This window comes from Antechinus flavipes, chromosome 6 (assembly GCF_016432865.1).
Source record: "Antechinus flavipes isolate AdamAnt ecotype Samford, QLD, Australia chromosome 6, AdamAnt_v2, whole genome shotgun sequence".
NCBI classification, from domain to species: Eukaryota; Metazoa; Chordata; class Mammalia; order Dasyuromorphia; family Dasyuridae; genus Antechinus; species Antechinus flavipes.
This window is the reverse complement of record NC_067403.1, coordinates 247,548,412-247,620,500: the sequence shown is the minus strand read 5'-3', so window position 1 is coordinate 247,620,500 and position 72,089 is coordinate 247,548,412. Positions and strand designations below refer to the sequence as shown.

At 38.5% G+C, this 72,089-nt stretch overlaps 2 protein-coding genes and 1 pseudogene across 2 annotated transcripts; 2 read left to right on the top strand and 1 right to left on the bottom strand.

The window, feature by feature from the left end:
- Positions 1 to 5,851: 5,851 nt before the first annotated feature.
- On the bottom strand, positions 5,852 to 6,805 carry LOC127540059 (olfactory receptor 6Q1). Its single transcript, XM_051964594.1, has one exon. It carries the CDS (start codon positions 6,803 to 6,805, stop codon positions 5,852 to 5,854), a length of 954 nt encoding a protein of 317 aa, XP_051820554.1.
- A 36,594-nt stretch (positions 6,806 to 43,399) lies between these two features.
- LOC127541604 (olfactory receptor 5P3-like) lies at positions 43,400 to 44,196 on the top strand (annotated as a pseudogene).
- A 23,127-nt stretch (positions 44,197 to 67,323) lies between these two features.
- Positions 67,324 to 68,283, top strand: LOC127540575 (olfactory receptor 1052-like). The gene has a single exon (XM_051965345.1). It carries the CDS (start codon positions 67,324 to 67,326, stop codon positions 68,281 to 68,283), a length of 960 nt encoding a protein of 319 aa, XP_051821305.1.
- The last annotated feature ends 3,806 nt before the right edge of the window (positions 68,284 to 72,089 follow it).

Below are 72,089 nucleotides of genomic sequence, written 5' to 3'. Positions count from 1 at the left end.
TGATCAATTCAAAAAACATTTATAAAACATCCTTTATATACCAATCACTATGCTAGGTATCCAAAAACAAAAATGAAACAGCCCTGACCTTAAGTTTACAATCTTCTCAGAGGAAACAGTGCACAATTGGATGAAGAACAAAAAAAAAGACAAAGTAACTGGGGAGAGAAAATGGCTAAGAGTGTTGACATCTAGAATCAGGGAAGTTCTCTCATAGGAATTGGTACTTGAGATGAATCTTGAAAGAAGCTATAGATTCCAAGAGACAGAGGGAAGGAGACAGAGCATTTTACACAAACCAAACAACCTGGTCTAAAAGTATAACAGTATGGGAAATGGAAACAAGTAAACCAGCTTTTTTGGACTATTAAGTGTGTGAAAGCATAATATGAATTAGTCTACAAGTACAAGTTGAAGTCAGATGTGGGGGGCCGGGTTTGTCTAGAAATGATGAGCAGAAGAGTTAGTATTTTATCCTAGAGACAATAAGGAACCATAGAAACTTCTTGAAAATATCCTGATAGAAGGAAAAACAGGATCAAAATCTATCTATGAATGTGTATTTTATGTATGTATGTATTTATGTATCTGTTTTTTCCTAATTTTTTCATTTTTTCATGTTTATGCTACTATAAAATTACATTGCATTTCTTTATCACAATACATTCAGCTATCCACCAACTGCTAAACATATAAGTTACATATGAGTTTTTAACATTAAAAAAAATCTTTCAATAGAAAAAAAAAAAAAGAAGCTTCTTGAGCAGAAGAGTATCATGACCAAATATATGCTTCTCTTTCTTTTAGATCCTCATAAGTCTATAAAGTAGGAAGTTCTGATATCATTATCCCCATTTTACAAATACAAATACAACTATATCAATTGTGAGTGAAGTGATATGCCAAGGTCATCTAAAGCAGAAGAGCTAGGACTCTCAGAACAAGATTAGTGACTCCAATCCCAGAGAACATTTAAATACTAGATTAGCTTCCTCATTTAATACCTTAATGTGTCATTCCCCCCTTGAGGATTATAATTTTAAAAGAAGAAATGTCTCCCTTCCCATCCCTATTTACACACATACATATACTTAAGACAGAGAGAAATTTCAGTTGATAAAAATGTGCATCTCTGTAGCAGATCAGTAGACTGGGGGAGCACCTCATTCATTTCATCACATCATCACTCATGTCCCAATCTGGGTCAAAGCAGGCTAGTTACCTGGTAATTTAGGCCTGCAATTGGAATGAAATGAGACACTCAAAATCCATCTCAGAGTAAATAGAAGGAAGTTTATGTGGTCATAGCAGGAAAAGGACAGGGAAGCAGAGAAGATGTGATCATCCAAGATTAAGCACTGCTTAAATGATTACAGCTTCGAAGGGTTATTGATCTGTGGCCACAAGGCAGAGAAAAGACCTCTAGCACTTTTTTGTAGCCAAGTAACCAGGAAGCTACATTAATGGACCAAGCCTTAGTCCTGGGAGCCACTTAAATCTCAAAGGACTATTTAAATGCCTTTTGAGGAAAAATTCATTTTAATTGGAATTGGAAAGGGGGGAATGGAGAAAATTAGGACATTGTCACCACCGTGGCTGACCATCACTCCCTTTTCTATTATCACTAACATAAACCTCAGAGACAAAGATCATTCTCATTGATTGGCATAAACCCAAATGCAATGACAATTTTCGTCTTCCAGGAACTTTATAAATCCGTGCCAATGGCATAATTCAATATGAGCTGGAAATATCTTTGTCAATGAAAAACGATCAGGATATCTTGTCACAAAAGAAAGGGGTGGAAAGATCACCCTCTTAATGGGCAGAGTTCATCTGCCACTATATGACCTTGTGCAAACAAATTACTTAACCTCTCTAGGACTCGATCCATTGTTGCTCTCCAATAGAGAAATTACCAAAATACTATAGAAGAAAGACAGGAAAATGGTGGTTTCAGAGTGAGTGAGTGAGTTGGGAGTGAGAATGAAGAAATAAACTAAGTGAGAATATAATGAAAAAGTTTATATTGAGTGCTTATTATTGGCCACTTATTGGGAGTACCAACAAGCAAAAAGCAAGAAGACAGAAAAAAGCAAGAAAGTGCTTACAATTTTTTTCTCATATGAAGGTTACATATTAAAAGAGATACACTGATACATTGTTAGTGGATTTGTAAAGGGATACAATCATTCTGGAAAGCAATTTGGAAACATCCACCAAAGCAGGGTATATAGAACAGGAAGGTCACTGAATCACAAAATCACATGATCTCATTTAACCATTCTTCCAATAACATATGGAATATTATTGTTCTGTAAGAAATGACCAGCAGAATGAATAAAGAAAGGACTGGCGAGACTTACATGAACTGATGCTAAGTGAAATGAGCAGAACTAGGAGATCATTATATATCTCAACAACGATACTGTTTGAGGATGTAGTCTAATGGAAGTGGACCTCTTCGATAAAGAGAGCTAATTCAGTTTCAATCGATTAAGGATGGACAGAAGCAGCTATACCCAAAGAAAGAACACTGGGAAATGAATATAAACTGCTTGCATTTTTGTTTTTCTTCCCGGGTTATTTATACCTTCTGAATTCAATTCTCCCTGTGCAACAAGAAAACTGTTTGGTTCTGCACACATAATATTGTATCTAGGATATACTGTAACCTATTTAACATGTAAAGGACTGCTTGCCATCTGAGGGAGAGGGTGGAGGGAGGAAGGGGGAAAATCGGAAGAGAAGTGAGTGCAAGGGATAATGCTGTAAAAAATTATCCTGGCCGGGGTTCTGTCAATAAAAAGTTAAAAAAAAAAAAAAAAGAGGCAGGGAAGAGAATAGGGTTTATAAAGAGCCCATTTTGTGCCAGGCATTGTGTTAAGCACTTTTTGCATATATTTTCTTGTTTGATTTTAGATATTTTGCAAATATTATCTCATTTGATCCTCATAGCAACCTTGTGCTTTTATCATCTCCATTTTACAATTGAGACTGAGGCAAATAGGGGTTACGTGATTTGTACAAGGTCTCATTGCTAGTAAGTATCTAAAGGGACTTGAACTCAAATCTTACACTCCCAAGGTCCAGTGCTTTATCTAATGCACCATCTAGCTGTCTCTGGGCTGTTCTGGGTGAATTAAGTGATTTCTCCCTTTTGGCTTCTCTAGCTTCCTTTAAGTCCCAGCTAAACTCCCATCTTCTTGCGGAGCCTTTCCTGATAAACCCCCTTAAGCTAGCATTCTACCTCACTCGATTAATTTTGATATTCTGTATTTTTCTTGTTTGTACCCAGTTGTTTGGATGTTATTTCCACATTAGTCCATGAGTTTGAGAGCAGGGACTATCTTTTATTTTTCTTTTTATATCCAGAGATTAGCACAGTGCTGGGCATATACTAGACCTAATACCTGTTTATTAGCTGTCTGTGGAAAGGTTGATGATGACAGCAAGGAGGGAAAGAGAAAAGAGAAAAAAAAAAAAAAAAGTTACACATGATATTCAAATGCTTGTACTGACACCTGGTGGCTTAAGTAGAGACTGCACTTCACAGAGTTACTCCAAATAATGCCCCTAGAAGGCACCTGGTTTTGATATTATTCCCCCATGAGTCTTTTCTCCTCCAGAGCCTACATCAGGAACAGGTGCATCTATGTAGAAGATGCCATCAATGATAACACTTGTTTCTTCTCCTTTTTCAAATATCTTGAGAATCATCAATGTCTTCAATATCAAGGATGTTGAGAATCATCCTTTCTAGTACAAACTTCTATTATGCATAGTTGGTATAAATCAATTGTTTTTCCTATCATGCCTTTCTTTAATACTAATCCTACGGACGTGTGCAACATATGTGGACTTTCACGTGTGTGAGAGTCCAAATATGTCGATTCTACTAATGAAACTGGCCCAGAAAGTCTTAGAAATCTTTATAGATCTTTTCTGTTTTTCACTTGTTGCCTCTTTCTGGTTACATCCTTAGGTTTAATTGGGACTTTCAGCAACATTTCTGTAAATTTTGTACTTTCCACTTCATATCCTTGTCTTACAAAAACAATACTATCGATAACTTTTCACCATCTTGCTCAAGAAGATTTCATAAATGAAATCTTTAGCTGTCATATCTCTTTGATCATGAAGGACAGCTAAGCTGATTAAAAACTTCAATGCTTTTCTAATCAATTCATTGAAGTTACCTGAAAACAGATGTTTCTTCTGCATTTTCCATATAATCTCTCATCTATTTTGTTTAAATGTCCCTTATCCTTGTTCAGTTTTGAACCTGTGAGTAAACTCAAACCTTTTGGTAGAAGGCAAAGAAAATGCAATTTTTAATAAATTAATTTGATGCAAAAATTGTTATTGACTAGTTCTTACACACTTCATCAGGAAATAAAAATTCTTTTGGGCAAGACAATGATAATGAGTATCACTGGGATGTGTTCTGATTCTCAGCTAATAGCCTACTTTTGCCCATCCTGCAGTTCAAAAATGATTTTTGAGGTTTCCTCATTTATAAAATGGGATCATTAATAGCATCTACCTCACTAGATTTTTTGAAGAAAGTGCTTTGTAAGCTTAATGCATCTTAGAACCATTATATTGTAGACTATTGTGGTGTATTTAGTTCCTCTTTAAAAAGTAAGTTCTTATAATAGAGAGACCTGAATTCAAATCCAACTTTTGATACTTACTAGCCATGACTATGGCCATATTACTTGGGCACGTCCCTAGGCTCTATCTACTAAATCATATAGAGATTGCCATTTGTATTGATGGAGAGAGTCCCCACACTGGAAAGCTCCCACACTGACTTTATTATTATTATTCACCTTTACACATTGATCTGAGAGGAGGCAAATTTAAATCATTGACAATTCACAACATCAAAAATGGAACAAGGAGTTTAAAAGATGCTTAATTTTCTAAAAATCATGATCTCACATAGTTTAGGAGAGAAAAGAGAAAGGAGCCATCACGTTGCCCAAAGAAGTTGAAACAACTTATATTGGAAACTTGAAATTTCTCATATCAATAGGGAGACCAGGCCCATGAGGAGTTGCTATACTTCCAGCCTGGATAAAATGAGAAGAAAGAAGAAGAAGAAAGAAGGGGGAAGAAGGGAGAGAAGGGGAAGAAATAGAAGAAAGGGGGGAAAGAGAGATAGATGGGCGAGGAGAAAAAGATGAAGAAGATGAAGACAAAGAAGAACAAGAACAAGAAGAAGACAAAAAAGAAGAAGAAGAAGAAAATGAAGAAGAAGATTTCTTGGCCATTTGTTGGATTTGTTGTTGATTTGAAATCAGGAAGAAAACTTTGAATTGGCCTCAGGCTTTTATTAGTTGAGTGATCCTGGGCAGGTCAAGACCTCTTTCAGCCTCAGTTTACTCATCTGTCCAAATATATCACTGCTTCCCATGGTAAAGCACTATGAAAACCATATAATGTTAGCTGTTATTATTATTTGGGATTACTGCTTTAGGGTGAATTCTTATTCTGTTATAAATTGGATTCCATGGTCTCTAAGATCCTCTGCAGTGCTATGTCTTTCTTAAAATCTCATAGTATCTTATCTTTAACCCAGGAGACCTAACCTTTCAAGTCAATAGTCCATCCATTAGATTTCCTCATGGTAAGCTGAAAAAAAGCAGCAAGTTTGAAATCAGAGGAGGATCATGTTCAAATCACACGGCCTGGAAACTTTGGGCAAATTAATCACTTTCTCTGGGTCTGTTTCTAAATCAGTAAGGGAGGTAGAAAGAGGGAATTGGTTTTAATAACCACATTGGTCTCTTCAAGCTCTAAATGTACAATCCTTTTCTTCAAAGATCTAAACCATTCTTCTAATTCATGACCCTTTAAACAATTTGAAAGACAAGGCTCGGCCGAGGGCCCCCTTTACCTCCTTGTTTCGGAGGCTATAGATGAGGGGGTTGAGCATGGGTGTGACGATGGAGTAGAACACCGACACCACCTTGTTGAAGTTCATAGAGGTGGGCATCTTGGTTCGGACGTACATGAAGAAAAGCGTCCCATAAAAAAGGCTCACGACAGTCAAGTGGGCAGCACAGGTGGAGAAAGCCTTCCGGCGTTCTGCTGCCGAGTGAATGTGCAGTAGAGTCCACACAATGTTGCCATAGGACACAGCGATGACTGTGGAAGAAGCCAGAAGCACAGCCAGTGAGATCAGAAAGTCAGCTCTCTCCTTCACAGTGACATCAGAGCAGGAGAGCGCCAGCAAGGGAGACGCATCACAGAAGAAGTGATCGATGACATTTGAGCTACAGAACGTGAGCTGGGACATCAGGTAGATGGGCACGATTGGGGTGAGGAAACCCAGCAGCCAGGAGGCAGCAGCCAGGCGGATGCAGGTACCCCAGGAGACTATGGCCGCATACCGGAGAGGTTCACAGATGGCCACATACCGGTCGTAGGCCATGGCAGCAAGCAGAAAACACTCTGTGGCACCAAGGAAGGTGAAGATGAAAAGCTGGGACAGACATCCAGAGTAGGAGATTGTCTTGCCTTCAGCTGTCCCAGTGAATCCTGACAGCATCTTGGGCACAGTGACTGAAGTATACCATATCTCTAGGCAAGAAAGGTGGGTTAGAAAGAAGTACATGGGCCTCTGGAGTCTATGGTCTAAGCTCACCACAAGGATAATGGCCAGGTTCTCTGCCATGGTGAACAGGTACATGGCGAGGAAAAGTATGAAGAAGAGATGGCGGGCTTCTTGGACACCAGAAAAGCCCACCATGACAAATTCTGTCACCAGGGTCCAGTTCCCCTTGTAAGGTTGCATCTGGGGATGGAGATAATGTTGATGAGGCCAAAGCAGAGCTTTCTGTAAGCCTTCACACTTCTCTATCTCTATGCTTATCTTAGAAGCAGCTATGCAGGTAGGTGGAATCAAGATAACCTGACTTTAAATCCAGCCTCAGATCTTCACTATCTATTTCATCCAAGTCACTTATCCTCTGTCCACCTTGGTTTCCTCAGGTATAAAATGAGGGTGCTAATTGTACTTACTTCACAAGGGTATTTTGTGAATTAAATAAGATAATAGTTGTAAGGCATTTAATACAATGCTTAGCACATATTATGTGCTTAATAAGTGTTTATTCTACCTTCCCTTCCTGTTCTATCTAAGAGGGTCAAATTAGGGAAATTCTATGCTTTTCAAGATGCTGTCCAACAAGCACTAGCCCATCCAATCAGGAAATCCATTTCTGATGAGATCCCTAGCCCCAAGGGGATGGTCTGATGGCAAAAAGCCAAATTAAAAATGCTCACATGATAGAGTTCATATGCAAGTATAACATATATAGCATTATAGACCAGTTGTACACCCAAAAAAAAAAAAAAAGAAAGAAAGAAAGAAAGAAAGAAAGAAAGAAGAAAGAAAGAAAGAAAAGAAAGAAAGAAAGAAAGAAAGAAAGAAAGAAAGAAAGAAAGAAAGAAAAGAAATATATGTGATATAAAAATAAAGCAAACCATATCATATTTTAACATTCTAGACAAAATATATAGATTCTACCTCCAATCAGCTTCTGGTTATACATAGAGCCGCCTTTCCCTTATCCAAGGAACCACCATATGTCAGCATAATCATAACGCTTGGGTTATGCTGATATTTATGAAAGGACCTGCTATCACTTTGATATCCTCAGTCTCTCTTTTGAGCTCCAGAATTGAATTTACAATTACCTCCCTGGATAAATTCAGCATGTAACAAAGCAAGTTGATTTTCTTTCCTTGTTAATTTACATCTCCTTTTTTCTTCTGATTTTTTTTTTCTGTGAGTGACCCAGCTATTCACTTACTCTCTTATATTTGTAGTGTTGTGGTTGTGTTTGCCTATTTCTAGTCCTCATGTCTTATTTCCAACAAATGATCAGGTTGGATCCTTCTCTGGAGCCACTCTTAATCATAGGGTCAAAGATTTAGAGCTCATCCATTCTAACATCCTCATTTAAAAGTGTATTATAAATAAAGTTTACATGCATACATACATATATGTATTGTGAATATACATATAAAATTCTGAATTTAACAAACACAAAATCAAAAACCACTTATACAAAGCAGAACAGAAAATGAAGTTTATAAGTAAAGCACAAATTTCATTATTATATATAATATGTAATATTATATATTATATTATATTTTATATATAAAAAGTATATAATAAATTCAAAATGCTATTTTCAAAGCTTGCCTGTTTATCTGTTGCCTGTTGAATTACCTTCTGTTCTTTTTTAGATTATTAAAAAATTCCTCAATGATTCCTTTTTCTTTTTCTTATTTTGGGCAACACTATAGCTATTTCCCTTCTTCCCTCTTCAAACCTTATCCCTAATAAAAACAAAACAAAATCCTCATAACCAATAAGTATAATGAAGTAAAACAAATCCATTAAGTAGTCATGTCCAAAGATGTCTGTCTCTTTCTGCATGTTTCTGTTAACAACTGGGTGATGTGCATACATTATCACTGGATGTCTAGAATCTAGGTTGATCTTTGCATTGATCAAAATTTTGAAATCTTTCAAAGTTTCCAACCCCCCTCATTATGTGGATGAAGAATTAAAAGGAAAGGCATGTGTAACTATTGCATACAATCTCTCCATGGAAAGTCTGCTTCCTACTGCCTACAACCCTTCCTTCCCATATCTCTCTCACTCTTCAAATTCCAAATATCACTAACTAGCTTTTGTCCTGTGGTTCTCCTCTCTTTCATGGCTAAACTTATTAATGAGGATATAATTAGGTGCCTCCATGCCTTTTCTTCTCATTCCCTTTTAAACTCTGTGCAGTCTGGGTTGCAGTCTCATCATTTAACTAAAACAGCTTTCTCCAAAGTTATAAGGACCCCTTAATTGCCACATCTCATAGCCTTTTTGACCCCATTGATCATGGTCTTCTGCTTTATACTCTTCTCTCAAGGTTTTCATGATCGTGCTCTCTCCTGGTTCTCCTCTAACCTAAGGTGAGCACCTTCTCAGTCTCCTTTGCTGGATCTTTCCCCAAGTCATGCCCATTAACTCTGGGTATTCCCCAGTGATCTGTCCTGGGCCCTCCTTTCTTCTCCCTTTATACTATTTCATTTGGTGATCTCATCATTTCCCATGGATTAAATTATCATCTCTATGTAGATGATTCTCAAGTATATTTATGCAACCCTATTTTCTCTCTTGGCCTTCAGTATCAAATAACCCTAACCCTAAACCTTATGGCTACCTCAAATTCAATATGTCCAAAATAACGCTCAAGGAAAAGGTTGGATTAAATCTGGTTCCATGATCTTGAGATAATGTATCTAGTCCAACTCTCATTTTTGGAGTGAGGTCCAAAGAGGTAGCTTGCCCAAGATTATATGACCAATCCCTATGAGGTAGGTAGGAATTACTAGTCCCATTTTATAGATGAAGAAATGGAGGCTCAGAAATACAAAATGGTAGATGACATTATATATATATATATATATATCTTTGCAAAGGCTAGACTATGCTTTCTATGCATTATCTCATTTGAGTCTCACAATCCTAGGAGGTAAGTGCTCCAATATCCTTATTCCCATTTGACAGATGAGCAGACTGAGAGAGGAACTTGCCCATAGTTACATACTGTAAGCATGGGCTCATCTTCTTACTTTACAAGTATATAATTATTCTGTCCATCTCTGGAACTACACAAAAACCTAGACTTAGAATTGGGAGGAATTTCAAAGATCATCACATTTCTGAAATGGTATTACACCCCAAGTCTTCCTGTCTGACAGGCTATCTTTCTGAAATGACCTACCCAATGTCATACAGCTAATCAATGGTAGGCTTTGGACCTTGGCCTTTGGAGTCTAAATCCTGTACTCTCTCCACTGTCCCATGCTTCTTGGTAGGATCAGCTCAGTGAATCTCTCTTTCTCCATTTCTACTGAATGATCCACCTTTTTCTACTCCTCTAATAATCAGAATTTCCTTATAATACCTACAGGTATGGAGTTTTGTTTTTTTTTCTGGTTCTTTCTCTCTACCACCACCCCATCTGCTGCGCCATGACCTCAATAATCTCCCAAGCTTTCTAAACCCTGCAGGGAGATTCAAAGCTCTAAGGTCAACTGAAATGTTCAGGTACATTTTCCAAGGAAGGCAGTGAGTTATTTTTATCTCTTTTACCCCTTGCTATGAAAACTAATGGAAACAAAGGGAAGAGACCTATTTTACAGACCATATCCATAAGGGAGTTGAATGATGGAAAGGGTCCCCATTAGAAGAAGACAATAAAATCAATAACGATGCTAAAATGGAGTGTTTGAGGTGGGAAAGCAGATTTTAATTAGGAGGAATTATATTGAAGGAAGAAGGAAAGAACTCATTAGCAGAGCTATTGATGAGAAAGCAGAGGAGGGAATATTTGGGATGAATAAAGTAAAGAGAATCTTGCCTCCAGGCTCTGTGAGAGACTGAATCCAAGGTTAAATGAATTGGATAATGAACTGACTGAGCTCTGTTATTTAGCTCAGAAAATCAGCCCATGGTAAATTCAGGAAGAAGAGGAAAAGGTTGGGGAGTGAGTATGGGAGCAGTGAAGGGGGACAGAGCCTGCTCTTTGAGGTGGCACCCCCTCTGCTTCAATGTGCTCTGACTCCAACAGGGCAGCTAGAAAATACCTTTTAAGCCAAGACCTTGATCTTCCAAGGGAGATTCTAGGCTAGGAGGAGAAAGAAGGGGTAAAATGGAAACTAGTTCAGAGAAGGGGAAGAATAATCACAGTTACCTGGCAGGTCATTTCTTCCAACCCTCTCATTTTACAGAGGAAGAAACTGAGATTTAGAGAGATTAAATAATTTACCACGTTTACCCATGAGCAGTCAGTGACAGAGCTGGAATTTGAACTCAGATCCTCATATTTCAAATCTAGCAATCCCTCAGACACATAACACTGACTGTTTCAGAATTTCCTTATAATACCTGCAGGTATGGAGTTTTTTTTTTCTAGTTCTTTCTCTCTACCATCACCCCATCTGCTGCACCATGACCTCAATAATCTCCCAAGCCTTCTAAACCCTGAAGGGAGGTTCAAAGCTCTAAGGCCAGCTGAAATGTTCAGGTACATTTTCCAAGGAAGGCAGTGAAGGGGGACAGAGGAGGAATTATATTGGAGGAAGAAGGAAAGAACTTGTTAGCAGAGCTATTGATGATCCCTGAGTGATCTTGAAAATGCCATTTAATTCTTCTGAGTCTCAGTTTCCTTATTTGTAAAATGAGGGGTCTGTTGACCTCTGAGGTCCCTTGTACTTCTAGAATGAGGCTTCTATAACCATCCTCCATTAGAATATAAACAATCCCCACTAGCTCTAAATCTATGCACTTCTAGCCAAGAAAGAGAAATCGGCTAAACCATTTGGACATAAGCCATGGAGCATAAGATTTAGAGCTGAAAGGAAATCTCAACCTTCTTGTTCAAGCCCTTCACTTTCACAGAGGAAGAGAGACCCAGAGAAGTTCAAAAGTTTATCTGTTGTCACACAGGTAAGTCAGTAGCAGTCAGAATTTGAATCTGTCATCATCTGAATCCAAATTCAGCATTCTTTGCACTTGCCTTTCCCACTTCTAGTCCAAACTCTATATTCTTACAGAAAAGTACCTGAGACTAGAAAGGGAAAAGTATTTAAATTGTACTAGCATGGCCACCAAACATCTTTGAAACTGACCATAGTCCAAACCAGAGCAAAGAATTCTGGATCCGAAGTCAAAAAAATTAGACTTAAATCCCAGCAAGGTACTCCCTGAGTGATCTTGAAAGTGCCATTTAATTCTTCTGAGTCTCGGTTTCCTTATCTGTAAAATGAGGGGGCTGGTGACCTCTGAGGTCCCTTGTACTTTTAGAATGAGGCTTCTATAACCATCCTCCATTAGAATATAAACAATCCCCACTAGCTCTAAATCTATGCACTTCTAGCCAAGAAAGAGAAATCAGCTAAGCCATTTGGACAGAGCCTGTGGAGTAACTGAACTTTGGAAGGATCATGAATCTCCTTCCTGAATCTGGCCCTTGAGCTTTCTAGGCTCCAGAACACATTTTTCTCTCTACCTAACCTAATGTAATGATGCCCTAGGAACCAACCACATTAACAAGATGTGCTGGTGGCAAGATAGCAGGCGACCTAATAGCTCCTGGGGTCAGAAAGATCTGAATTGAAATCTACCCTCAAATACTTATTAACTGGGTAACTGGAAAAATCATTTAATCTCTACCTCAACTGCAAAATAGGTAACAATAGCATCTACCTCCTAAGGTTATTGTGAGGACCAAATGAGATATTTGTAAAGTGTTTTACAAACCCTAAAGTGCTAAAGGAGTGTTAGATAGTATTATTAAGGAGCATGATGAGTGAACTTCAACATACTAGGAATCAAAGGAGCAAGGTTCAAATCCCAGCTCAGTTAAAAGAAAATATATAGACTCCACAGTGGCATTTTCTGGAAGAAGGACATTATAGGTTCTGTCAAGGTCAACAATTTTATGGTTGCTGTGCTCTTGTTACATGAAATCAGGAATGAATCCTGGATTTGGAGACAATTGACCTGAATTCAAATCTCAAGTCAGCCACTTAGATACCTGCTTGATTCTGGGCAAATTCCCTTCCCATCACAGAACTTCAGTTTTTAGTCTGTAAAATGAGGAGCTTGACTTAAGTTGTTCCAAGCTCTAAAACTTATGACTCTACTGTAATAGTAATACCATGCCTGCACACAATAGGGGCTTAATAAATTCTTGTTGAGAAGAAATCTTATTTATTTTTCAAAAAAGGTAAAATCTCTGAAATAGGTTTTTTTTTTTTAAATCTTGATAACTTGCATTTAAAATGTCTTCTATACATTAAATAACTGATCATTGTCTATTGCATTAAAATAAAGCAAACCACTTACCTGCCTGCCACTTCTCTTGGTTCCCATCCTAGAAATGAAAAAGAACTCACCATGTATAGATATTTCGAGCATTTAGATGTTGATGCTTCAGGGTCATATTGTAGAACAGAGGCACCTCCACCCTGAAACCTCAGGATGGGTTTCTCAACCAAAAAGAGAAAGGGCAGGGACTGCCTTCCACTCACAAAGCATTGGGGAGACGAGGGGTCTCTGAACTCCAAGTGACTTCCTGTTATTTGTCACCCTGCCCATGACTCCTGGGATGGAGCCTCCGAGGGGCACTAAGCAAGAAGATAATAAAGAAAAATGGGTCATGGAAAAAATAGGGCCTCAGAGGACAGGTGGAGAGGTGAGAAATTCCCCAGGTGTGTCTTAATTTAAAGTAACTTTTAAAATTAAAAAAACTTTTATAAGGCGCTTGTCAACTAACCAGTCAATCAGCAAATATCACTAAGTGCCTCTTATGTACCAGATATGATGCTAAGCTCTAAAGATAACCAAAATGTCTTCCTTCAAGAAGCTTAGGAAACAATGTGGATATGTACAAAGAATAGGAATAGGTATGTGGAACAATGATTTCTTTACTTCCAGCTCCATTTCCACTGGCTTCTTTCAAGACTTAGTCCAAATCCAACTTTCTGCAAAAGACTCCCCTAGTCCCATCATCACCTCTTCCTTTTCCAGGCTTTCCCTTCTGAGATCATCTCCCTTTTGCTGGATATATCTAGTATCCACCTAGTTTTTACCCCACCTATTAGAATGTAAGCTCCTTGAGGACAGGGACTACTTTTTGCTTTTCTTTTTATCTGAAGCACTCACTACAAAGTAAATGCTTCATAATTTCTTGACTTACTAAAGATGAAGGATACTCTTCCAAATATTGGAAATAGCCTTGGCAAAAGCAGAGAGGGTAAAGACTACAAGCACTCTAGTTTGCTTGTAGTTCAGAGTCCATGGAGAGGAATAATTTATATCTGAAAAGTAGAGTGGTGCGGGGTGGCAGAAGGCCTTGAATGGCCAAAAAAAAAAAAAAAAAAAAACTTGATCATTACTCAATGTGTCACAGGGAATTATCAAAGTGTTGTTTTGGTTTTTGTTTTTCATCTAGGAGGGGCAAAATCAGATCTAGTCACAAGAAAGATTATACAAATATCAGTATGAATGAAAAAAATCGGAAAAAGAAAATAATAGAGTTGAGGAGATTCTTTAGACGCTATATCAATAGTCTGGATAAGTGGGGCAATGAAAATAGAGAAAAGGGGTACAGATGATATAAACATTGGGAAATGGAACTGACCAGTGACTGAAGATGAGGAGTGGAGAGAAAGGGGGGAATAATGAGATTCTTTCCTTGGCCCTTAGAATCTCTGGAACCTCCGGGCTACTCCAGAGTCTTAATATTTTCCCCTCCATTTTCACAATGTCCAATAAACTGTGCAATCACAAAAGTATATGTGTGTGTGTGTGTATGTTTGCATAATAAATCTCTGCTCCAACTTGCTTGGTTTAAGTATTATAAATATGTTATTAATTAATAAATCCAAGATTTCATTCACGCTAAGGTGTCTTACAGATACAATTTATCTTCTTGTTTGGTGTGATTCTACTCTATGTTCTTTTATAATCAAATAATCCAATGACAATTCACTGTGAAATGCTAAGGACACAATGAGTTAGTCTTTACCTCTGAGGAACACACGTTCTACTAGGGAAATGGCAACACGTTCACAGAAATTTTCAAAATAAATATACAATGATGGTTAGGGAATAGGACACTGATAACTGAGAGAACTGGTAAAGGTCTCTTGAAGTCTTGAGTCCATCCTTAAGAGAGCCAGAAGTTCTAAGAGTTCTAAGAGACAGGATTAAGAAAAAAGTCCTTGGAGTTATAGAGCAGAGAAATGGCATAGTCAGACCTTTACTATAGGAAAATCATTCTGATGACAGTTTAGAGAATGGATTGCAGGGACTTAAAAGCTAGACTTGAAGTATGGCTCATTTCATAGGCCAGTTGAGACAATATTGGATGGATGGATGGATGGGTGGAAGGAAGGAAGGAAGGAAGGAAAATGATCATGATGCTCATGAGAACTGATGAGATCAGCAACTGAGATAGTATAGAAAGAAAAAAAAGACTCAGTAGATAAGCTTGGGGAGGCACATAAATGGGAACAAGATGACAAAGCAATTTGACACGAAGGGCAGTTCCTGGGATCTTTTGTAGTAGGAGATTGTAGTAATAATAATATTGGAAACTACTCATAGAGCACTTTAAGGTTTGCAGGTTATGTTTCTAGTATTATCTAGGACCTTCACAACAATTTTGTGAAGCAAGTATTATTATTATAAGTATTACAATTTTATAGGTCACCCAGCAAGTGAGTGAATTAGATAAAATTCACATTAAGGTTTTCCTAACTCCAAATCCAGCCCAGCCAACACAACACACAGATTTATTAGGAGATCATTGGCTCCAGAAGCAGTGAGCAAAAGAAGAAAGGTAATATTTCTCTGTTCCTGAGGCATTGAAGTCCAGTGGCAGGACAAGTCAAGACAGGTGGCAATGGTGGATTTAGTGAACAGCCTTCGGATTCTGGATGTCTGACCTAGCTCTAAGCACTCCCCAGTGCCTGCTTACTAGCCATTGGAGCAAAATGCTCTCATCCACCCATTCTGCTGAGAGAAGTCTTCACATACTTGAGATGGATGGAAAACCATGAACTTAGATCACTCAGATAAAAAATGCTAATTGCCACTGCTTAGGATATGACCTTTACATATCGATTCACCTTTTTGTTTACTACTTATTTTCTTTCTCTTGGGACAGGTGTGAGACCTGAGAGAAAGTAAGCAATAAATAAATGTTGAATGGACATGTAAAAGTCATGTCCCAGACAGTGGCAATTAGCATTTTTTTATCTGAGTAATCTAAATTCATGTTTTCTTTTTTGATCTTCTTTCCAGTTACATCTTTAAATCTCCTCAGGATAACTTTTCTTAGGCCTAACTTAGTTCCCTCAAACAGATTTTGAAATGGAAAAAAATCTACATAGGTTCTCATAACAAACTCTTTCAACATCAAGAATATGGGAGGTGACACATTTGGATTTTATCATCAAATCATCAAAGGAAATGGAAAATTGGCACTGACAAAAAAACATGAATGAAAAAAAGCTGGGGGAGGATTCTGGGAAGATGGCAGTTAGTTGGAAAATCTCAAGCTCTCCCAATTTCTCCCTCAAATAGAACAAATTTGCACCTCAGGGAGAACATTGACTCTTGAAAAATTAAGAAGACTTGGGACAGAACTGGGGTCCTTCTAATACAAGCCAAGAAGATCGGAAGAAAGAGTTGGGCTAGGGATTAATCCATCTGAAGTGCAAACACCTCTGGGCTAGCTCTAGAGAAACACCAAATGGGGACTCCTTGGGCTAGCCGGGTGTGGCTGGAACCTCTGCAGGAACCAGAGAGACTTTCATCTCAGGACTGTTTGTCAAGAGGGGTTTGAGTCTGGAAAGACAAAGTGAACCTCAGCACTGATTGGAAATGCCAGGCCAGGCTGTGCTGCTTAGAAGTGGCCTTGGCCAAGAAGAAACCAGCATATCAGGAGTAGAGAGGCAGGAGGGCAGGGATGCTGTTGGCTTTGGGCCCTTCTAGTAGGGTGAATGAAGCTCTTGGTTTAGGGTTCCAGGGCAGAGGGGAGAGTTGAATGGAAGTTTGAGGCACTATCCCCCCACTCCACAATTCAAGGTCCTTATACTAATATGTCTTATTAAAAAAAAAAAAAAGAACTGGCAAAGAAGAAAGAACCCCACCATTGAAACATACTATGAGAAAAGGGAAGATCAGGATTCATTTTTAGATGAAGGGGGAGGACACTGAAGTAAAAAAAGCTTATACCCCAAAGAGTAAGGTGAAATGACTCCCTGCCCAGAGAGAATTTGTAGAAGAACTCAAAAAAGAATTCAAAAATCAACGGAGACATTGAAGAAAAACTAAAGAAAAAAAATAAAACCATCTAAGAAAAAGATTATTTAAAAAAAAAAAAAAAAAGTTGTGTAGAGGGCCAGTATTGAATAAGTCCAGGTACAGGAAAGAATCCGGTCCAGGTATTAATTGAGACCTGCTCTCTGTAAGCATGAACAATTCAAAGCATTGGGTCAACTCCCCCCTTAATAATGAATGAAAGACATATTTGAGATAAATTTAGAATAATATTAATAGAGAATGCATGTGAAAGGAACAAGGCAGCTCAACTGTACTATTTATGACTGTCTTGGTAAATCCATTGTTATGATAATTTCTGCTATTTACAAATGTATTGACAAGTACTTTGGTATTGATAAGCATCACAACTATTTACAATTCGTTTGATGAGCATCACAAATAAGCTATGTACAATTCTTTGTTGATAAGTACCTTGGTATTGATTAGTTAAGGTAGATACTGAAATGTCAAAGTATGGTTTATGCATTAACCCTGGAATTATATGGTATCACCTGGAAGTAGCTGCTGTTATGTCACACTACCTTAAAGAGTATATACACCCTGGCTCTCAGATTAATAAACAGAGATTACAAAGTTTATCTTCAGCCCAGCCTTGGATATTCATTTCAGACTCAACCACTTGGTTTTCACTGGAGCCGGACTCTGGCTAAGTTAACCAATTAGAAAAGGAAATACAGAATCTCAAAGATGAAAATAACTTTGAAAATTAGAATCCGGCCAAGGTAGGAGAGACCAAGAAATGACAAAACATTATAAAGAATGAGAAAATAAAACAAAATGTGTGGGACAAAAACCACCGGCTCAAATAGATCAAGATTTCTCAAGGTAAAAGCAGAAAATAATTTTATTACGACCTCATGAGAAAGAGCTTCTCTCTTCCAACAAGTAGTCAAGACAAGGAAAGGCAAGGTACAGTAAGCAAAAAATGATTATACACGGGTCTGAGGTAATATTTCCTACAGGCTAGACTTTTGCCCTGATTAGTCAGGCCAAATAACCTCATATTCTAAGTCATAAATAAGGAAAAACTTCTAATCCAACTACATCTTTAGGATTATTAAATCACCTTATATGGGAGTTGTAATGCTAAGGTGAGACTAAAGTCTCCCAAAGAAAAGTGCTATATGATCCTATTCTTTGTAAACCACATGATTTCTGGAGAAAGAAACTTAGGCCTGGGGCATAGAGGACCTTCACTCAATTTTTAGAATACTGTTTCTATTTTGTGAGATAGCTTTCACAATTCACTTTGTTGAGGTATGAGAAATGATGGTTGAGAGATCCCTTAATCGGTGCTGTGGATTCTTTGCAAAAGAATTCCCAATTCCAAAAGCAGGCAAAGTTTGTGGCAAAAATGGGTTTATTATGTAATGCCAGAGAAACTGAGGCAGGAGAGAGATTAGAGAGTTTTAATATTTTATTAATGGGAGTAATGGGAGAGTAAGATTGACTGGACAAGACTCTCATTTGGAATTATCCAGTTAGACAGAGATAAGTATACTGGGACCAAGGAATTCATGTTGGTCCCAGGGCTGGAGGAGACCAGCATACAACTGCCAGCCGCCATACTCCAGCAATGAATGGAAGAACCCCAACTTCTTAAATACCTTTTTGGAGACAAAGAAGAGAAAGGGAAGGAAAGTTTTTATCAGGGAGGGGAAGCCATAAAATCCTAAAAAATCCGGAGACAAAGAAGTAAAGATATCGTAGGTTATCTTGGAATATTTAAAGGGATATTGTAAATCCTTGAGGATATAAAACAGTCAGGAATGTACTCTCTTGTTTACCTTGCTAATTTATAACCTGAGAGCGAATAATCCTTAGTTTTCAGAGGGGGATTTACAACTAAAGAGAATGAGACAGAACAGTTAAGGAAACTGAGACAAGGGAAACTCGTACAGGGAAACTGAGTCAGGACAGTTAAAGAGAACTGTGGCATAACAATTACACTGAGAACATAACTCAGTAGGCTCTTCCGAAAAGGAATTTAGTGGAGGTGTGGGATTCATCCTTTGATTATATTGGGTTTTTGTGACCCAGAGCTAAGAACCAATCTCCAGATGAATTTGAGGGACTAATTTTCAACTCAATAAAGGATAGTGATTATGTCTTAGGCCAAGATCTCCAATTGAATTGTAGGAGGAGATTACCACCTGGGAGTTTCCTCTATGAACAGGAGGGTGGTGCCCCTTCCAGAAGTCAGGAGGGGTTGAGTTTTTTAGGGTTTCTCCACCCCTCCCCAAAGATCAAGAGGACACAGTTTACATCAACTTCATTCATAAGAAAAATGCAGATCTGGAGAACAAATCAAGAAGAGTCAGAAAACTGTGACCAAAAAGAGAACCTTGACACAATAATGTTGGAGTTCTTGTTCTTCTTTAAAATATATATAATGGTTCTCTCTGGGTGCAGATTTCTCAGGGGAGGTTTTCTGGATGCAGCTTTAGTTGCAATTGAAAGTAATAATCACCTCAAAATGCAGCCAGATGAAAAAAGTTCAGATCTTTTATTGTCTCCAATATAGCCTGGTTTAGCTTAGAGGCCTATCTCTCTGCTTGGTTCCAAGAGCTCCCTCCCAATGTCTCCAAATCCAAAGGTTTGTCCTTCAGCCCAGCCAGCACAAAGGCGAATCTGTCTTGTCTCTGAGAGAGGGCTTCTGGCTCTCAATCTCCAGAGTGCTCCTCTCCGACACCAGTCAATGTTCCGAAGTAAAACTCCTCACTCAGAGAGGGCTTCTGGCTGAACTCAATTGACGCTTCCCTCTCAATCTAAATTCAGCTGAACTCTCCTAACTGGGTCTGCTTCTTATATATCATCTCCCAAAGGTTGACTCCTCCTTCTGGAGGCACACCTAAGGGAGGTGTGAATTCACAAAGTTACAGTTTGTTTTGTGAACTCCAATGAGTACTGGTATGAACACAAGCATCGTATCAATTAGTTCTACTTAGTACCTTGTTTCAGGTTCTGGCCCAAAACATTTCCTTGTAAGATCAGATCAGTGATACCGAACCATGCTAAATTAGGTAATTATTGTCTCTATCGATTCTAATGACGTAAATAGTTTGTAAAGATTCCAACACAATAATGAAGGAAATAATGCTAGGAAATTATCCTGGAATATGGTTCTTTTCAACAGTGAGGTGATTCAGGTCTTGTGAGGGAGAGAGCCATCTGAGTGTGAATCACAACATAGCATTTTCATTTTTTTGGTTCCTGTTGACTTGTGTTTTGTTTTCTTTCTCATTTTTTTTTCCTTTTTGATCTGATTCTTCTTGAATGGGACTGATTGGAGGAAGTTTTCTCAGTTTGAGACTAGACCTAAGTCACATGATCCCTATTCCCAGAGCTGGGAGATCAGGCCTTGGACTCTGGGTCCAAGAAGGACCCTGGAAAATCACATGATCTCTAAAGGTCAGAACCACAGGAAGTAACATGACCCACAAGAAGTAGACAACATTGGTCAAGGATGGTTATATCTTCTTAGTCTATCCAATGAAAAGGATCTGGTCTTTTGCTTTTTAAATTCCAGACAAGCTGGAAGCGGGTCAGGTTCCATGAGGTGAGAATTTGGATGGCTCCCAGATGTGTGTCTGGGCCTCTCCCTCAAGGGTTTTTAAATGCTTTCTCTTTGTACCTGAAGATGTCTCTGCTCAGTTAATTTGGGAAAGGGGTCTTGCACCCATCCCATACATTCTTGTATAGCATGATATGTGGAAACATGTATAGAAGAATTGCACATGTTTCCCATATATTGGATTACTTGCCATCTAGGGGAAGAGGTGGAGGGAAGGGAGGGGAAAAAATTTGGAACACAAGGTTTGGCAAGGATGAATGTTGAAAATTATCTATGCCTATATTTTGAAAATAAAAAGATTTAATAAAAAAGAAAGAAAGAAAATTGTCCTGGAGTGATAGAACATGAGGGGAAAGCAGAAATAGAAAAATCCACCAATCACTACCTAAACAAGATCCTTTGTAGAAAATACATTGAAAAAAGTTATTAAATTTTTAAAAAATAAAAAGCATTATAATATGGTAGTGCAGGTTATAAAGAAATGTATGACATGTAGAAATACCACTTTGTTAAAGATTAATCAGATCTCAAACATATCTTTTAGTATTAATTTATCTCATACTCCTCTTACCCCTTGTCACTCATTCAATCTAAATAAATTACTTGCTGTTCCAAAAAAAAAAAAAAAGAAAGAAAGAAAATACATTGAAATTTCAGAACCTCCAGATCAAAGAGAAAAGCTGAACAAGATCAAGTATATACAATGGAGATCATATTGGAAGCAGCATGATTTAGGGGACACTTGGGCAATAGATTCCCAAGAGAAGAAGAAACTAAATATTTGGAGCTTATTATAATCACATACATATATCTACAAGCGCGTGTACATGCACATATGTACACACACAAAGGACCAAAAGAATATCTATTGTTATGAATTTACATGGCCTATTCCCATCTAATAACCTATATAGATACTTTCCCAATGCTCCAAAGTCTTTAAAAACAGGATTAAGAAGAGAATACATGAACTTTCTATAGCAGACCATATCTTTGAAATCATGCAATTAACTGAACATATAAAGAATATAAGATCTCACTAAGTTGTTTTTGTTTGGGGGACTATAAAATAAGCATTTGATTCTGGAGACCAAAATGGTCCCTTAAAGGATCTCTGTGAACAGTAAGTCTGTTAAAATCATACACGATTCCTTGAAAAATGTAATGACAGAGATTGCTTTATTTAAAGGTTCTTTGATTTAAAGTTCAAACAAGACATAAACAGGAAGATGATAAATGCTTGCCAAAGGCTTCAGGCAGTTAACAACTAAAGAATGACTTATAGATGGTATAAAAAGGGGCATGATTAGGACTAGTGCTATGCTGACTACATTGAGCCCTACTATATCTCAGAGCTTTTTAACTGAAACATATAATCATTCAAAAGAATTTTATTTAACCATCCACCTTGGAAAAACCAAGTGGATGAAGAATGTCTATTATTAAGACTATAAGATGCAATTATGTAGATAGCTCAGAAAGTTAATCCATATGTACCTATATCTTTAATAGATACTCTGCAGAGACAAGGACTTGGGACTGAAAAAGGAGCAAAGCTGAATTATCTTTGGGAAACGTCATGGTTCTTAGAAACACTTTGGACACATATTGACTGAGAAATGGCTGAATAGATAGTGGCATATGAATCTAATATAATATTATTGTGACTTAACATGCATTGGACTATCTGCCATCTAGGGGAGAGGGAAAAAGAGGGAAAAGTGGGAACAGAAGGTTTTGCAAGGGTCAGTGTTGAAAAATTACCTGTGCATATGTTTTATAAATAAAATAATAAAAAAAATATATAATATTATTGTGCTAGCAGAAATAATTATTAGAGAGTGCAGAGGAATGTGGAAAGACTTGTATGAAGTGAGAATAAACAATGATGTTAAAGAACAGTTTACAGAGCAACCACAGTAATGGAATTCAAAATTGATCAATCCAATCCCAATCATGACTTCAAAAAACTAATGGTGGAGCATGCCTTTCCCCTCTTAGCATAGTCTATAATAGACTATGATAATAGACTAGAGGTTCAGAAAAAGGGGAAATAAGTATTTATTAAGCATCTACTATGTGCCAAGCACTGCGCTACAAATTATCTCATTTGATTCTCGCAATAACTCTGAGAGATAGGTGCCATTATTTGTCCTTTTAACAATTAAAGAAACTGTTGCAAACAGAGACTAACCAATTTACCCAGAATTACACATCTAGGAAATATTTGAGGTCATATTTGAACTCAGTTCTTTCTGACTGAATCCAGCGTTGTATCCACTGCATCACCTAGCTGTCTTGAAGGAGGCAGACATTTCCAGACAGTCAATGATGTCAATTAATCAATAACCATTTATTTAGCATCTATTTGCCATATACTGTGCTATGCAGTAGGGATAAAAAGAAGCCAAAAAGAATTTTTTTTCTCTCTTCAAGAAGCTTATAATCCAATGACCTTGATTTGTTTTGCTCTATGATGCTTATTTGTCATTACGCTCCCTTGTCATAAGAGAAAGTTTCTTTTGGGAAGTGGAGAGGGAGAGTTAATATTAATAGAGGGAAAAGAAAGCAAAAAGGAAGGAAGAGAAGGAGAGAAGGAAGGAAGGAAGGAAGGAAGAAAATAAATAAAATGCATACACACACACACATACACAAAAGGAAGTTCAGAAAAGGACACAGATAAGTAGGGCAAGTTTTTATTACTTTGCTAAATTTAATGTTTTAAAGATAATAAAAAAAGTATTTATTTTTAGCATACTTATTTATCAGTAAACAATTTCCCAAGATCACATCAATAACAACAAACAACAACAAAACTAGGATTTGAATCCAGACCTTCGGATGCCAGGTCTTTCCTATGATTATGAGGCCATTCATTACCAGCATATAGATCTGAGTGCAATCCTAAAACCACAATCTAGATATTTATGTTTTTATTCACCAATGTTGGTCTCTTTTCACTAGCATTGGAGAACTAAAAATTAAAAACAAATCCAAATAATTTCCATCGACCCTCCCACTATATTTCCTTCTACCAAGTCCCATCCCTACTAACAACAGTGGAGAATAGTGATTGGAGGATAGTTCTGCAGTGAGAACAATCCGAGCTCAAAACTTGCCTACCCATGTCCTGCTAAACAATTGACTTGGTTTCTTCATCTGTAAAATTTTATTTTATATTATTTATATTATATCATTTTATAATAAATATTATTATATGATATTTATCTTTTATTTTATTTTAATATTGTATATGTTATTTGCATATGGTCTCCCCCATTAGACTGTGAACTCCTTGAAAGCAGGGACCATGTTTTTGCCTTTCTCTATATCCTTAGTACTCAATAAATGCTTATTGGCTTGATAATTTTTAAACATTTATGTAATAAAAGTTTACATTTTTCATAATCTTTTTGTTGCTGTTGTTTTTTAGACAATGAAATATTTGTGTTTGTTGATGGTGGCTAATTTTATCATTTAAAAAAATTTAAGAAATGGCATCATTTTTTCTTTTTCTTTTTTTTAGGTAATTGGGCTTAAGTGACAGAAGAATTACATAAAAGAAATATCTAGAGAAGAATATAAAAGATACTATTAAGAAAAGTATAACCTCTCAGATAGACTAAGAATGCAGAAGAAGATAATGATAAATATTGACGGGGATGTGGAAAAACTGGGGCAGTAATGCATTGTTGGTGGAGTTGTGAACTGATTCACCATTTAGGGAAGCAATATGGAACTATGCCCAAAGAGCTATCAAACAGTGCATAGCCTTTGATCCAGCAGTGTTTCTACTGAGTCTGTATCCCAAAGAGATCATAAAAAAATGAAAAAGGACCCAATTGTATAAAAATATTTGTAGCAACCCTTTTTTTAGTAGCAGGGAACTGGAAACTGAGTGGCTGTGACAGAAAGAAAGGAAAGAAAGGAAAGAAAGGAAAGAAAGAAGGAAGGAAGGAAGGAAGGAAGGAAGGAAGGAAGGAAGGAAGGAAGGAAGGAAGGAAGGAAGGAAGGAAGGAAGGAAGGAAGGAAGGAAGGAAGGAAAGAAAGAAAGAAAGAAGGAAGGAAGGAAGGAAGGAAGAAGGAAGGAAGGAAGGAAGGAAGGAAGGAAGGAAGGAAGGAAGGAAGGAAGAAGGAAGGAAAGAAGGTAGGAAGGAAAGAAAGAAGAAAGAAAGAAAGGAAAGAAAGAAGGAAAGAAAGGAAAGAAAGAAAGAAAGAAAGAAAGGAAAGAAGAAAGAAAGAAAGAAAGAAAGAAAGAAAGAAGAAAAGAAAGAAAGAAGAAAGAAAGAAAGAAAGAAAGAAAGAAGAAAGAAAGAAGAAAAAGAAAGAAAGAAAGAAAGAAAGAAAGAAGAAAGAAAGAAGAAAAGAAAGAAAGAAGAAAGAAAGAAAGAAAGAAAGAAAGAAAGAAAGAAAGAAAGAAAGGAAAGAAAGAAAGAATCAGCAGGATGATTTCCAAGAGGCCTGGAGAGACTTACATCTTACATGAATTGATGCTAAGTGAAGTGACTAGAACCAAAAGAACATTGTACACAGCAACAGCAAGATTGTAAGATGATCAAATTTGATGGACATGGCTCTTTTCAACAATGAGAGAATTCAGGCCAATTCCAAAAGACTTGTGATGGAGAGAGAGAGAGCTATCTATACCCAGAGAGGAGACTATGGGAGAGACTATGGGAACTGAGTATGGATCACAACATAGTATTTTCACTTTTTTTATTGTTGTTTGTTTTCATTGTTTTCTTTCTCATTTTCTTTTCTTTTCGATCTGATTTTTCTTGTGCAGTATGATAATTGTGGAAATATGTATAGAAAAAATTCACATGTTTAATATTTATTGGATTACTTGCTGTCTAAGGGAGGAGGTGGGGAGAAGAGGGAGAAAAAACTTGGCATACAAGATTTTGCAAGGGTGAATGTTGAAAACTCTCTATTCATGTTTTGAAAATAAAAAGCTAAAAAGAAAAGAAAAGTATGACTAGGGAAAGAAAAAAATGAGTCAATTGCATAGAAAATTCATGGGACAATCAATGGGTAACCCATATGTTCCTCTATTATCCATTTAATGTCAAGAGACTAAAGGAAGATCCTTAGCATTTTGATTGGACTTCTTATAGAAATGGGGGGAAAGAAGTGGATGAGAGTTCCCTGGGAACTCTCTGGTTCCTGGGAAAGGCAGACAAGCATTGGGTCCAATCTACCCCATGGAATAGGTACCCACATTAGTGAAATGAGATCCATTGACATACGTCAAAGACTTGAATCACATGATCATATACACAGAACTGAAAAGGAACTTAGGATCCATCAAGTCCAGCTCCCTCACTTTAAAGATGAGGTAAATTTATCTCAGATTGGTCAACCAATATCACACAGATAGTCAATAGCCAAGCCAGGATTTTAACCCATGCCCTTGATTCCAAAAACTTCATTTCTTACACTGCACTAAACTACCAAGACAATCTCCAAATTGATCTATCCAATCAATGCAGTGTAATGTAGTGGGGAAAATTCCACTGGACACTCCATCTTCCACTAGCTCTTTGTGTCTCCTTAGACCTTTTTTGGTCTCAGTTTCCCCAAAACAAAGGAACAGGTAGATATTGAATTAGATTTTCAAGGTCCTTTTTGGATCCAATCATCTATATTATAAAGTTCCATCCACAACTGACATTCTCTGTTTTAAGTTCTTAGGTCTCTTTTAACTCTGACATTTTAACACTCTCCCTTACAGGTCTAACATTATATATCCTGAAGTGTCATTCTGGCATTCTATGTTCTGTAATCTAAGTTTTCTAGTTCTGATATTCTACATTTCTGGCATTGTATACATTCTGTATTCTAAATCCTTCCCAGTTACAACATTTGATACAACATTTGATACCATTGCTCTTTCTGCACAGAGTTGCGATATCAGCTGGTTATTTGGGAACTCACAGAAGATTGACTCTGAGCAGAGGAGATTATCATTCTGCTTTTATTGCCAATTATCATTATTAGTGAAACAAAGATGATTCGAGCAGGAAGTAACATACCCACACGGGAACCCGAGGCAAAGAACAGCCCTGCAGAAAGCTGTCTTTCTGGATCAGCGGGGAAAACCTCCTATGGATTGTTGCCATGGAAACAGAACCCCCAAACTCCCATGGATGCCATCATCACTGGGATGGAGCACATCCCCACTGCAAAAGCCAGAGAGGAGTCAGGCGGGAATATCAGCATGTACTCACATTGCCACAGCTGAGCTATCCCACAACCAAGCAACCGTCATCTCCAGGGGCACCTGAACTGACGCTTTAAATCAGTTAATCAGAGAGAGGAAGTTAGGAGAGACTATCAGAGCATAAAGTCCAGTTCCCCGGAGGTCCCCAAGAAAACTACTGCTCTTTGAATCAGAGGTCTTGAAACTTCCACTCCGAGGGCCCTACGGGCTGAGTAAAACCCTGCACAGACAACACAGATACTTGTGGGTGCCCCCACACATATATAAACATATATATTAACAGTATAAACATACAGATAGGGCCAGTATGTGGTAAGTGTATAATAAATGCTTGAATGATTGAGTGACACACTTTCACAGATAGAAACACATACTTATACAAGCATCACCCCACTTGCCACTGTAAAAACACCACCCCCCTTCATTTTGGAAAAAGTGATGGCACTGAGACCCCCAAAAGGGATGTCATATGACAAATATATATTAAACAAAAGCACAGGGCTTATCTTGTTAAAAACAATGAAAAAGACATTATTGGCATAAGAGACTCAGCTTCAGACTAGGTCTCTGGGATCCCTGACCTGAGTTGAGTTGAGTTTTAGACCTTTTTGGCCTTGGCTGATTGGGCAATTAGAGCAGAAGCTCAGAAGCTTTTCTGTGTCCTGGCCCCCTTGCACAGTGAATCTAGTGAAGTCTCTGACCCCATCTCAGCATCATGTTTTTGTAGGCATGAATCTGAAATACATAGAATTACAAGGAAACCAGTTAAACAGAAAGGCAGTTATCAAAATATTTGTCAAATCTAGTTTCAAGCACCCTGGGTCAAGAATCACCAAATAAGAGGAATCATAGGAAATCATGGATTCAGTAGAGCTGGAAGGGAATAAAGTACTAACTCTAGTTAATCTGACAGCATTTTTTGATCAAGAAGAGAGGCCATATTTTTGGCTTGAGCTAGGACTCTAGAACCTGTTCTACTCTCAGACCCACTCCATTACAGCCCATCAGGGAAGTTCTCCACTTAGCCACCCCAAATACACACCCACTTAATCTTTGTTTCCTTCTTGTTGTGCAGTCATTTCAGTGACGTCCAACTCTCCATGACATTTGGGATTTTCTTAGCAAAGATACTGGAGTGGTTTGTCATTTCCTCTCCCAGTTTAATCTCTTTTTTGGAGGCAATTGGAATAGTGACATGCCAGGGTTACACAGATAGTAAGAGTCAAGTATCTAAGGTCAGATTTGACTAACTCTGAGGCTAGTGTTCCACCCACTGCACTAACTGCCCCTTCCAGTTTAGATCTTCATATCTTCTATATACTTTTTTATTGATAAATAATATAAAAACTTGACTGGCCCAGTATGTATCTGGCTTCGTGGCTCTCATTTGCCTCTCTATACTACCTATCCATGTGTGCCTATCTAAACTCAATTGGATTCTCACTATAACAAGGTTACAGTGGCTGCTTCTATCCCACTCACCACAGAAACTGTTGCAAACCTTTTTCTTCTTTCCTCAAACCTCCCACACTATGCTCTTCTCCCACCAACTCAACCTGCCTCACGCTTTGCTGAGAAAATGAAGATATCCTTAAATTCCCTTTTCTGTCCTTCTGTGCAACCTATTGACTTAATTCCCCATTCTCTCCTCCTTTATTTCAATTCCTAATAAAGAGCCCAAGGCCAACCTCTCTCTATATATATTTTCCTTTCTTCTCCAGGACACTGTCCCCATTGTCATCCTCTCTTTCTCTAGTGTTCACTGAAAGAAATAAAGATTTTTTTTTTATTAAACCTACTAATGTCATACATTTATTTGGGACTATTCCTCCAAATTCAATCCATCAAGAAACATTTATTAAGCTCTTAGTGGGTACTAAGCACTGGGCCAAGTGATGGACATAAAAAGAAAAGGTGAAATATAGTTTCTGCCCTCAAGGAGCTTACATTCTAATGAGAAGGACAGCATGCAAACAGATTTGTACTTACAAGAGCTGTACAGGGTAAATGGAATATAATCTCAAAGGGAAGAATTGGGGAAGGTCATATAAGCCATAATTTGTTTTTATTAGAATTAGAACATAAGAAATGTTAGCTCTTTTGTTCTTTTGTTAATCAACCTGATCATGGAAAGGTCTGACCCGAATATTATAGTATAATAGTTAGGTTCATTAAACTCACAGAATTAAAGGAACTCCTCTTTGGGGTCTCCTTTGGATCTACTCAGTGACTCTGGAATCAGTTTCCCTCTGTAAAATGAAGGGTGGGTACGCTACATTGTCAAGGGGCTCTCTAGCTCTGACATATATCCAGAGGTCTATATGGGTTCTATGTAGGTTCCATTATATTTGTTCTTACTCACCCAGCTCTTACACCCTATGTTAAATAATCTAAGTGCCTCCCATTCCTGACATTGCATATTCCATGTTCTAGAGTCCTTCCCAGTGATGATATTGTCATTTTATCATAAAAGTGATGCTGTCTGGCTATCTGGGAACTCAAGAAAGGATTGGCTGAAAGGAGAACATTATCATTCTGCCACTATGGTCAGTTATCATTATTAGAGGAAATACATCACATTAAACTTGACTTAGACTGACCCTCAGATTTTCCTACCCATGTATTTCCTTTTGAATGTCTTCTTCCTGGATTTCTTTGACAAAGAGAAGATCTAATTCAGTTTCAATTGATCAATGATGGACAGAAGCTGCTACACCCAAACAAAGAACACAGGGAAATGAATATAAACTGCTTGCATTTTTGTTTTTCTTCCCGGGTTATTTCTACCTCCTGAATCCAATTCTCCCTGTGCAACAAGAGAACTGTTCTTTTCTGCACACATATATTGCATCTATACTGTGGCATATTTAACATGTAAAGGACTGCTTGCCATCTGGGGAAGGGGGTGGAGGGAGGGAGAGGAAAAACCATTACAGAAGTGAGTGCAAGGGATAATGTTGTAAAAAATTACCCTGACATGGGTTCTATCAATAAAAAGTTATTTTAAAAAAAAAGAGAGAGAGAGAATGTCTTCTTCCTTGCCTGATATTCACTGTTCCTCTTGGTTCTCTGCAAAGCTGCTGGTCAGCTTCCTCACCAGAGACAGATTCATGAGGCAACTCAGTGTAAGAGAAGGAGCACTGAACTTGCAGTTAACTGAACCTAAGGACAGTCCAGACTCTACCTGTGTGAACTTAGGCACATGACAACATCTCTGGGTCTCAGCTTCCTCCCTTGTCAAATGACCTGCTGGGACTAAATTTTCTCTCCATTCCCTCTAACTCAAAATGCATGTTCCTCTGAGCCATAATATCTTATATGACCCTACTGACTAATGAAATCTTCATGACCAGAAAGAATGTCTTCTCTTCACCATTATAGCCTAGGAGTGGTCAATTACTATTCATCTGCTACTCTCACTTCTAACACTCCATCAGATCCAAACACTAAGGTGTGTAGCCAGAGGTAGGGACCAAGGCTGTCGACAGTGCAGCTAATTCAACCATGCAGACAGATTGCGTTAACATGGTCCCAACAAAAACAATAATTTCAATAACATACACACACACATCAGCCCATTAACTTACCTGCGCTGACATTATCATGGAAAAAGTCATTCTGGATTCTTTATTATCTCACTCTTCCCACTCTTCCATCATACAAAGTATACTCTTTACATCTATATTCTGGTCACCATCTGCAGGATGACATTCCCAGAAGCCTCCTCTGCCTGTGTCTTCCACATCATTTTATTCTTCTGTATTTCAACATGTTCATTGTATATATATAAGATAACTCAGTGTCCTCGCCTACCAAATGTCCTTTTGGTGTCTTCCACTGCTTTAGCCTACAGCCTGATCAGCCAATTAACCAACAAGCACTTAGTTAAGTGCCAACTGTGTACCAAGCACTGTGACCATTCTTGGAATATAAGTACAAAAAATAAAATAGTTGAAGGAGATTAATGGGGGAGACAACAAGTACACATATATGTATATATGTATGTCAACATATATGTGTGTTGTTTAATCCACACATAGATGCATATGGAAGAGAGAGAGAAAGACAGAGATTTTGCATATAAAGTAAAAATAAAGAAACTACAAATGTATACTAGTTAAATACAAGGTAATTTGGGAGAGAGAAAACAGCTATTTCAGAGGATGAGAAGGGGATGAAGAAAGGCTCTGTTTTAATGATATCTGCAGTGTGTCTTAAAGCAAGAACTGGAAGGTACAATGGATAGTGAGCTAAACCTGGAGTCAGGTCAACTTGTGTTGCAAGAGTCAGGAAGACCTGAGAGTAAATTCAGCTTTCCATCTATGTGACCTGGACAAGTTACTTATCTGACTCAGACTATTTTCCTTATCTGTACGATGGAGCACTTTCCTCCCAAGGTTGTTGTAAGGATCAAATGAAATCATATTTGTGAAGAACATATAAAATATTATTATTAAAAGAAAAAGGGAATATTGTGAGAGGGAAGTAAGGAGGGAGTTTCCAGACATGGAGGATAGCCAGCACAAAGGCAGATTGATGTGGTATTGTATAAGGACCAGAGAAGACCAATTTGGCCAGATCACAAGAGGAAGAGACACAAAGAAGTGGTTGATGCATTTAGAAACATTGAAACAGTCTCTTTTTCTGATGCAGTGGAAACAAAAGTAATTCTGTATTATTGCTTTTGAGTGCAAGAAGGAGTATTAGCTAGGAGCAATGGAAAGAATAGGGCAGTTACATGGCACCATACGCAAGGCCTGCAATCAGGAATATCTGAGTTCAAATCTCATCTCAGATGCTTACTAGGAATTTGATCTGAGCGAGCCACAACCCTGGTTATCTCAGTTTCTTCTTCTGTAAAATGAGCTGAAGAAGGAAATGGCAAAGCACTTCAATATCTTTGTCAAGAAAACCCCAAAAAGGATCACAAAGAGTTGAACATGACTACAAATAACTAGACAGTCTAGCTTAATCTCTTTTCTATAAACAATTTCCCATTTCCTAATTCCATGCATGTACAGCCTTTCCCCTCTTCCAGGAATTCTCTTTCTCTTCAGCTCTGCCTCTTGGAATTCCAAGTTCCCTTCAAGATTCAGCAAATATGCTTCACTTCAAAATAATTCTATTGGCTAATACCCTTATCCCTGGACAACCCTGGTTCTCATCTGGGTTTCTACCATAAAAGGAAAGAATTTTAATTATCATGCGCCATAAAGGCTAACAGATATTAAACTCAGGACAGTATTTATTTAACCCAACAAAAGAAAGTGCAAGATTACCCACCAACGCCCATAATCAAGACATCCTCTCTAGTGGGCTTCTACTTCCTTAGGGACCTTTGTAATCCCCCAGATTTATGCTCTGGTTAGAACAATAATTTTCTATTCTCTCCCCCATTTCCAGCCCCCTAAAAAGGGAAAACAACTTGTGTTGCAAGAGAATCAAGCAACCTTTCCTTCAAGTGACTTCCATCCTCCCCAGCCCTTCAAACTTAAAATCCTTAATATCTTTTGCTATGAAATAAAAAAAGGAAAGCAATCAAAATTGATAGAGAACAACCATCCCAATACTCAATGATTCCCACCTTATAGCGACCTATATAGTGAGCCAGGCTTATACTCGAGTGCTCCATCTCAAGATGAAAGTATTCAGGGTCAATAAAGAATTGATCCCCCCACCCTGGACCTGAGCAGTCCAAACAACTTACAATGTCAGTGAAAGGTAACGTTTGAGGTGGCTCTGTAATATGTGGCTTTCTTTCTTAATATTCCTTCTTTTTGGCCTCCCTCCCTCCTTATTCTTTTTCCCCTTTCCTTCTTCTACATACTCTAAGATGCAGTTATACTATTTCTTGACTGAATGTTCCTTGAATAAGCTTCCCACTCCACACATTTTCACCCACTGTCTCTCATTCCTTGAACACTCCTGCTTCTCATCTCATCCTCCTGGCTTTCTTCAAGTCTCAGATAAAAGTACATTCCCAACATTCATTTTTTTAAAAGACTTTGTGTCCCAATTTTTTTTTCTTCCTCACTCACTTCCCCATTCCCCAAGAGAGCAAACAATCTGATACAGGTTAAAACTATGTAATCCTTTTAAAAATATTTCCATATTTGCCACATTGTACAAGAAAAATCAGACCTGAAGGGAAGAAAAAATATGAGAAAGAAAAAGCAAACAAAAAAGGTGAAAATAATATCTCCATAGTTCTCTCTCTCTGAATGCCAATGGCATTTTCCATCCCAAGTCTATTGGAATTGTCTCAGACAAACTGCATTACTAAGAAGACCCAAGTCTATTCCAGTTGACCATTGTTACAATGCTGCTATTACTGTGTATAGTGTTCTCCTGATACTATTTATTTCACTCAGCATCAGTTCTTGTAAGTTTTTCTAGGCTTTTCTGAAATCAGCCTGCTCATCATTTGAAAGGGATATTCTCTACAAGAAACCTTTCCCCATTCTCCTTAATAATTTCTCTCTGAGAATATATCCAGTGTGTCCTGTCTATAGTTTTATTTGTACATAGTTATTTACATGTTGCTCCCCCACTGGACCTTTAACTCCTTGAGGACAGGAGTTTTTATCCCCAGAGCTTTGCATAATGACTGGTACATAGTAGGTGCTTAATAAATGTTAGTTGACTGACTAGATCCCAAATTATCTAGACTCTTTTTTTTTTTTTTTTGGTCCAAAAGGTTTGGTCAGGAACTTCTCACTCACATTCAGATCTCTTTCATAGCTTCTCCATTGGCCCACCCTACTTTTAACATGTTTCTACAGCTCCTGGTGTGACCCAGGCACTCCCTAATCTTCTATAAAATGAAGGGCTCAGATTAGATGAGCTCTAAGGTCCCTTCCAGCTCTGCCATTCAGTGAACCCAAACATAAAGGCTCATAGGTCCAACTAGTCCAACAAGCTTTGCTACTGGCACAATCACCAAATATGTAGAGAAGGAAACATCATTCCCTGTTCTGTGACTTCCTCTCCTGGCAGGGTTTCATTTCACCCAGAGTACTACTGTTGAAACTAAGCCAATTCCCACTTCCTTTTTTCTTGACCACAGAAATCCATGCCATCATTTCTACCATCCTAGTCTCTAGCAAGTCATGTGCTTAAACCATCTATAAGCCCAGTACTTTCCACTTGTGCTTCCTATGTTCCCCCAACTTCCTCTTCACAGCATCCCCCTTTTCATGTACACTTAACCAAGCTCCAATAATTGTACATGCCAGAATGGACTTGTATCTATGTTCTATTCTAAATCCTGAGGGGGGAAAAGGGGGATGGAAATGATGCTGAAAGAGACTGAAATTTTGGACCACTCAAAGGGCTGTAAATTCATGCATATCCTTTTACCTAAAAATACCAATATTAGTCATGAATAGCAAAAGAAATTTTAAAAATGGCAGGGGGGAGGAAAAGGACCTATATGTACAAAAATGTTTGTAGAGGCTCTCTTCTCAGGGCAAAGAATTGGAAATTGAGGGGATGCCCATCAATTGGGGAATGACTAAATAAATTGTGATATATGTCAAAGATAATGGCTGTTCTATAACAAGTGATGAGCAGAATGTTCTTGGGGGGAAAAAACCTGGAAAGCTCTCCATGAATTAAAGCAAAGTGAAATGTATTGTATACAAAGTAATAACAATGTTCTGGGATGTCCAGTGGTAAATGACTGCTATTCTCAGCAGTACAATGATCCACAACTACTCTGAAAGATTTAGGATGAAAAATCCTATTCATACCCAGAGAAGAAAATGATTGTGTTTGAATACAGATTGAATCATTCTCATTCTCACTCTCTCTTTCTCTTTCTTTTTCTTTCTCTTTCTTTCTCTCTCTCTCTCTCTGTCTGTCTGTCTGTCTTTTTTTTTGTCTCTCTGTCTGTGTGTGTATGGGTGTGTATCTCTCTCTGTATGTGTGTGTGTCTCTCTCTCAAATTTTATTTTTCTTGAGGGTTTTTTAATTAGAGTAGAAGATCTATGTTTTCTTTCACAACATGACCTTTATGGAAATGTTTTGCATAACTTCAGATGTAATTTCTTAAGGGGGCTGGGAGTGAGGAGAAGGGAAAGAATCTGGAACTCAAAAGTTTTTTTTTAATGTAAAAAAAATTGTTTTCAATTTTTCTTCCCTTTTCTCATCTGTAAAATAAGATGGTCTATAAGGGATTTTCTACCTTAAATCTGCAAATTGTGTCATCCCAGACTTCTAGTTTAAAAAAAAAAAAATTGGTGAATAGATATCCATGCCTAATCAAGAATGTAATCTTTCCAGTAATAGTAACTATGGTATATAAAAGCTTATATAATTTTAGCAATTCAATATCACCTCCCTTTGTAAAGAAAGTAAAGTGGTGATAACAATCAAGGATGAACATCTCATGTTAGGATGAGAGAAGGGTTGAAATACTGCTGAAATATACAGAGACAGAAGGAAGTCCTAATTTGAATAAAAGGCAAGATCTGTTGGAAGTCAGAATCTAGACTCTCTATTCATGGCCCACTGAGGAAGATGAGCAGCTGAGAAAGTTGGAAGACTTGTTTTCCATCTGGTGTAAATGGACTATAACTATTCTGAGCACTGGCCCGGGCTTGTTTTTGTTGATTTGAGCAATAAAAGCTCATGTTCTAAAGCTTGTCTATTCTGAACTATAAACAACAAACAGAAACTAAAAAAATTGTTTTCAATGTAACTATGGAAAACATTAAATAAATAAAAAGGGGAGAGGCAACTATACCTCTGACTAAATACTATAAAGTCCCTCCCAGATCACAGTGTTAGGGGCAGTCATATAGAATAGATGGATGGAGTTCATTTCTCATCAATCATCAGTCAGTAAGTATTGAACTCTGAATGACATACTGAAAAAATAGAAACTATGATTCCTGCCTTCATAGAGATTAAACTTAACAGGAACCATAGTTAATATAATATATAATTATAATATAAGTTAAGGCTGACATATCTGGAACAATTAATCTTTGCCAATGGTGACCGAGAGATTTTGAGAGTCATGGGAGTTCAGGGAAACTAACAGATCATCATAGGTTGGAAAGGAAATGGGATTTGACACATTAAGCACAAAGGTTTCTGGGCAGGGGAGTGATGTGAAAAAAGCTGAGAATTAAGAAGAATCAGAGGATCTCAACACTGAAGGGCCTATCTAGTCCACACTCATTCTCTCTACACTACTCCAAACAAGCGGTCATTTGTAGCCGTTGTATAAAGACTTCCAAGGGCATAGGTAACCCATACCACTTGGGGTTGTTCATTTGGAAGAAGTTTTCCTTAGCTGACGCTGTCTCTGCTGTTCAGCCAGCAGAATAACAGAGATTCCATAGGACATAGCACCCATTAGAATCCACTCTAGCAGAGGGCTCAGATATGTTCATTCTGAATTAATCATCTCCAAGTTCCCAACAGGCATTGCAAGGAAGCTACCCCAAGGGAAGACACTGTCTAGATACAGAAATGAATTTCTTTCAACAAACAAATAAGTCATTTTCTTAACAAGGCTTTTGCTTCTCCTAATCATCTCCCCAAGGGGCCTCTACGTGCTCAGAGTTGCTACAAAAGCCAAGGGACCATTTCCTTTTTCTTGCCCACAGAGAGACTTTCAGTCTGCCCTCAAGAGCTCTTAGCAGATCCTTGACAGATCTTTGTCTCCCTATTACATATGTCTATGGTCCGAAAAGTACTGAGAAGACATGAACAAACTGGGATCCAGGAACCATTCAAGTAAAATAACACCAGCAAGCAAAGTTACATCAGGAAGTCTACAGAAATTTAGGAACATTTAATTTAAGCACTTTTGGGGTCTCCTTTGTGTAACTTTTTTTCAGCTATCTCTCTGTTCCTTTCTTTTTCCCCTTCCCCCTAGTGCCTGCTCTACATTCAGGAAAGATTCTCCTAAGCAGTAATTTAAACTTTCCTATAAAGTCATAGCATTACAAATTTAGAGATGAAAAGGATTCTAGAAGCCATCTAGTTTAATTTGAAAAGTTCACAAATGTAATTTTCCATAAAATTTATGTGGAAGTCTTGGAAATCATCTTCTAGTACAAACCTCACAATTTATAGAGAAGACTGAAGTCCCAGTATTGGAAGTGACTTACCCAAGATCATGCAGATATGATAGGTATATAAGTATATGATAGTTATATAAGTAAATGAAGAGCTGAAATTTGAACCAGCTGCAAATCAAATACCCTTGTACTATGCAGGTGATTTTTCTTAACCCATGTGAAAAACTTTATATTTAAATCTATTAAATTTCATCTTGCTAATTTGATCCGTACAACCTATCATGTTATTTTGGATCTTCACTGTTGCCAAGAGGGATTCTATCTTCCAGCTTCATGTTAACCAGAAATTTATTAATTATACCATTTATGCAGTCATCTATGTCACTGTTAAAAAAAAAATATATTGGTAAGAAAAAAAAAAAAAAAAAAACATGTGGTTCTCAGAGACCCACCAATGGCTGACATCATCCCATTAATTTGAGTCTAACGTCCAATCAGGTCTGAATCCATTCAAATGCATTATCGTTCATCCACCTCTCTATCTTGTCCACAAGAATCTGAGATCTTATCAAATGCCTGACTGAATTCTAAGTATTTCTGTTTTCCACTAGCCTAACAGTCTGGTAGCTCAAAAAAGGAAATTAGGTTCATCTGACCTGGTGAACCCATAGTTGATTCTAGTGATCACTACTTTCTTTTGAAGTGTCCAAAAATGATCCCCTTAATAATGTATTGTAGAATCTTGCTAGGAATTGAAGTTCATTAGTCTTCATAACTACATTCTTTTCCTTTTTCAAAACAAGTTTTACCCATCTCTCCAAATGTTTCAAAGCTCATTGACAGCAGTTAAAGAATCACATAAGTCTGGTCATTATTGCCTCTCCCAGAGGTCTGTCTGTCTCTTCATCCCAATCTTGTTTCTTCACTATGGTATGAAAGAGTTTAAAGATTTTCTGACAGTAGCAAGTGGGTGGCAGGTAGAAGATAGAAGAATTTAAGAGTTCAGATGAAAGAGATTTCCCTACGATCTGTGAAATTCTACCTCATAGATGACCTCTTAGTCCACTTTGCTAACAGACTTATCTTGTTTAACAACAAGAAATGTAGGGAAAAGGCAACCATTCAATTTAGCAACTCCACCAAATTTCCTGATTTATCTGAAGATGGGTCTGGTCCTAGACATGGACTAGCCAAAATATGCACTGTATCAAAGAGACAATAGTTCAAGTCCTGGCTATATCAAGGATTTGCTGCATGACTTGGGGAAAATTAATTAACCTTTTTAGGCCTAATTCTTCTAAGAATGGTTCACATCTGCATGCAGAGAGAGAACTATATGTGAATCACAACATAGTATTTTCATCTTTTTGGTTGTTGTTATTTGCTTGCTTGTTTTTTTCTTTCTCATTCCCCCCCCCCTTTTGGTCTGATTTTTCTCTTGCAGCATGATAAATATGGAAATATTTTTAGAATAACTGCCCATGCTTAACTAATATTAGATTACTTGCTATTTAGAGGAAGAGGGAGGGGGAGAGAGAGGGAGAAAAATTTGGAAAACAAGGTTTCATAAGAATAAATGTTGAAAACTATTTTTGCATGTATTTTGAAAAATAACAAGTTATTATTATTTTTACAAATGAGTTCACATCAATAGAATGCCCTAAACAGAATTAGGGCAGGGACTAATTTTTTTGTGTTGTAAATAGACTCATTCTCAAAATAATATTTTAAATGTGGGAAATAAAATGCATAGGAATATAAAGAAAACCAATTAAAATAGTTATGAAAATGAATTTTAAAAAAAGTTCATGGGAGTCAGATTAAGAACTCTAGTACAATTCCTGTTATGTTACAAAGTTACATAGAATTGATCACTAACAACTTCATGATGATAAACAGTAATAGTTATAGTAATAAATGGAAAGTGCTCTGACATCCATGAAACAAGGATATTCTACAAATGTTCTGTTCTATGCTGTTACATAAATTTCATTCTAAAACTCCTAAAGCTCATTAACCCAAAAGCAGAGGTACCCTAAGGAATGACAAGCTAAGGAAAAAAGAACCCACTGTGAGATTGGAGCCCCAGATGGCAAATTCCTTAAACCCAGGATTTCCAGGCTGTTACTCACTAAATAGGATATCTTCCCAGATGGGCTAGTCTCGAGCTACAAAGGGTCATCTCCCAGTTCCTCTAGAGGCAATCAGAACTAAGCCAATCTTTCCTCCCTTACAGTAAATCCCAGAGATATAAAAAATAATCTGATAAATACTAGGAGAAGGATTATCTCAGGGAGAAGGAATTCTCAAACTTTACAAAACTGGTCTAAAGTCATCTCCAGATGGAACTAGGCAGACAGTGATGGAGATCACCAGGGGCCCAGAAAGAGAAGGTCTCCGATAGAAGCCTCAATGAATCACACTCAAGGAGATATGGTCTCTTATCTTCCAGGTCTGTCTAATGAGGCTTCATATGGACCCTCAACCATCCTTTGCTTCCTCTTCCTTCTCCATGCCCCTGCCACCTGAGGGAAAGTGATAAGTCACTTGTGAGAGATGTAGGTAAAAGAAAAAACCAATCATTTATTAAGCATCTCCCATATTCCAGGCATTGTGCTAAGTGCTTTACAGATATTTATCTCATTTAAGTTTCACAACAATGCTGAGAGGGAGATGACGTTGCTGTTGTAGTTTAGTCATTTTCAGTCATATCCCCTTTGGGGTTTTCTTGGCCAAGATATGGGAGGGGTTGGCCATTTCCTTCTCCAGCTCATTTTATAGAAGAGGAAACTGAGGCAAACAAAATGTGACTTGTCCAGTGTCACTGAGCTAAGTAAGTGTCTGAGTTCAAATTTGAACTTAAGCCTTCCTGACTCCATGTCCATACTCTATTCACTGAATTGTCATAAAATTGCTGCAAATAGTATTATCAGCCCCATTTTACAGTTGAAGAAACAAAGGTAAGCAAAGATTGCAGATAATAACTGCAAGTTCAGGGGTCCTCAAACTATGGCCCGTGGGCCAGATGTGGCAGCTGAGGATGATTATCCCCCTCACCCAGGGCTATGAAGTTTCTTTATTTAAAGGCCCACAAAACAAAGTTTTTGTTTTTACTATAGACCGGCCCTCCAACAGTTTGAGGGACAGTGAACTAGCCCCCTATTTTAAAAGTTTGAGGACCCCTGAAACAATGAAAAGATAGCTTTGTAGTGATTAAAAACCATAAAGAAACAGCTAAAAAAAAGAAAGGATTTCATTTTATCATTGAGAGACTTAGAAATTCTTTAAAAAGCAATGCTAAATTCATTTAATAATTTTTTTGTTAAACTGAATCGGGTTGGATGTTATTGGGACTGGAATGAAGTGGACTGGACTGGATTGAATGGAAAAGAATGAGTGTAATGTGCTCTGTTACTTATGAAGCTGAATATTTAAAGGCATGCTTCTCTGGAGACTACTTCCTCCCAGGCACAATGTCTGTGGTTCAGAGAAGTTGCCTTATGGAGTTTTCTAGTGGCTATAAGCCAATAATAGAAAGAGTAGGCTTTCTACTCCCAAAGAGTAAGTTAGTGAGTTAAAACTCAAAACATGCTCTTCCCCTCAATTCTGCTTTTTCTATAAAAACTAAAACTCATCAAAATAGCCAAGAGGAGCACTTGAGCATGAAATCCTTACACAAAGTGTAAACAAGGACAGAGTACGTCAAAGACTGAGGAATGGACAGTTTCTTCTAGAGCTAGAAAATAACTAGCTAGCATTTATCTAATACTATTGTAAATTGCAGCTTGGGGTAACGAGGTGGTCCAGGGGATAGAGTGATGAATCTGAGTTCAAATCTATCCCACATTTTCATACTAGCCATGTGACTCTGGGTAAATCACTTAATCCTGTTTGCCTCAGTTTCCTCATCTGTGAGATAGGCTAGAAAAGGAAATAACACGCCACTCTGGTATCTCTGCCAAGAAAATCCCATATGGGATCACCAAGAGTTAGACACGACTGAACAACAACATGAAATTTTGAGAAATGCAACGATACATATGTTATCTAATTTGATTCTTCACAAAAACTCTGGGAGATTTTAAAAATATTTTTAGATATTTTTTCAATATATTCTTTAACATCCTTTAAAATAGCCTTTAAAAATATTCTCATTTTAAAGATGAGAAAATCAAGGTTGAGAGATTTGCCCAGGATTAACAGTATCTGCGGTAGGATTTGAACTCAGCTCCCACCCATTTCAAGTCCAATGTACCACTTGACATCTAACTGCCCCCTCTACCTCCCATAATTAAAGAGAAGAGAGGAATTTTTCTAAACCTCAGACATTCAAAAGTCTATTCTAAAAGATATCCTTCAAACATTCTCAGAGGTTTTTAATTTTTCACATTTCTTCTGTTTTCAAGGCTCTCCCTTCCCTGGGTCTCTATCACCTGATAATATTCAACTTTACAAGCAACCACTGTCTAATGCTCCCCTTAAGTCTTGGGAGTTTAAGGCAGGAGGCAGCAAGGTAGAAGTTCCAAAAGTCCCTGAAGGGACTTGCTTCAGCAAGGGATGCTCAGTGAGTGTTGGGTTTTGTTTTTTTAAGCTGGGTGGGTATGAGCCCCTCAAGTTCCACTTAACACTGCGTGATATCTTATGCCCACTTTAACACCTAAAACCCTTTCAATTTTCTCAAGGTGAATGATGAGGTTGAACTCCTTGTTCAGATCTGGAGGCAATTGAAATGGAGGCTAGATCAGAAATCCGGTCTTATGGTGTGTGTGTGTGTAAGGAAAGTCCAAAAGGCAATGAGGAGGAAGCAACAGTGAGAGCTAGAGAAAGCATACCTACTAGGTGCCTGCCATGAAGGTACTAAAGACTTGTGTTGCTTTTTTTATTTTTGTTTTTTCATCATTAAAAAAAGGCCAGTGCACCTGGCTAACCATTACGCCTAGGAAGTAGATATAGGTGGGTCCGGTGGGCAGCCACCCAGGATGCATCATGCAGAGGAATACAAGAAGAAATGCTTTTTAACATGATATTTTCTATGTGCAAATATTTTAATGCTAAGAATATCCTTCTCTCCATGGTCTGTAGTTATTTATTTAAAGATACCAGAGTGGTTTGTCATTTCCTTTTCCAGCCTATCTCACAGATAAGGAAACTGAGGCAAACAGGATTAAGTGATTTACCCAGAGTCACATAACTAGTATGAAAACGTTGGATAGATCTGAACTCAGATTCAGCACTCACATACATTTCTATAGGAAAAGCTCAAGACTTTCAAGTTTAGCACAAACTGTGCATACAGTGGACACTTAATAAATGTTGAATATAGATCATTACAAAGCTCCCCAAGGAGACATAACTGCTTTGTCTTAGCTCTGCATAGTGCTGCAAGCAGTGCTAACTTGGTGGCCGGAGGATTCGGGTCCAAACTGTGTCTATTTGTGGCTAGACAATCATGGCCTATCTCTTACCCTCTCTGTCATCAGTTTCCTTGCTGTAAAATAAGCCAAATAAGAGCAAAGGAAAGGAAATGCATTTTCTTTCTTCCTTTCATTGGAGAGGGAGGAGATTCCAATGGTGTGGAATGCTGGAATGTGGAATTAGAATCTGGAATGCAAGACCATGCTCTGATCGAGGATCGTAAAACTTTTTTCTTTTTCTTCTTTTTCTCTTTCTTGCTTATTTTTTTTATTACAAGGGATGGTGTTGATTAGGATCGAATGATATATTTGAAGAGGAAACTGATATAAAAATAAAAGGGATATTTTTTTAAGGACAGGTTGTGCTAGATCTCCAAATCCACTATCTGTGGTCTATCATCTTTGGGGAAATGGCCAAATTCTGAGGTGTCGGATTACTGTCTGCACTTACCCACTGCTGTCTTAACATAAGTTGATTGGGAGCCTTAGGTATTTAGCTTGTCCTTCCAGGTGCTACCAGAACTAAAAGAATTCCCAGTGTGTATTCTCAGCCATGGTAGCCCTCTAGCCAGTGATGCAGCCTCATTAACACTGGGCAGTTATTTCAGGCCCTGGGAGTTCGGCCAAGCTGATAAAGAAAGCCCCAGTAAGAGCGTCCATCCAGCACCTGATGGCAACAATTTCAATAACCCAGAGAATCACATGGTTCTGGTACCGTGTCTATCTGTGGCCTGATTTCCTTTTAGTGGCATCAAATTTTCCATCAGACCTTGGGTCAAGTTATATTAATAGTCAGATCATTTGCCTCCAAAAGGTCTTTCTGGCCTCCCCGTCTTTCCCATCCCCTGACCAAAGCCCCCAGCATTTCTCACGGTATCAAGGTTATTCTAAAGGAATTAATAATAATGAGTCAGCATTCGGCATGTACTATCCTCATGAAATATGTACTTTTATTATCCCCATTTTATATGTGAGGAAACTGAGGTTGACAGGTTAAGTGAAGTTCCCAGGGTCACCCAGCTTCCTGAGGCAGGATGGGGAGTCAGCTCTTCCTAACTTTAAATTTAATACTCTATGCAGTGGATTACCTGGGAAAGGGGGAGGAGGGTGCAGTCCCTGCCCCTTCCCATTCTGAGGTGTCAGAGAGCTTCAGGGGGGGGCTGGTACTGAGAGAAGCCCCTTACCTGGTCTCCCACATCATCAATGGGTGCGATGGGAGGGAATCATACCACAGTCACCTGGTTCCTCTTCCTGAGAAAGGAGCTGAACCGAGTCCTCTGTAATCTTCTTGCTGGTCTCCTCAGTGACCGCACTGGGTAACTGGGTCGCCCTGATCCCGACCGACCCTCGTCCTTCTTCCCGAGCATCCTCTCCTTCCTGGATTTCTCCTCCTCTACAACAAACACCCCGAGGCTGCTGGCCACCTTCCTCACCGTGACGGGTCCATGTCCTTTGCCGCCTGTGTGACCCAGATGGCGATGATGACTCTCCACAGAATGGCAGAATGTCTGCTCCTGCCATCATGGCTAATGACCGGCCCTCTGCTCCACCACGCCATCATGTCCCCTCCGTGGAGCTCGTGGCCGTCACCTGTGCTGCAGGTGCAGCCACACAGACAGGAAACGTCCTCAGGCTGCCCTACTGCGGCCCCAACATCCTAGACCACTGCTTCTGCCGCGTCCCCCCGGTGCTCCAGCTCTATCCTCTTCCTATCTTCTGCTGGGATCGCCCTCGCCGCCATTTCCACCATCTTGTCTCCTACACCTACATCCTGGTCACCATCTGCGGGACGCACTCCCTGGAGGCCGGCGGAAGGCTGTCTCCTGTGCTTCCCACCTCGCCGCTATCATGGTACCATCATCTTCATGTACCTGGGCCAAGCCTCCGACTGGAACAAGATTGTCTCTGTGTTCTACACCACTGTGAACCCTACGCTCAGGCCTCTCATCTACAGCCTGAGAAATAAGGCGGGGAAGAAGCTCCAGGGAAAGCCTCAAGAGGAAAGCTAGCTTTCTCCTTTGCCGAGAAATGTCCCTTCCCGTTCTGTGACTATGTCATGGGGCTAAATTTGAGCCTTGGTTAATCTACCTCCCACCAGCATGATCTTGGACGAATCAGTGTCCCTTTTAAAGTCTCAGTTTCTTCTTCAGTAAAGTGAAGGAATAGAACTAAATTTCTTCCAATTCCAAGACTTTATAATTCTATGATTTTGTTTTTCAACAGGCCAATCCCAGATGCCAGGGTAATAAGAATGACAAAACAGGAAGCCTTCTGATTTCTCAGCAGCTACAGATAGAGTACCAAAACCTGGATCAAACCCAACTGCAGACATTTACTAGCTGTGTGATCCTGGGCAAATCAAATCACCCCATTTGCCTCAGTTTCCTCATCTGTCAAATGGGCTAGAGAAGGAATTGGCAAAAACCACTCCAGTATTTTTGCCAAAAAAACGCCAAAGAGGTTATAGAAATTTGAGTATGACCGAACAACGGTAACAAGAAGTTATTAACAACTAAAAGAGTTGGAGTAAATTAATATGCTTCTCTATACATCATCTTGCCAATTGCCCTTTTTGTTTTCCAGAGAGAAAGTCATTTTAGTTGTCCAGGATCACACATAATTGGACCATAAGTGGACCCCCGGTATAACACAACACACTGCCTCAATGGTATCAAGCCTTCCTTCTTTATTGTGGCCTGACTGCCAGGCAAGGCCAATTGTAGACACCATATAGTTCTCAACCATGGCCCTTCCCTCAGTCTTAGCTACAAATAAAGTTCACTTTGCTATGAGCATCAAGGAAAGCCTGGAAGAGGACAAAAAGAAAAGGAAGATCCCAAAAGGGCAAGTACAACTAGGCAGGGGAAACAATGCAATAATAAGGTAATATCTGGAGGCTTAAAGATGAATATCTATTTATGAACCACCTTTCTTTGTTTTTTTTTAAGCACCACCGGACAGATTGCTGTTCCTCTGGCATTTCTCCCTGAGTTATTCCAGCTTCTTGGCCCAGCTAAGCAGGTCCAGGAACCAAAATATCATTGCCCTAATTTTCCACATACTGGGATCCATAACCTACTTTCATATATTCAAGTAGTGAGCTTCGAATCAGGAAAGATCTGGCTTGAAATCCCTCTTCTGACAATTATGAAATGTGTAATCATGGCCAAGTCACTTAAATTCTAAGAAAGTTATTTTCCTTGTCTGTCATATGAGATTTTAAGGTATTAAGTTTTGCCTTTGCTTGTCTCCTTCATAAATGAGGATCAAAGAAATGGATCTGTAGGAAAATATTTCAAAAATTGACACACTGAGAAGCTGCAGTGCATACATGATCAGACAGAGTCCAGAAGGCCTTGGTTTAAATACTACCTTTGACACACTAGCTGTGTGACTGCTGTCATTCAATCATGATCCCTCTTGTTTTTAGCAGAGATACTGGAGTAGTTTGCCATTGCCTTCTCCACTTTATTTTACAGATGAGAAAACTGAGGCAAACAGGTTCTTGTCCAGAACCACATAGCTAGTGTCTGAATCCTTCTGACTTCAAGACCCACACTCTATCCACCAAGAGGCCCATCAGCTGTGAAATTATGGACAAATAAATTATTTAACTTCTAAGTTCTCTCAGGCATTTCTCAAAGACTAAATGTTTTAGACAGCTGCAAACCTGAAGGGCTGAAGTTTTCACAAGAGTATTTCTCCACTCTGACATAAGTAGAGCTTCAGATCAGCTTCCACTCCCTCCTCCAAGTCATTCTTTTTAATTGGACCTCTTCCTCTTCCTTCTTAGTGTTTTGGATTAGACAATCTCTCAGGACCTTTATAGCTTTGAACCCTATGAATAGCTTGAATTATAGATTTATACCATGCCTTACGTACAATTGTTGTTCAGTCATTCAGCTGTGTCCCATGCTTCATGATTCTGTGACTATAACACACCACTCCAATGTAATATCTTTTTAGCATTTTAATATGATCCATGGAGTTTTCTTGGCAAAGACACTGGAGAGGGTTGCCATTTCCTTCTCCAGTAGATCACTGTTTATCAGAACTGTCCACTATGATTTGTCCATCTTGGGTAACCCTGTATGATATAGTTCATACTGTCATGAAGCTTTGCACTCTTCCACCACAAAGGTAGTGATCCAGGAGGGAGCCTTACATATAATAGGTTTTAAACTTACATATAATAGGTTTTTTTTTAACCTTACTAATCAATCTATAATTCAGTTCTCTTGTTACAAGAGGAAAAAACCATTAAAAAAAATAAGTTTCTCCTTTGCCTGTGCAATCCATTATTAATAAGTATTATTAATAATAATAATGAATCGATTATACCTCTAAGAAAGTAAAAGTGAATAAAAATAAAAGACAAAAACTAATAAAGAATAAAGGCCCAAGAGGTACCAAAATACTGAGTAACCCACTGATAGAAAAGAACTCAAAACAATTAGGAGATGGCTAGAAAAATTTGTTTTCCTGAATTTAATGGAATAATGTTGTGCTGTCAGAAAATATACATCAAAAAAATTTAGAAACCACGGGAAGATTTGTGTGAAGTGATGCGGATTGAAATCAGCAGAATCAAGATACTACAACAAATACATATGAAAAGTTTATTCAAAAAAAAAAGCTAAAAGCTGAACAATTGGAAAGTCAGCAAAAACCCAGAGAGCAAATAATAAAACATTCCTGACTCTCTCATAGATGAGAAACAGAAAACTACTAGAATTAAATGTTGGATACATTGTGAAATTATTTTGCTTTATTGTTTTGCTTTTATCAAAAAAAAGAAATCAGTCTGGCCAGAGGGCATTGCCATGACTTATAAAAAGATAAAAAAAATTTTTTTAATTATATTATTTTTTTAAAAAGGTCTCTGATACCAACACTGATTTCCCTGAGTGTATATATATATATATATATATATATATATATATATATATATATATATATATATATATATATATGCATCCCCATAGGTATTACGAATGGTTCAATTTATTAGCCACCTACTATTTCTGATTACCATATAGAGTAAGAAGCTACTTCATCCTACCTTTCAAGAGCTTCCATTTTAAAGGAGACAATTTGAGGAAAGATGACTTAATCTTCATTCTTGACTTTAGAAGATGGAAGGTGATACAGACCTCCTCCTCTTGCCAGATTGAGGCAGATGATAAGCGAACAATGAGATGTTACTTGCTTAATTGTACTTCTTTGTTCCACAGGAGGATTCTAAGGGGGTTGAGCTCTCACTAGAGAGTGAATGCAATATTTTTTTAAAGCATCAATAACATTTAAAAAGAATTGTTCTCTCTCAAGTTCATATTTCAGTTCTATATACACGCGTCTCCTGCCTCTTGGATGATCTAGGCCAGTGGCGTGGGTGGGTGTGAAAGAAGAGCGACTAGGGAAATCAAGAAATGACAAACAAGGGTGACAATAATACCATCTTAACTTGAAAACTGCTTGAGAAGAAATGGCTTGAACAGATGTAGGCATGTGCAAATGACATGTAAATGTTACCCATATGTTGGTCCAAATTCTGTGTTCTTGTTTTCTCCATTCCAACTTAGCCATGGAGGAAATTATCCTCTAAACCATGGAACTGAAGGGTCGATTACTCTGATGTCACTGCCCTTGAAGAGACCCCAGTCATTTCTTTAACCCAAAGAATTGCTAGGGGGCCTCAGAATTTGTGTAGATGAAAAAGTATTGGATTTGGAGTAAGAACAGGACTCAAATCCTGGGTCAGCTATATGATATCTATATGCAAGCCTTTGTGTTTCAGTTTCTATAACTGTAAAATGAGAAGAAAGAGAGAAGGAATAAAATGATTGGGAGGAAGGTACTGAAAAAGAGAGAAGTAGAAAAAGAAAGGGAAGAGAAGAAAGGAGAGAGTGGAAAGAGGAGGAGGAAGAATTAAGAAAATGGAGGCCTTCATAGTTTGCTAGTCATCAATTCTTGAAAAGATCAAACCTAGATTTGTTATCCGGGAGATCCATTCAAAGCTAGAGTAAGGTGGTGAACAGAGAAGAAGTATAGTTTTAAAAAAATTTTAAGCCTAAGACTAGCCAGCAGTATCTGTTATCTAAGGAGCTTGGTGACTGCAATAAAAAAAACTTCCACTGAAAATGAAAATCTATTCTAGCCAAGACTCAGAAAGCATCAAAAAAGCCAACGTGGAAAATTGGGGGGAGGGGGTTATTTATTTTTTCTCAGAAGACACTTCTGTGAGCTCATATCTGAGCACTGTTTCTTTTCCAAGGGATCTACAAAAACCTTTGAAGCTCTAAATTAAGATCACAGCAGAGCCCATTCTTATGATGTGGATGACCTAACACTATAGCCAAGGGCTCTCTCCTCAAGCTAGAAACAGAGAGAATCTTCATAATTGTGTCCAAAGAGACTGTGCCTGAGAGTAGGGAACAGGGATACATATCCCACAGAGCATCATATGACAGAAACCGCAGTCAACAGAGACCAAACCTGATAGAGAGAGCATGTCCAACAGAGCAGCATCCAGGGGAAAATAAAAAGCTGCATCAGGCAGAGACAATGTCATCCCCAGAAGATTTCAGCAGATCTACAGCAATCAGAAATGTCCCTCTATGCATGCTCTGGCCACACTTGTTTTCTGGTTGCTTGCCCTCCAAATCCTATGTAAATTCACTCTTCTCACGGAGACCAAAATATGTGGGGGAGAGTGGATCCCGGGTTTATGGGGAAATGTTTTACCACGATTTATCTTATTATGCTATTTTGTTGGTTGATCTTGCTGGATTGTTTTTGTTTTCTTTTTTTAATTTTTGTTACAAGGAAAGATTAAATGGCGAGGCAAGAGTAATCTATATGGTATAAAAGCAAAAGACATGAATTTAAAATTTTTCAATTTAGGGTTGAAATGGAGTTTAGACCACAGGATTTTGATCCCAGGAGGGAATCTTAAAGAATATGTAGCCCAATTTTTCCATTATTGCAAATGAGGGAAGTGCCAGATTAAAAAAAAAAAAAAAAAAAAAAAAAAAAAAAAAAAGATTACCTGCCTAAAATCAAGAGATACAAGGAGATCATGGAATCTAATTTCTCATTTTTCAGAGCAGGAAATGGAGGCCACACTACTACCAACACCAGTTAAAAGAGGAAGACAAAGCCTGAGAGAAAAGGAGAAAACAAAGACAGAAAGAATAGAAGATGGGTTATGGGCCAAAACTCTGAAACAAGGATTCTTACAAGGTGTGAAGTAAGTGGAATTGATGAGACAATGGTTATCTAGTTTAGCATGGTGATTAATAATTCTTTAAGTTCAGTATAATTGATTTAATCTTACAACAAATAATGGTTTACTAGTGATATAATGATTGGTTTATATTCAGTGTAGAGTTTATAAGCTGGGACTCAGAGCCAGAGACAGACTCAGAAGGGCCAGACACAGACTTGGAAGGGACCCAGAGACACATTCATTCCATCGTTCACCTTTGTGGTGGCTGGAGGCTGAAGCACAAGTCCTCGGACTCAGAGAGATTCATTCCATCTTCATCAGCCTCTTGGTGGCTGGCCTGTCCTCCTGTTCCCCCACTGAGACCAAGGCCAATCTGAAAGGTTCTCGAGAAAGCTAGCTGGACCCCATGCAAGGAAACTAGACTGTGAAGGAGACAATAAAGGATTTGGATTTTAACACCTGGCTATTCTTGTGGTTATTAATCTGCTGAAAGGGAAACTGCTCCAAGACCTCCAGAAAAACATATAAAAACATTACAGACATGGATATAGAAAGAGAAACAATCAGACAGAAAGTAACACCACATAGCCCACAAAAGAAGGACTCATTGGTCTCACTAAAGAAAAGACTCATTTACTTGGACCTAATATTAAAAATAAAGGAATTCCTTTTCAGAATGAAGAAAGAAGAGTTGATCGCAAAGTCATTTCACAAAGACTGATTTTCAATTTTAAAAAAGATAGTTGGAAATTTCCCCCAAAATAAAAATTATTGAACGAAAGAATCTCATTCAAATGTAATGGGAAAGAAAAACATTCAATATTTTTTTCTTTCTTAATGAATGAATACATAAAGCAAAAGTTAATAAAGGAGAAAAAATCGACCCATCTATTTCATATTCCCAGACTGGTTTGGTAACAAAAATGCTAATAACAGTGATCACCTTTGCTCCTTCTTCTCCTGTCTTTTTGAAGCTTCTTCTGAGCCTCAAAGCAGTTCAAAGAACTTAGAAAAGTGGAGATAGGGAAACAGAATCAGAGGTGATGACATTCAGAAAGATAATACACACAAAAAAAATAAAAATAAAATAAGATTGAGAGTGTTGCCCCTGCCAAAAAGACTCAGAATAAGATGTATATAAAGGTAGCACACCGCCTGAACCCTATGGGAAATGAGAGGTGAATTAGATATAGACACTCAAACTAAATGACTGTAAGAACTGGAAATTTCTGATTGAGAAGGACTATAGGACACAGCTTTAGAGCTAGAAGACATCAACCTCCTCATTTTACAAATAAAGGATCTGACGCTCAGAATTATTCAGTTAGTAAGTATATGATTCAGGGTTTGAACCCAAGCTATCTGGCTCTCCATTTATTACTGGAAGTTATGACGTCTTAACAAATCCCTAGTTTGTCTTTTCTACATCAGCAGACAGGGCTATAGGCTTGACTGAAATTGTCTAACGTAGCCCTGAAGCATGCTTGCTCAGTTTATTTCCTCCTAAAAATACTTGTAACATTCCCCGAAGGATCACAGACAAGCAAGACAGCTTTGAAAGTTACGTAAGTAAAATAAGGAAGGAGAAATTTGAAGAAGTACTTAGCTGACTTAGTTTAAGTAAAAATATGTAGATATAGAATATTTTGATTTTCAAGTGTTGTAAATAGGGCGATGATTTTCCAACTTTCCATTTCATTAAGTTAATTTTGCCCAGTTAATTTTTAACAATGTGTTTATGGCAAGAGGAAGGCATATTTTTTGTTTTTGTTTTTTAAAGGGAAGCTTTTTTCAATAAATGTTTTTTCATAACCTGAAAAAAAGAAAAGAAAGTTACATATGCAATTGATTATGTGTTTTAAAAGAAAAACAAACTGTACTTACTAGAGATCCACAGATTCATGGACAATCTTCTTTGTTCTATTCTATTTATGGAAATGCTAGTTTTAATTGATGTTTATTAAAATAAGAATTTTTTTTAATTCCCCAGAGGATGTGGATGATGTAGACTACAGGGACAAAGATGGGAGTACAGAGGAAAAAGAAGAAAGACAAAGAAGAAAAGGAGGAGGGGAAAGGAAAGCAGGTGGATGACAAGAAGGAGGAAAAGCAAACATTTAAATCTCAATAGGATCAGGTTCTAGGATGCAAGAGAATTCCTGGATCACACCACAGAGCTGTAGCCCTCCAGCCAAAAAGCACCAATGCACATGAGCAGAATGTTAAGGAACAAACTCAGATTTTGACCTTTACTCTTACTGTGAGGCATGTACATTTTAGGTATCAAAAGAAGATGGAGGAGGAGTTCTGGCAGCTCCAGGTTCTTTCCCTTTTTGGAGGGCAGGTCTTCAGACTTAAACTGATGCTATAACTCTAGAGAGATATAACAGTCTATAATGCAAAGAAGAATGGACTCAGAGTTGAGAGAAATCTGAGTTTGAGTCTCTTTTAAGTTTTTACTGGTTACCTAAATAGGAACAAACCTCTAATCTTTTGTTTTCTCATCTCTAAAATCTAAAATCAGGGTTTAGAATACAGCTCCTCTGGGTCTCTTCCTAGCTCTATGAAATTATGAAACAAGCAGAAAAGTAATAGAGCTCTTTAAGGTTGGTAAAAGGTTTTGAAGACTATCTCACTGATCCTTCGCTTTTGAGATAGATGGAATTATTCCCATTTTACAGATAAACAAACGGAAGATGTGACATATTTCCTGACTTGCCCAGGGGCAGTATCTGAATCACAATCCAAATCCTAGTTTTCCAGATTCCAAGGCTAATCCTCATTCCAAGGCTAATCCTTTTAGCACTCTTCTCTTAACTACGACTGCCAAGAATGCTGGGCTGGCCAAAGGAGAAGTCCTAGATTATGCATGAGCTCAATTTCCAGGGCCTTTCACATTCTTCTCATGTAATGACCTCATTCTGTGTTCCATGACTCAGTAGATGAGTGTTAGGATGGGAACTGAAGACAACCAGATGAGAATAAGAAATAAACCAAAACTGGTATTCTTAGGTTTCTCTAGGAAGGAAATTAATTCTAGAAAGAATTCATTTCTTTAAATCTCCAAAGTTCAAATCTGAACCACATAAGCCTAGAGATGAAATATTATATAAACAATACAGATAGAAAATACTGAGGAAAAGAAACCCTAACAATTTCCTTTCTAGTTTCAGCTTCTGCCAATTCCCTGTGTTGTATACCGTATTGGCTCTCTTCCTTAATTCCTCTGTGCTTCGTCTTTATCATACAATGTCAAGTCAATAAGCATTTACTAAGTACTTACTATATCTCAGGCACTGTGCTAAAAATGGGGATACAAAGAAAGGTAAAAATAGTATCTGGTTTCAAAGCGTTCGTATTCTAATGGGGGAGTCAAGCAAACAATTGTGAACAAGATATAGACATAGACACAAAATATAGACATGATAGGAAGTCATGATTTGGAATCAGGAAGAACTGAGTTAAATTTTTATCTCAGATACTTCCTAGCTATGTGACTTTAACTCCATCTACCTCCGTTTCTTCATCTATAGGATGACCTGGAAAAGGAAATGGCAAACCATTCCATTATCCTTGCCAAGAAAACCCCAACTGGGGCCACAAAGACACATGATTGAAAAAATGACTCAACAAGTAGAAGCAAAAGAACATTGTACAAGCAACAAGATTATGTGATAATTAATTCTGATGGACTTAGCTTTTTTCAACAATGAAGTGATTCAGGCCAATTCCAATAGACTATTGATAAAAAGAGCCATCTATAGCCAGAAAGAGGAATATAGGAAGTGGATTGGAACACAACAGAGTATTTTATCTTTTTATTACTGTTTGCTTGTTTTTTGTTTTCTTTCTTATTTTTTTTTCCTTTTTGAGCTCCCATTTCTTGTGCAGCATGATAAATGTGGAATTATGTATAGAAGAATTGTGCATATTTAACTTATATTGGATTACTTGCTATCTAGAAGAGGATGTGGGGGAAGGGAGGGAGAAAAGTTTGGAATACAAGGTTTTGTAAGGATAAATGTTGAAAATTATCTGCATATATTTTGAAAATCACAAGTCATTATTTTAAAAAAAGAAAAAAGAAAAGACTCAGCAACAGAAAAAAAAAAAAGTTATAAGAAAACTAGAAAAGTAAAAGGGAGTTAAGATATGGAAGGTTTCAAAAGCCAAACAGGATTTTATGGTTTACTGAATGAGGATGACTTGGTCATACCTGACTACAAAGAGATCAGTTTGATAAATGAATAGAAAATGGATTATAATGGAAAGAGAACTGAAGCACGGAGATCAACCAGCAGGCTAGAGCAATAGCCCAAGAATGAGATGATACACCAAGAATGGCAGCAGAGTCAGAAGAAGGAAGGGGGTATGCACCAGAGAAGTCTTGAAGGTAAAAACAACAGCATTTGGCAATTGATTTGGATATGGGGAGATGAGAGACAGTAAGGAATTGAGGACAACACTGAGGTTTTGAATTTGGATGTCTTGGAGGATGGTGGTACTCTTGATAACAGAAGTTAGAAAAAGATGAGGAATGATAATGTCAGTTTTGGGCATGATGAGTTTAAGGTGTCTATGAGATCCATTTCTACATGTCCAATGAGTAATTGGAGATGGGACATTAAAGGCCCGGAGAGAGATTAAGGCTGGATAAATCTGAGAATCATTGGAATAGAGATGATAAATGAATCCATGAGAGTTGATGAGATCACCAAGATCAAGAATTTCTTTGTGAATGAACATACATGTCTCAAGACTAGCTGGGGATAAGAGCTCAAGACTAGTACTCTCCACCAAAGCTGTGAACAAATTCTGGAGCCAATTTCAGGGAAAAAATGAAGCATTATGGTAGAGAGGAAAGCCCCAGGATCTAATCTTGGTTTGATCTGACAGCTGTGTGGTCTTGGACAAGTCACTTATTTTATTCCCTCAGCTTTAGGGTCATCCTAGATAGAATTGACTTTGATTTCCAAGGTTCCTTCTCAATCTAGAATCTAGTGGCAATCATGTAGATCTTGAATTGAGAATCTAGAGCTAGTAATGACATCTGGGGGGGCATGAAATGGCATGGTCACCTGGCAGAAGCCTTGATTGACACAACTAGTACTCCCTAGCTGAAGGGAGAATGTATGTACCAGGTGAAAATGAGGGGAGGTTAACAAGCACATCATCAACTACTCATTCAATGTTAACAAACCCCTAAGCTCTTCCTTATGCCCATTGGCATTTCCCAAGCTCTGGAAGACAGCATCACTGCTGAGGGAAAAAAAACCAACAACAAGGCAATGTGCTGACATAAATAAGAGGCCCACCTGCTTAACAAGGTCCCAAGTGCCTCTTAATCAAATTGGCGTCCCCAGAGTTCTCAGTTTCTTGGAGGACTCGACCCAAGCCTTCCTGCTCTCTGCTACACCCTTTGAAAGCTCTCCACCATTGCTGATGGGCCTGCCAATGAGAAGGAATTCCTCTAGCTCTAAGCTCCCAACTGCCCTAGCTCAGTAGGGGAAGGACAGAGGGTGCAAATAAATGACTCGGGGCTAATCTTCAGCAAGGATTCCATGTGAACAATGGGGGCAGGCCTGATAGTAGAGAAAGATATTCTCCTCATCTTCATTCCATACCCCTCAGAGGACCACATGCCATTGTAGGGGCAGTAGAATCTGGACTCGAATAGAAAGAGCTTCCTCAGTGAAAGAGCTCAGGCCATGTGCACCTGCTCCCTCTGAGGTTCCCTGCTGATAAGACTGCTGGCTACCTGCAGTCCAGGCAGGGATCATGCTCCCTTAAGAACCTCAATCCATCAAGGGAAAGCTGGACCCCACCTTCCCAAAACAAATGGCCAAGAGCCATTGAGTCAAGCTGTCCCAATCTCTCTGGAAGCCCCTACATAGTCTAGACCCCCAAGGAAACAATGTGTGATGGGCCTACCCTCTCTAGGATCTGGAGTCTCTGAAGTCATGGTAGTTCCTATAAGAATGAAAATGGAGTAATAAAGTCTGGGCAGGATGACAATGGAGCCTACAGTTTGGATACAACATTTCCAAACACCTCTGCCAGAGCTCTCTATTCCTCAGTCAAAGCTTTTGTTGGAAGAGGGACTGGAGATTAGCTGCAGAGAAGTGGATGACACAGCACGGGACACCTGGAAGCCTCCCGACCTAAGGATGATGAGGTGGATAAGCTTTCCCATTGGTAAAGCACCAGGCTAAAGAATTTTGTCTGTCGCAGTAAGTGATTATCTCTAAGTTTCTAAGTAGAAAGAGGCAGAGACAGAGACAGAGAGAGACCGAGAAAGACTTTAGGGGAAGGGAGGAGGAAAGGGAACATGAATTTTTTAAATACTATGTGCTAGACATGGGTTAGAAGATATGTAAATATTATCTTATTTGTACCACATAACTTTGCGATTTCCAAATCCCATGTTATAGTTACAGTTAAGCAAATTTGCCCATAAATCCATGGCTAGTAAATCTCTGAAAATGGATTTGAATTTATACCCAGTGGGACAACCTGTCTGCCTTTTCCTCCTTGAGAACACAACAAAAAACCCCATCAGGGTCGTTGCCTAAGAATGTACTGGATGCTGGAGTGAGTTAAAGGATTCCCCCTCCACTCCACCAGAGTCAGATCTCTATCACCTGCCTGCTTATTCCCTAGCACACAGTCAGCACCTAATGGTGCTGGTGATAACAGTCAGATTAAGCCTTAGAATATGGACTAGTGGAAAAAACGCTGAGTTTGGAGACAGAGGAACTGGATTCAAATCCGTTTGTGACTTTTAGTCACTTCTTCCACTGAGACAGAGTTTTTCCTTCTATCTGACGAGGGTATAGGACAAGATGGTTTTTAAAACCCTTCAATGGAAAGAATTCTGGATTTGGAGTGAGAGGACTCGTGCTAGAATCTTCACTCTTTCACTGTCTGACCTTGGGCATCCCCAGACCTCAGCTTCCTCCTTTATAAAAGAAGGGACTCTATGTCTCTGATCCCTTAGGCAGGGACTTAACTTGGATCACGCTGTTCCTTCTACCTGAAATGCCCCCTCACACCCATCCAAGGGCCATATCAACATGATTGCCCAGGCTAGACCACGTCTGCAATCCTGTGTTCCAATCTGTTGCCATCCTTAGGAAGGACATTGACAAACCGATTGGACTGGACCTGAGGTCCTGTTCCTATGCAATCACCGAGCTTCTAGGAGGTTGTATTCTACTTTTGGAGCAATGAACCTGGACACACACCTCTTTGTAAATGTCTCTAACATTTTAAAAGTAAAGTGTGTATATTTTAAACCAAGATGCAATTTAAAAGAGAGAGAGAGAGAGAGAGAGAGAGAGAGAGAGAGAGAGAGAGAGATCATTTTGTCAGGGTTAAATAGGAAACTCTTCCCAGAGTAGACTTGAAGATAGATGTGAAGGATAGAAGGGTGACCATTGATGATACTTTACAGTCTGAAGAATTCAGGATTTTGCAGTTGAATTCAAACATTTAACTGCCTATTCCTTATGAGGCACCATGCTAACACTATGTGTTCAAAAAATCTCTACCCTCAGAAAGCTTCTGTCCTCCTCTAGATACATGTACACAAATACAAATAGTATAGAGTAATTTTACAAAAGGGAAAACCTAACAACTGGGGGAGATGAAGAAGGGACTTGTGTAGAAAGTAGACCTGAAGGTGCCTTATAGGAACTTAAAGATTCCAAGAGGGAGAGATGAGCAAGGAGAAATTTTCAGATGTGGATTAACATATGTGAAGAGAATCACAAAGACTGAAAATGTGAAGTTATTTATAAGAATAACTAGCAGGTTAATTTAACTAAAATGAAGAATGTTTAAGCAGGGGTCCTCAAACTTTTTAAATAGGGGACCAGTTCACTGTCCCTCAGATTGTTGGAGGGCCGGACTATAGTAAAAACAAAAACTTTGTTTTGTGGGCCTTTAAATAAAGAAACTTCATAGCCCTGGGTGAGGGGGATAAATGTTCTCAGCTGCCGAATCTGGCCCAAGGGCTGTAGTTTGAGGACCCCTGGAACTTTAAAGGGAAGTAACAGGAAACTTAGTCTGGAAATGAGTCTAGAAAGGTTGGTGGAAACAAGACCGGAGTAAACTTCGATTTTGAGGCTGAGGACATTTTTGTTCTCAGTTATGTCCAACTCCTTAGGATTCTACTTGGGGTTTTCTTGGTTGGATTATTTCTTCAGATTATTTTACAGATGAGGAGCTAAAGGAAATGCGGACTAACTGACTTGCCTAGGATCACACAGATAGTAACTATCTGATTTGAACTTAGGAAGACAAAGCCTCTTGTCTTCAGATCTAGAACTCTATTCACTGTGTTAACAAGCTGCCATATTCTAAAGGTATGAGGGATGATGTTTGAGTATGAGGGCAATATGGTGAGATCCATGTATTAGGAAAATCAATTTGGCAACTGTGGTGAGGAAGGATTTGAGAAGGGAAAGACTATAAACAGCAGTCTGGAAAAAAATTAGAAAGCATTTGCAATAGATTAGGAAAATGGTAATGAAAATAAAGTAATAAATTAATCTACTGAAAGGTGAAAAGAAAGAAATAGATATGATAGAGGATAACAAGATTTAGTATCTGACAGGAAGGGGATGATAAAGAAGAAAGAACTGAAGAAGACTATAAGATTGCAAACTTTGGAACCTGAAAAGATGGTGAAAAAAGGAGGTGAGGAACTAGAAATGAGTTTAGACCCTTTTGAAGAGTTCAGCTGTGAAAGGAAAAAGATGTTTAGAATGCTAACTAGAGCAGATGGCAGCACCAAGTGAAGGATTTTTAAGGATGAGACACTTGGGTATGTTTGTTGGTAGCAAGGAAGAAGCCAGTGGAAGAGAGATTAGAGACAAAATAGAGTAAGTGATTAAAGAGAAAAGTGATAAAAGAGAAAGTGAAAAGATTTGACAGAAATAATGAAGTTCTGAGAAGAATTGACCTGGGGTGACAAAGACAATATTTCCATTTTGAATTTGAGATACTGATAATATATTTAAGTGGAGGTATAGAGTAGGCAGTTGACTTTTCAGGACTAGAGTCCAGAGGTAAAGGTATAGATATAGATGTATGTGTGTGTGTGTGTGTATCTGTGACTGTATACACATACATATAAACACACACACAGAGACAGAGACAGATATATAGAGGTCAAGCATTTGTATTTAGATAAAATTTGATGATAATAGAAACTAATGAGTCACCAAATGAAAGAGAACAAATACAGAAAAGGAGCCTGGGATAGATTCTGAGGATGCCCACATTTGGTAGGCCAGAAAAAGATGGTGATCAAGGAATGGTCGAACTGTTAGGAGAAGAACTGAGAAAACACAGTGAGGGAGTTTGTAGGAGGTGGAGTGCCCAACAATGTCAAAAATTGCACAGAAGTCAAGGTGAGTGAGAATTGAGAAAAGTTCACTGGATTGAGTCACTGACAGATTATTGGTAACCTTGGACAAAGCATCCTCACTTGAGTGGGGTAGGATGGTTGAGAGCCAGATTGCAAAGGGTTGAAGAGTGGGAGGTGAGGAACTAGAAATGAGTTTAGACCCTTTTGAAGAGTTCAGTTGTGAAAGGAAAAAGATGTTTAGAATGCTAACTAGAGCAGATGGCAGCACCAAGTGAAGGATTTTTAAGGATGAGACACTTGGGCATGTTTGTTGGTAGCAAGGAAGAAGCCAGTGGAAGAGAGATTAGAGACAAAATAGAGTAAGTGATTAAAGAGATAATTTGTCAAAAAGAGTCAGAAAGGTATGAGATCAAGAACACAAGTAAAGGGAATGACCTTGGCTAAGAAAAAGGCCATATCTTTGTCTGACAAAATAGCAGAGGAAGAATGAATGGGAATAATGTAGAGCTAGGTTCTACTTTTTTTATTTGTTTCATGGAATCCTTTGGCAGTCTAAAGCCTATAGATCTATACTTCCCTTCTCAGAATAAAGTTTTTAAATACATAAAATAAAATAAATAAGATTGTGAAGGAAAGAAATTATACTGAAATACCAAAGTAGTTTTTAAAAGTTCAAGGACTCATAATGTAAAGAATTGTTGAAATATGAAATAAAGCAGGAGGTACACCCCACAAAGGATGGCCCCTATTTTATCAGTAAAGGAGAAGGTGAGGTTCTTCCCTAAAAAGGAGAGGGGTGAGATAAAGAAGACAATGCAAGATTTAGAAAAGTAACTTTGCAGAATGAAATAACCAATTAGAGAAAAAGGAAGTATTGAAGATCCAACTGAGATTAGATTACATATTTTTGTAACAGACGGTATGCACAAACATGTAACTTCCTCCAGGGACATCCGACAATGCATAGCAGCAGAGGAGACAGATGGTGATGGTATGACAGGATTGAACAAAGCATGAACAGTATAGGGGGATGCCATAATAGTAGCATGAACAGAATGAAATAAGGGGGCAAATAGAGGAATAAGTAAATAAATGAATGTTTATAATATTAAGCCCTTACTATGTGCTCAGAGACAGAGATACAAATATGTAAGACAGTCCCTGCCCTCAAAGAGCTTCCATTCTAATGGAGGGACAGCACATTTAGGTAAATGGTAGCTAAGGAAGGGAATTATGGCCTAAGAGTTAACAAGATGGAGTGGAACAAAAGCATAAATATGACCTTTCCAGAACCAATGGTAATGTGCATTTGGTTACAATTTTTTAGAACAAGAAATAGAAAGTAAGATGAGAGAGAGAAGTGGTATGGATGGGTAGAAAGTGGCCAAAATGAAGAAAAAACACCATAGTTCCAGAGAACATAGAGCTGAATGTCTTAGCTCATCAGGCATAGTCTCTGGTGGTCTAGTTTAGAGTATGAAGTGGCAGCTTCAGGGGTTGAAGAGAAAATAGTGCAGAGCTGAACAAATTAACTAAATAATTAGGAATGGAAAAGAAGGAAAGGGAAGCCAGATGGGGTGATGATTCAAAAAAGCACTAAGAAACAAAGGGACTGGAGAACATGGTGCAGATAAAAAATAGATGAACATTGAAATGGAAGGATAGGAGGTTATGGTCAAATAGAAGAATTTCAGAGTCTTTGCTAGTGGATGATGAGATCAAAGGTATGACCATCTCTGTCTGTCACTGAGATGGAATGGAGACACAAGTCATGGGAGTTGAGGAAGTTGATAAGCTGGAAGTCAATGTACTCAAGCTTCCAAGTAAGAAGACAAATGTTGGGAGTGGGATAAAGAAGAAAATCATGAGGCAGAAACCTTGAGAAAGGAGGTGGAACAGGACAGGGTGCTAGAACTGGATGGGCCATACTAGGAAGAAAGATTAGTTAGCAATGGCTGGTAAAAGATCTGGAAATATAAGGGAAGAGCAAAGAATACCCTACTCTTCCTTCTGGACTGAGTGAGGAAATATGCAGAAAAGTAGCACCTAGAGAGAAGTAGCACCTGGAGAAGATAGACAGAAATATAATATATTATGGTGGGGAGCCAGTTTTCTAGTTCAAGAAGATGGAACCATGAATTGGATAGATCTAATACAAAGGAAATTTGTAGAGAAAATAAGACCTTCTAGTAAATGTTCGGATTGTTTTTCAGAGGCATAGCTGATAAGCATGAAATCATGGTGACCTCAGCCAACGAACAATTAAATTGTATGAGTTGTTTCCAACTCTTCATGATCCTTGGGGGTTTTGTTGGCAGAGATACTGAAGTGATTTGCCATTTCCTTCTCCAATTCATTTTACAGATGAAGAAACTGAGGCAAACAGGATTAAGTGACTTGCCCAGGGTCACACAGCTATCTGAGGTCACATTTAAACCCATGTCTTCCTTCTTCCAGAACTGTACTCTATCCATTCTCCACCTAGCTGGCCCCAAATTAAATATTACTATTAAATACTAATTAAATAATTGGGAAATTGAGATTGTAAGGGGGAACACAACTCAGGATCATAGAAATAATTCAAAACTTCTGTCTTTAATCCTCATGACACATGTATACTCATATGTGCCTGATATTAAGGAAAACTGATGAACTGGTAAGAAATATTGAGGAGTCAACAAAACAAGAGAAAAACTATAAAAATTTTGTAAGTAGTAACCCTTTTGTAAAACCTAACCACTCACGGTTTGCTGAGGACTAGCAAATATCAGAGCAATAATTGGATAGATCTGATGATAGTTATAATTATTAACTTTATTACTATGTTCAATAAAAATTAAGCAGCAAACAGTCAAGGGATGGTTTGTTAGCCAGAATTTATATAGGTTTTAAGGGTTTGTAAAGAAGCACTTTGTTATTTCATTTGTCCTCAAAACAACTTCATTGGATGGTTGCTATTATTGTACCCAGTTTGCAAATGGAGAAAGTGAGGCTGAAAGAGACTCAGTGACTGTCCCAGAATCACCTAGTCATTTCCTGAGGCAGATTTTTTGAAGTGAGGTCTTTCTGACTTCAGGTCCAGCACTCCCTCCACTGTGCCATCTAGCTGCCTCCTAAGTGACTTTGTCTACATTCCCCCATAATTATTTATTTTGTGAGCAGATGGCCATTTTATTTCTCTTCCCAAGTAAATGAAATTAAAGCTTCCCTAGCAGTGGGGAAGACAAAAAGGCTGACTGCTCCAGTTAGTCCTCCTTTGATAATTCTTAGCATAGTGAAGAAGGAATAATTAACTCCACTCCAAAGATCCAATTGAAGCAGTTAAGTGTAAACCCAGATTACAGCAGTGTGAGAACCTGAATATCCTTCTCCCCAGCCTAGGGCTCCATCCACCCAACACAGCACTTTTGGATATCTGATCTTTATCTCTTTACGAGTCCTATGGAGTCAGAAGGACCATGGTCTGGTCTAGAATGAAGGTAAAGCAGCCAAAGATAATAGTAGTTTGTCATAAACAGTGTGGTGGGACAGAAAGAACACTGACTCTGAAGCCAAGGGACCTGGATTATGATGCTTACTATCTATGATACTGGGACAACTTATTAAACAATCACTTTTTTTTAATTGCTCATCTGTAAAATGAAGAGTTTGAATTACACAATCTCTAAGGTCCTTTTTACCTCTCCATGAGGGATTCTTAGCCTACAAACCCCTTCTCAGAATGCTTTTAAATGCATAATACAAAATCTACAATATTACAAAGAAAGTCAATTATATTGAAATATAGGTGTCAAAAAGTTTTTTAAAACAACTTCACAGAACCCCAAGTTAAGGACGCCTGCTCTAAATCTGTGATCCTATATGAAGATTTCTGACTGGGGACTCGAGGAAAATAAGCTCCACATCTGGAATAGAGATTTGAGTGTTAGCTATAACATTCTATGAAAGACTCTGAAAAGCTTAAAAACAAAGATGGCAAGGGTAATGAGAAGACACAAGACCATTTTCACAAGGATTGATTGAAGATGGTGATGTTTATTTTAGAAAAGCTAAGTATCTTTAAGTGTCTGAAGGGCTATTACCTTTAAGAGGACTTAGACTTTACTTGATTCCGAAGGACAGAGAAGGTAATGGAAATAGTAGATGGAAATGTCAAAGGACACATTATGAGTGTAAAAAAAAAATCCCCAACACTTAGAGCTGCTTCAAAATAAAGAAATATATGTGCTGTCTCCCCATTAGAATATCCTCCTTGAGGTTAGAGGGTATGTTCCCTTTTGAATTTGTATATCCAATGTTTAGAACATAGTACAGGCTTCATAAATGCTTCTTCATTCACTCATTTCATTTAGAATCTCTACTTGATAAATGTCAGCTAATCTGCTAAAGACTATGGAGTCTGATCACGAGGGAATGGGAGCAAAGAAATCCAGATGAAAATATCCAACAAGACTGGAGTCAGAAAATAAAACAAGAGGCTGAAGCTCAGACAGATCTGGAAATGAATCATACCAGCCTAACCTTATTTCTTTTTGACAGGGTTATTAGACTGGTCAGTTAGGGAAATGCTTCAGATACAATTTACCTTGATTTTAGCAAAGTATTTGATAATGTCTATCATGTTATTTTATGGAAAAGCTGGAGAGCTGTAGAGAAGGTGAAATTTGAGCTGTTGGGATATCCATACTCAGAGAGTAGTTGTCATTAATGGGTAGATGTCGTCTCAGAAGGAAGTCTCCAGGGATGTGCTCCAAAGATCTGAGCAAAGCCCCATGAGGGTTAACATTTTCATCAATAACTTAAAGGCATCGATTCCATGTTAATGACACAAGACTGAACTTTCTTTTAAATGACCTCCCATGAATTAGGAGGCCAGAACATCTGCTGTATGTGCAGGCAAGTGAGGAGGAGAAAGAGTGTGTGGTTGGCTGAGAGTTTGCAAGTTACCAGGAAGATGAGATGAGGAATCAATAAAGATGGAGCAGCAGTATTGTTGAGCTACACTGAGGATCAAGTAGAGATTATGCACTATGAATGTGTGGTGAGTGAAAATACTCTGGAACTCCTCATCAGCCCTGGAACAGGAATAGAGAATTTGAATTGAGAAGAGGGATTCGCTCAGGAATGAACAAACAGAAGTTGGGAACCCCATAGGGTGATCAATGGGGTCCAAAAACCAGGAATTGCCAAATGAAGGGTAGAGACCTACAGTATCTCAGAGCGGAGACAGTAGTCAAGTAGACTGGTAGGGTCAAGGAAGGCTTTCTAAACAATGCAAATCTGCAGCTGGGTCTGGAGGAAATGAAACACTGGAATAATGGAGGAGAGAAGGGATATATCAGGCTATGGGACCAATATTAGTAGCCAAAAATGAGTACAATGGGTTTGGGGGACAATTGGGACAAGGTCTTCCAGATAATGAAACTATTCTTCCAAACCTGCCACCTCTCTGAATTCTTCTTTCTAGTAACCACTATAAAAGAGCCTCTGAGCCCTTCGACAATTAAGGTAATTTCTGATGCTATTTATAAAAGAACTATCAGGGTCAGAAAGAAAACTTTCCTATGTGCAACAGCCAAAGAACCTGGGTTCAAATTATACCTTTTCAAGTGTGCATTCAATTTTTTGAAGATTTGTAATTTCACTGAAATTATACATCATAACCATTGGGTTCTAAAACTCGGGAGATGATCTTCAAGAGATACTATGATGGCTATAATCCCCATTGAACAGAAAACCTGGCCGTTAAGTTCTCCAAGTATAGCGAAACTGGTTTTCAAACAACAGACCTAAAACTAGCTTGTATATGAAGTTTTTTTAGTCAGATAGATACCATCAGAACTTCTGCTTCATGAACAGGGCCTAAAAGAGGCCAAATCTGCTCTCCTTGAAGGTTGTCTATAAATCCTAAATTCCCTGAATCAAAATCACTAGCCTTTAGGGGATATATTTATTTAATCAGATCCATCTCTTCCTATCAACCATGTGAGGGACTTAGAGGCTTACACTGGATATGTGTGTGGAAGGAAGGAACAAAGAATTTGCATTTTTATAGATTCAGAGAAGCATATAGTAGGGAGGAACTTTACATGTTACCCAGTAAAAGTTCATACTAGCTCTTTGTAGTCACCCAAAACTAAATCCATTGACTAGCTTTTTTCAAAAACCTTGCCTCTTCCTAACTTCCCTATTCCTATCAAGGGCACCACTATCCTCCCAGTAATACAAGTTCAAAACCCAGGTGTTGTCTTCAGTTCCTCACTGTTTCTCACCTCCCCATAATCAAACAGTTGCTAATTCCTCTTGATTCCACCATCAAAATATCTCTTGTACACGCGTCCTTCTCTACTTTGACACTGCCTCCACCCTGGGTCGGGACTTCATCAATCACCTCACACTAGGACTATTGCTGCTTGATCTTCCTGGCACAAGGAATCCATGCATCCAGTCCTTTCTCCATTCAGGTGATAATTGATCTTCATAAAGCAAGCATACACCTGACCACATCATCCCTAAATTTTTTTTCCCCAATAAACTCAGTGGTTCTCTATTACCTTCAGAATCAAATATGACTTTTAGTTTTTACACTGGCCCCTTTCTAATTTTTTAGTCTTTTATACTTGATTCTTCCCTACATAGTCAATGGTCTGGTGATTTGGGCTTCCTTAGTCTTCCTCAAACAAGATATTGTATCTCCCAGTTTCCAGCATTTTCATTGGTTATCTCCCATGTCAGTGAATACTCTACTTTCTTATTTCCACCTTCTTATTTCCCTGGCTTCCCACAAGGCTCAGTTCAAATCAGTATTCAGTTTATCTGTATAAAGCTCACTCATGCATAGCTGCATGTATATTTCCCCAATAGACTGGGGGTTCCTTGACAGCAGGGACTGGGTTGTTGGATTTTTGGGGGTGGGGGTTTCATTTGTTTGTTGCCTTTTTTTGTATCCTCAGTTCTTACAGCAGTGCCGAACACAGAGAGGGTGCTTAATCAATACTGGCTGAGACTCAGAAAAAAGAGGGGGCAGATTCTAGGACAAGAACTCAGGTTTCCTATCTTCAAATTGGGTTTCGCTCTCTCTACACTCTGTGATGTTAGTCTTGTTTTTAGGGAAAACTCTAAATCATAACTCAGATTGAAAAAGAAGGATTACACAAAGCTTCTAGCTTTGTCATAGATGAGGAAACTGAGGCCCGGAGAAATGAAGAACAAATTTGGCCACACTCCTACACTATATTCGTCACATAATGAGCTCTGTTTAATGTCATCTCCCCACTGTTCCATATTTGGAATAGAACTCTGAACCTGATCTTCAGAAATCATGGTCCCAATTCATGAGGGAGATAATTTATTCTTCTTTGGAATGACCACTCTGGGCTCAGCTGTCTTAATTCACCACTAAGCCACTGTATTTATGTGACCCTATCACAGACCATGATTCACATCCTTTCTAATTCTCCATTACCTTAGTCCCCGCCCTCAGTTCCATTTTTTGCTCTGGTACTCAAATTCACACTATCTTTGATCCTAAAGTAGGCATGTAAATCAACTAACCTATGGCTCCCCATCCCAGTGATTTCCCCAACCACTCCCCTATAGGTGTTGTCTCTTTCATTAAATTGTAAACTTCTCGAAGGCGATGACTTCTCATTTTGGTATTTATATTTACAGTGTCCATCACAGTGGCTGCCATATATACTTAATACAGGCTTTTGCATTCACTCATTCAGTCATTTGCATAATTATCAGTCTGAGGTAAGCGAAGAAAGAGGAAGGCTTTATGGTGTGGAGCCCAAGCTAATGCTGGCCATATGTGGGGGGTTTTTTGGTCATTACTAACAAGTCTACTGAGTCATGTGGTTAACAATAAGAAAAAAAAAATGGAGTGGAGGGGCCCCAAACCTTGAGAGCTCCCTCTATTTGTGTGTAGATTTGCATCTATGCTATATAGATGTTCTTATACTTATAGTCAGAGAGAATCCTAATACATTAAGAGTTAATTGGCCCAGCATCCCAACAATTATGTATCAGAGGCAGGGCTCAAATCTAGGTCATCCAAAGCTGGTTTTCAATTCACTATGCTGCCCTCCTTATTATATATATTTAGAAAATCCTTTTTAACATCTATCAATCAGTTGACATTTATCATTTTACTCTCCAAAAAATTCTGTGGGACAGGTACCACAAGCTTCATGATTTCCAATTAAGATGAGGAAGATGAGGCTTAAAGATCACACAATTAGGGGCAGCTGGGTGGCACAGTGGATAGAACACCAGTCCTGAAGTCAGGAGGACCGAGTTCAAATCTGACCTCAGACACTTAACTCGTCCTAGCTGTGCTACCCAGGGCAAGTCACTTAATCCCAACTGCCTTAGCAAAAAAATAAAAATAAAAATAAATCACACAACTAGCATATAACTACTTTTCCTGACTCCAGGCCAGTGCTCTTTCTACTACTAGATTATATCTCAGCACAGTAGAAGTTGTATTGTAATGATTAATTGATTCAGTGGCTGTCAATTATCATTCTGCAGATGACTCCTGGAGAGATAGCTCTTGCCAGTGGCAACTTTACACCAGTAACTCAGTTTATCTTGTTGGGCTTCTCTGAGTATGCAGACCTGCAGACGCTGTTTTTCTTCATCTTCCTGCTGATCTATGCCATGACTGTGTTGGGCAACATGGGCATGATGACCCTGATCTACATCGACTCCCGTCTTCATAGTCCCATGTACTTCTTCCTCAGCATCCTCTCCTTCCTTGACATTTGCTACTCGTCTGTGGTCACACCCAAACTCTTGGTCAACTTTTTAGCCGCTGACAAATCCATCTCATTTGCCGGTTGTGTGATCCAGCTGACCTTCTTTGTGATCCACGTGACGACTGAGAGCTTCCTTCTGGCTGCCATGGCCTATGACCGCTTCATGGCTATCTGCCAGCCCCTCCATTATTCTTCTGTCATGACCAAAGCCACCTGCCTGCAGCTGGTGGCTGCCTCCTACGGGTTCGGTGGGGCTAATTCCATCATCCAGACAGGAAACGTTTTTGTCTTGCCTTTTTGTGGACCCAGTGAAGTCACCCATTATTTCTGTGACATCCCACCATTACTCCGCCTGGCGTGCGCTGACACTGCCACAGCAGGCAACATCCTCTATATTTTCTCTGCCTTGGTTACTCTTCTGCCTGCCTCAGTCATTCTCATTTCCTACAGCCTGGTCCTGGTGGCCATTGGGCGCATGCGCTCAGCAGCTGGAAGGGAAAAGGCGCTTTCTACGTGTGCCTCCCATTTCCTGGCCATTGCCATTTTCTATGGCACTGTGGTTTTCACATATGTCCAGCCCCATGGAAATGACAGTGGCAGAGATGGCCAGATAGTCTCAGTCTTCTATACCATCATCATCCCTATGCTTAACCCTTTCATTTACAGCCTCCGCAATAAGGAGGTAAAGGATGCCCTTCGCAGGAGGCTCCAGGCCAATGTCTTCCCCCGCTAAGGCTTGTTGGGCTGTGGAAGGAATAGTGGAAGTGTGGTACCCTCCAAGGTCCATCACTGGTTCACCCCAGTCTTCAAACACAACTAGTGGGGTGGATGATTGAATAGAGTACAAATGGGGAAGCTTGTTGAATGGAAACTCTCAGAAGAAATTGTAAAGAGATGCCAGCTGAAGACAGATTGGACAAACGTTCCACTTCTCTCCTTTCAATATCTCCTAGACCAGATGACAGAATCCCACCTAATGGAATGAATGGCAAAAGAGGGTGTATATATAGAAAAGAACATAGGATGGAAACACTATCTGCTCAAAAGCACTGCAAACAGTGAATGCTATTGATGGAGGTCAGGCTGACAAATGTCCCACTTTTCACCTTTCAACCCGCCAGACCCATATGTAACCAGAATAAAAAAAGATCATTATGTCCACTTCAATATAATTGGTTTCCTTTACCATCCTATATATTTGACATTATGCATTTAAAAATATTATTCTGAGAAAGGGTTCTCCAGACTGACTGCCAAAGGAATCCAGAATACAAAAATAGTAAGCACCTTTGTCCTTGAACTTAGTACAATGGTTAGTACATATTATATAAACAATAAATTTTTGTTGAATGAATAAAAGCCATTCAAGCTCACAAAGCATCAGTTGTGGGTAGCAGCAAAAACTAGAGATTAAGTATTTCTCTCACCCTTACTAGGAAATAAGGTGATAGTACAGATTTGAAGTTGGAAGAAATCACAGAATTGATATAGGCTAACCTTTGTAGTTTATAGATATGTAAGACACATAAATTGAGACACAGAATGAAGCAACAATGGGAGGAAAAAGCAGAACTCAGACTGTAATCCAAGTCTTCAGTCTCTACATTTCTCTGTTTCCTGTATTTTTCAGCCTTTGTTTGAATTGCTTTGAATATCTATGATTATAAAGTTTCAACATGAAGCTCCAACTCAAGAAAGTTAAAAACAAACAAAAACTACTCTGTGCTAGGGCTAGAAAATAGCACTCTTGAGCTGCCCCTCTTGGCTCAAGGACAGAAAGGAAATAGAGACTTTTCCCTTTAAAAGCCTTATCTCATTAGTTAAAATGATGAAAAATATCTTCCTCCTCCCTAGAGAGAGATGGGTGACAATGGGTATAAAATACTACATGCATTATTAGACATTCTCTGTGTTGCTTGGTCTTCTTTGTACTATTTGCTTTGTTGTCATTGTTGAATCATTTCGATCAAGATGGACACTCGTTGTGCCCCATTTGGGGTTTTCTTGGCAAAGACTCTGGAGTGGCTTGCTATTTTCTTCTTTAGCTCATTTTACAGATGAGGAAATTGAGGCAAGAAGGATTTAGTAACTTGCCCAGGGTCACACAGCTAGGAAGTATTTAAGACTAGATTTTTAACTCAGGATCTTCCTGATTCCAAGTTGCAGCTTCCTATTTATTACACCACCTATAAAGAAATATGTGTAGTATAAAAACAAAAGGTATCTATACATCTTTAAAATGAAATATCATAAAAGTGCTTCCTTGTAGATGGTCTGAGTAGGAAAAGAAAGCTTCCATGTACCTTCCAGTGCTTAGCATAGTGTCTGACACATAATAAGCACTTAATTAATGACTCATTAATATACTTGCTGAATTGTAGCTTGAACTTTTATGAAAAGTCAACTCAGTCAACCTTAGATGGTTTAAGACATAAATGAACTCATATTGTGTCCCTCTTTCCCCTTCTCCTTCAATATTTTCTATGCAGATTAGAACAGATCTTGAAAGAAAACTCAGAGAAGTGGAAAGGGCATTGAACTTAAAGTCAGGAAACTTAGATGTGACTTCTGCTTTTTCCCACCTATAGCAGGGCTGACCTTCAGTCAATGAGTCAAATCTTTGGATTTCAATTTCCTTATCTATAGGAGGGGAGAAGGGGGAGGGAAAGTTCATTTGGAAGAAGACAACCAGGAGGGTGAAAAAAATAGGAGATTTTGACATGATGGGTTTTCTTCAAGCAGGGGCTGGAAAACCCCTGGTTAGCAATATTGTTTCTTGATTGAAGAATTAAGGAGGGCTGAACTTTGTAGATATAGCGTGTATTATACATAAATGCAGCCCTTCCTGCTTATAAGGCCTCAGAGCTGGCAATTTAGTACATGTAGCTTTGAAGTGGGAAGCCAGGAGAGGTTCACAGTTCAGAAATGGGATGGGCAAGCAAAAATATGTGTGTGTTTGAGGGTGGGGGAGGGCATGTGGGTGTGAGAGAGACATCAGAGACAGTAAGAGATAAGAAATGAGAGATTAAGAGAGAGTGGATAGAGAGCTAGCAGACTTGTTGGCCTCTTGACTAGTTTTGCAAAATGTTTTTTTCATTATTTTATTGTCCCATCTTTTTTTTTTTTAATTACAAGGTATAGCTTGCTGTGTAGAGAGGGAGTTGGGAGGTAGGAGAAACTCAAAAATAAAAGTGATGTCAAATAAAGGACAGCAATAAAAATTAAGCTTTAAAAATAGGTGACACCCTGTCCCACTTGTCTGCCTGTATGTCTGTGTGCAAATTTATTACTTTGTAAATCCAGGTTGATCAGCTGCTCTGTACCAGTTAAATCCTGTCCGTCTCAACCCCTTCCCATTGGGACACACCCAAGGAAGTCACCAAAAGTCAAATACAAGTCAACAAAAGCCAGACAGTGCTTTCTTGAACAGGAATTATGTTTGAGGGTGTTTTACAGCCACAGTGAGAAGTTATTCTGACTCATCCACTCTACAGGTCTGCAGGAAAAGTGACTTGGTATTCAGGTTAGAGGTGAGCTTCAGCTGACGGTGACCCAACAGGAGACTGACCTAGACACCCCAGGGTACAGCTCACTGACCCATCAGAGAGATGACCTACACGACCAGGTCAAAGACACTTTCCTCTGAGTCACAAAAGTTGAAAGAGGCCATTAGAGTGTTCCAAGCCCCCAGTCCTCTCTTTAAGGTTTTCAGCTTCCATCAAAGGGAGTTTCCACTAGCCAGAGCAGGACCTGACCCATGACCCAAAGCTTCCTTTATGATATTTTATATTTACCATGTTGGCACATTGTCCCTCAGCATTCTCTAAGAGGTTGATAAATCTCTTTTGAAATTGTTTGGGAGTGATTGCAATTCCCCTAGGTTGCATGTCCCAGAAGAAAAAGGAATATCTGATCATTATAGTAAGCAGTGATAAAAGACATTTGAGACACAAGTGGTCTCACAGAACAGGGAGATAAAGGGATGGGTTCAGACTCTACCCCTGACACATTGGCTGAGAGCCAGGATAAGTCAGCTAACTTCTCAATATCCGAGGCAGTTCATTCTTTAAGAATGAATTCCAATTATTGTTATATCAGAAAAAATGAGCAGGCTGATGTCAGAAACCCCTAGAAAGACTTACATGAACTGATGCTGAGTGAAGCAGGCAGAACCAGGAAAACATTGTATATAGTAACAGCAACATTGTGACAATGATCAAGTACACTTAGCTCTTCTCCTTAATTCAGTGATCCAAGACAATTCCAATAGGCTTGGGATAGAAAATATCCACAGAGAACTATGAAGATTGAATACATATCAAAGCATACTATGTTCACTTTTTTCTAATTTGCTCTTTCTTTCTAGTGGTTTTTCCCTTTTGTTCTGATTTTTCTTTCACAATTTGACTAATATGGAAATATGTTTTAAATGACTGTCTATGTATACATAGATTGCTTGCTGTCTTGGGGAGGGGAAGGTAAAGAAGAGAGGGGAAAAATTTAGAACTCAAAATCTTACAAAAATGAATGTTGAAAACT

Coding starts and splice junctions, on each gene's coding strand:
- LOC127540575 (XM_051965345.1), top strand. CDS start 67,324: ATGACTCCTGGAGAGATAGCTCTTGCCAGTGGCAACTTTACACCAGTA.
- LOC127540059 (XM_051964594.1), bottom strand. CDS start 6,805: ATGCAACCTTACAAGGGGAACTGGACCCTGGTGACAGAATTTGTCATG.